We start from the raw sequence: 72,089 nt of genomic DNA, 5'->3' as shown, positions 1-72,089 counted from the left end.
AAGAAAAGCATTGGAACTACAGTATAGAACTCCAAGGCCAGTGGAACAACATTGGGTGAAAGAGAAATATGAATGCAGAAGAGTCAGAGGACTTCCCTGGTTTCCTAACAGAAGCTGCAGTAGGGTTGTAGCAGTAAACAGGATAAAAATCCTGCAACTAAAGCAACATTAACCACATTCTACATAATCTTCATCATGAATAATAATAATAATAATAATAATAATAATAATAATAATAATAATAATAATAATAATAATAATAATAATAATACCTGCTTGCTCAAGAAAAATGTATCACGGAATGAAGTAGAGGGTAATAAAACTGTTTTGTTTTATGCTACACGTGCATTCTGGCATAAGTCATAATATAAAAATAGGGTTTGCCTAGTAGCTCTCAGCAGATATAGCAAGAGAATTACTAATATCGATGGCTAAGAACAAGAGGGTAAAAACAAAATATTAAAATACAATGTTGCCAGAACATTTGGGTTAAGCCATGTTTCGGTTAAGCGAAGTTCGGTTAAGTGAAGTTCTACTGTGTGTATTTACCTGATATTCTAATAGGAGCTGAACCATGGAGGCAAATGATGATATGGATGAGGAAATTTTCTCCCAGAACTAGAATGTTTATCACTGAGACAAGATAGAATCGATAGGAGGAGAAGTATTCATAGCAGCAAACACAAGAATTTGTAAACTATGAAAATGTCACGGTGGTTGAAAAACGTGAAGTTCTACATGTAAGGCCTATCTCTAAATGTGATATGCAATTTGACATTTTTGGGGTGTACGGACCTGTAAGGGGTGACATTTGATGTAGAACTATTTTATAATGTGGGGGACAACACAGACAGGATCATGACTGTAGCTCAATTGATCTCAACTTACATGAGAAGGTAATGCAATTGACGGAAAGCATGACCAACAAATGGAAAATAAGTTGATCTGCAAAGGTCAGCTGAATCAGGAGTCAGAACCAACAGGGATATTCTAGATGACGTGCTGAAAAACTGAGACGAGCTCTACAAACTAAAGTGACAAATGGTATAAGTGATCACACAGCTGCTTTAGTCATAACTTAAAAATATGTGGTGGAAACGAAGGTTATAAAAGCAGGACTATTAAGCAGTACAATACAGTTGGTAAGAAGGACATGAGGAAGGTTTTCAAAGTAATTGTGATTGGTGGAAAATGTAAATAGGCACTGGGATGGGTTTAAAGCAATTGCTGAGAGTACAGAAACAGGTATGTACCTTTTAAAGTTGTAAGGAATGGTATTAAGACTCACCATATAACAGCAGAAAAATTAGGAGATTAAGGAGGAGGTAAAATTTAGAAAGAAATAGTTAGAAATGGCTGTGTAAGTAAGGAGAGACTGAATAAATCTAATAGGAAATTGAATTCAGTAAAAAAAGTCAGCTAAGGATAACATGACGGTAAACATAAATGAGGTTATATCAATTTTAGTAAAAAATGGAAGGGTATGCATAGGTATTTTATGACATAAAAGGTTCCAGGTAGGACGTTCCAGGCATAATTAATGAATAACAGAAGTGAATATGTGGGAATTTATGGAAAACATAAGTATTTATTCAGCAGTATTTAAAGGAAGTTGAAATTAAGGATAATGTCCAGGTTGATAAACATTAAGTACCATAGATAATTACAAGGCTAGTCAGCTTACTTGACATGTATTGCATGTAAACTGAAAGAAACCATTCTTTCTGATTATATTAAACACATTTGCAAAATTTCAAACTGGTTCTGTAGGAGGTAGTTTGGGTTCAGGAAATATTATTCCAATGAGGCTCAACACTCAACATTTAGGATTCCAGCAAGACAGAACAGATATTTTACATTCAGGAGATCAAATGGACTGTATCGCTATTGACCTATTCAAGGCTTCTGATAGGGTAGATCTTGGGAGACTACTGACGATAACAAGGGCTACTGGACTATACAAAAGTGTGATTGAATGGGAGGTTACATTTTTAGAAAACAGAAATCAAGATTTAAAAAAAAAAAATCTTTTTAGAATTGACAAAAGAAATCAGACTGGGAAAAGGTGTTAGACAGGGTTGCTGCTTATCACCAACTTTGTTTAATATTTACTTGGAGGAAATTATTTGCAAATGCTTGGATGGTAAAAGAGGTGTCAACACTGGAGGTAAGAGAATTGAATGTATAAGATTTGCTGATGATATAGCAGTAATAGCTGAAAATGTGAAGGACCTCCGCAAAATGCTGAGAGAATTAAACAAAAAGTGTGAAGTGTATGGAATGAGCATAAACAAAAAGAAAACCAAATTCATGATACTTGGAGGTAAAGATGAAAAAGCAACAATCAAGTTAGGGAGAGAAATTATTGAACATGTGAATAAGTTTAAGTATCTTGGAAATATTGTGACCGAAGACCTTCACTCTATAACAGACATGTAAGCTTGAATTGCGTTAGCCAAGGAAAGCTTCAACTAGAAGATAAAACTGTTCTGTGGCCCGCTAGAGAAAGATCTGAGGAAGAGACTTGCAAGGTGTTACGTATGGAGTATAGCTCTATATGGTGCTGAAACATGGACATTAAAGAAGGAAGAACAGAGAATAGAGGCATTTGAGATGTGGATTTGGCAAAGAATTGAAGGAGTAAAGTGGAAGATAAAATATCAAATGAAGAAGTTCTGAAGAGAGTGGGAGAAGTGAGGAGCATGCTGACCGTAATCCAAAATAGGAAGAAAAATTGGATAGGGCATAATCTAAGACACAGCACTTTTCTACGAGTAGCGATTGGAGGGATGATAAAAGGGAAACAAGGAAGGGGAAGGAGACGATAACAGTTATTAGACAGCATTCGAAAAAGAAAAGATTATGCAGAAGTGAAGAAAAGGGCACAAGATCGAGAGATATGGAGGTCACAGCCATGATTGGACCTGCCGGATGGCAGAACAACCTATGATGATGAATTGGCTCTATTTTGCAATGACACAGATAGGTCTTATGGTGATGATGGGAAAGGGCTAGGGGTGGGAAGGAAGCAGCCATAGCCTTAATTAAGGTACAGCCCTAGCATTTGCCTGGTGTGAAGATGGGAAATCAGAGAAAATCATCTTCAGAAGGACAAAAGTCAATATTTGTCATTTTGCTTTATGTGGTGAGTGTTGGTAAACACATATGTATTCATTGCACACAGATGACCATCAGACAACAACGAGAGTACTGATGTCTATGTCTATGACACACACAGTGAGTATTTGTAAACATCACATTACATACCCAGTTTGTGTGCTTGTCCTGATTCACTCTACTACTCTGACCGTCATCTAGGCGTGTTTTGTTCATAACAACAGATCGTTTGTCCTTTCAATTGGAGAGACTTGCTGCATACAGAAGCAAGCCACTGTACTGTGGCATGTGTTCTTACCTAGAAAACATAAGTCAAGATTTTAAATTTTTTACTTTTATTTTTAATAATTGGTTCTATGTTGCACTGACACAGATAGGTCTTATGGTGATGATGGGAAAGGGCTAGAAGTGGGAGGGAATCAGCCATAGCCTTAACCCTAGACTGGGCGTGCTGGTTGTTTCTGTCAACCAGCATGCTATTTTAGATTGTAATTCCTAGAATTGTCAGTTTTTCACCACCTCGCAACTAATACCTTTGCTCTCACTCTTGACCATCAGTTCAGTCGAGTTTCGACAACAATGAATGCGATACGTGTGTAATTATTTCGAGCGAACTCTTGGAACCCGAAGCTGGTTGACAAAGTCAACCGCGCGCCTGGTCATGTAAGTAAAATTTATTTCTTTAAAATTTCCTTTCCTCTGTACTGTAGGCAAAGTCAGATGTAATTACATGTAGTATATTTCTATTTTAGGTCTTGTTTTGTCAATGATGAAGACATACATGACATTTTGTGCCAGTTGACTGATGAAATGGAAGACTCTGCCTCGGATTTTTCAGATGGGGAGGAGGAAATTATAAACGTATCGGATCAGGATCATAACAGTGATATGGAACAGGAGGCCAATTCAGACAGTGAGATCTATGAAGACGATAATGAAAGGGGAATTCAGGAGAGATGGAGGAACAATGTGGACCACGATGGACATTTCAAAACTTACTTCGAGGGTAAAAGCAAGGAATATTGTAAAAATACTGCCAGGACTGGAAGGGGAGGCGAGGAAGGTATTAACTGAAATTGACTGTTTCATGCAGTTGATATATACTGAGACGGTCGATGAACTATTATGCTGGACTAATCTGTACATTTCTAGGAAGTGGGAGGAAGTGAATTACAGCCGTGAGCGCGATGCTAAATTTGCGAATCTCAGTGAAATTATGGCATTGCTCAGGGGATAAGGTGTGAAAGATTTCTTTGACATGGCAACAAAGTTTATTTTTCATCCAGTCATTTTTTTGCTATTATATCTGATTGTTTCATTGTATAATTGTGCAAATATTAAAATATGACCAGTATTTTAATTTAAATATGTATCTACTGCTTAACTCATTTTAAATAGGCACACTATCAATTCCCTATCAGAATTAGTTCATGTGTTCAGGATTTTTCATTTTAAGTACATTCATATTAATCACAAATATAAGTTTTTAATTTTATTTGGAGATTAACATTGAAACAAAAGATAAACCACTGTTAAATGAAATGTTTGTACGACTGAAAGCCTGTAAACAACTCAAAATGTAATGGGTTGACAAAGTCGAACGTACTCCCAGTAGTGTGACAGAAATTGGCGTGCCCGGTCTAGGGTTAATTAAGGTACAGCTATACATAAAAGTATTGTTTCACAAGATATCATCACAGTACCTATAGTACATCTGTAAAACAAAATTGATTTTCAGGGTTGCCTTGCAAATATCATTCTTTACTACCCTGTACGATGAAGGTACAACATTCCCTTCCACCCAGTAGGCCCCTATACCAGTATCGCAGGCTGAATTTCGTCACTTAGTCTCATTCGGTATTACTTCCTGTTACCTACAAAATAATCAAATTGAAGATTTTTTTTAACACTGCGTTGTACAAGAATGTCACAGGAATAGGTCCAATAAATAATTTAATCATTTGACCATAAATGCTAATTAACTGCCACACTTTGATTGATTCTCTCTTACTACAATACCATATTAGAGAGTATGCAACTTATGGATTTGAAGTGTTGGGTCAACTTCAGTTTGTTATTTCTCTTCATTCAAATTTCTTAGATCATTTTCAACTGACATTGATATCAGATGGGAAATTTTGACCTTTACATCAAACTCCCTACATTTCTCTTCACTTTCAATGTACAGCTTATTGTTAAATCAAGTTCCTTCACTATTACTGTTAAATTGTTTTTCTTCACTATCATTCTTTATTCAGTTTGATTATCTGGAGAGCGTTTAATCTATAAAAATAATTTTAAGTTACAGATGTAGCAAGGTGGACATCTGATGATGTGTTCTATTTATTGTCTTTTTAAAAAATTGAGTCCTGAGAGATATGATAGTCTGTAATACAATTATACAAATGGAAATATTATGTGGGAAGACAAAATTATCTGCCATAATATTCTGCATACATAGAAAACCTAATGAACATTCTTATTTATAGATCATGTCTCTATTTTCCGGGCTTGTACGCCACGGTCCAGGAGCATATGAACCATGAGGTTGCTCATCGGTGCTGCTGCCTGGGATTGGGAGACACCAGATCGCATCACTCACTCCTCTATGATTTCGGCATTCGATCAGTCAACAAACCGACACAAGGACAAGTTTGAGTGATATCAGGAGAATCGACCCGTGCCGAAAACTTTGCCCGCCCTGGATACGTCACGGACAATCATCAACCTGACCAACCATTGCCAGTGAGAGGCGGAAACCTCTCTACTGGTAAAAGAGGAAACTTTGCTGATACCCCTCCCTCAATTCCCATGGAGCAGATCATCACGAATATCAAAGCAGTTGTTCGCAATTTGCCATTTGATCAGGTAGAAGAAATCGACCATGAGGCCTCCTGCATACTGAAAATGACACTAGCACTGAAGAACAGCCTCACAGTTCAAGAGTGTAAGGCCATAAATACTCTGAACATTGACAAGAGTGTGCTCATTCTTCCTGCAAATACAGGGAATGCCACTATCATGAGGTTACTAATGATTACACTACGAAGATGTTGGAGATTTTGGACCCAAAGACCTACCGCACACTAATGAAACATCCAACCAACCAAATTCCTTGAACCACCAGTACCCTTATTAAGGCATCATCACTGCCAGACAATGTGAAAGCAGAAACCTACAAAAGTGAAACTCTACTTCCAAGACTATTTGGCTTACCCAAGATTCATAAGGGCAACATACCTCTACGGCCCATTGTGAGTGCTACTAGATCACTGAACTGCAGTATTACAAAACATCTGGACCCTTAAAACAACCTTATATCTGTGGCATACAACCATACATCACAGATACATGCCAATTCATAGAAAAACTGAAGAACGACCATTTGGAAGCCGAAGACCTGCTTCTTAGTTTCAGCGTGGTCTCAATCATCACTAAAGTACCAGCAAAAGTGGCCCTGGACCACATCGCAAGGACATCACCAACTCATTCAACCATTACCTCATCACAAGCTATTTCCTATGGAAAGACGGTTTCTATGAATGAATCAACGGTGTCATCGTGGACAGTCCTCTGAGTCCAGTAATCCCAAATTTCTACAGGTAAAAGTTTGAGCAAACAACACTCTAGACCACACCACTGAAACCTAAGGTGTGGCTTCGCAATGTAGATAACACCTTTGTAATCTGGAGCCACACAGAGGAACAACTACAGCTGTTTCTACAGCATCTGAATAGCATTAACACGAATATTCAGTTTGCTATGGAGAGAGAAAACGAAGTAAAACTCCCTTTCCTCAATGTTTTGGTAATGAAAACGGCCGATTTAAACATGGGACACACATTGTACTGCAAGCTGACCCATGCAGACCGCTATCTGCAGATGACGTCCAACCATCACCCACAACAGAAATAGGGAGTGATTAAGATTCTAGCTGACCATGCAAGAAGAACTTATCAACCACAGCACTTGAATGAGGAACTCAGCCACCTCAATATGGCCGCACCGGGCGAGTTGGCCGTGCGCGTAGAGGCGCGCGGCTGTGAGCTTGCATCCGGGAGATAGTAGGTTCGAATCCCACTATCGGCAGCCCTGAAGATGGTTTTCCGTGGTTTCCCATTTTCACACCAGGCAAATGCTGGGGCTGTACCTTCATTAAGGCCACGGCCGCTTCCTTCCAACTCCTAGGCCTTTCCTATCCCATCGTCGCCATAAGACCTATCTGTGTCGGTGCGACGTAAAGCCCCTAGCAAAAAAAAAAAAAAAAAAATATGGCCGTACGTGCTAACAGGTACAACCATAAAGATATCCAGTGAGCACTCCACCCCAGACATCCAAAAACCAGGGAGAAAGAAGAGGAGCAGCTGGCAACCAAAGCCTTTCTATCACATTGGGAAGAAAATTGATACAAAAGGGAGGCTACTCGAGTCCCATGGAGTAAGAACCATATATAGGCCAACAAAGAAAATCCACACACTGCTAAGATCTGCTGAAGACAAGCACCATTCTCTCTCCACAGCAGGTTTCAACAAGATCCCATGCAGCTGCAGACAGGTAAACTACCAAATGCAGCATCTCCACTCAACTGAAGGAGCACAACAGTCACAGCTGGCTGGGACCAGCAGAAAGGTCATCAGTCACTGAACACTTGATGCTAGAAGTCCATGACATACAGTACAGCAGCAACACCCAAGTACTGTCAAATACTGTGTCTTATCACACCTGGCTAAAAAAGGAAGCCATTGAAATCTTGAACTACCGAGCTCGATACCTGCAGTCACTTAAGTGCGGCCAGTATCCAGTATTCGGGAGATAGTGGGTTCAGACCCCACTGTCGGCAGCCCTGAAGATGTTTTTCCGTGGTTTCCCATTTTCACACAAGGCAAATGCTGGGGCTGTACCTTAAATAAGGCCACGGCCGCTTCCTTCCCAGTCCTAGCCCTTTCCTGTCCCATCGTCGCCATAAGACCTATCTGTGTCGGTGCGACATAAAGCCAATAGCTAAAAAAATCCTGAAGCATACCAACAGCTTCAACCATGTTGGGGAATCTGAATGGGTCAACAAACTCTGGTTTCCAGTCCTGAAAGCTTTAAATCCTGGAGGTCATGATGGCTACAACTGACCAGAAAAAGCAATGGGTGATCAGTTGCCTGTCTCCACCAAGTCAGGAAAACCAACGTCAGGCTCAATCATTAGCCGAACAGGCAATCAGCGACCACCCCTCCAGCATGGTGGACCGATAGGTGATTAGCAAACCATAGCCTGTATTATCATTGGCCAAAGAACAGCCAATCAGCGACCCCCCACCATGGCAGACCACTGTTTGCACTATACAATGACATGGAAGTGCAACGCCGCTCCATTCCACTGTGAGCTTCACTGCCATCGTGAAGTCAGTCCGAACTCTTGAAAATGCCAAACGCAGTCTATGGCGAAACCTTGGTACCATCATATATCCCTGTACCATGGCCTACAACTCCAGAAAATACAGAAGTGATTTATAAAGCCAGCCGTGAAAGCCTCAACTACTCTTATTTATACTGAAAAAGAGCTTTCTATATGCCTGAGAGCCAGAGGAAATACAGGAAGGATAAAGTTCAGTATCAGCAGCTGAGATCATGCAATAAACAGGTTCAGTAGTCACTGCTGTATCAAGCAGTTGGCAAGTTCCATCTCTGCTCAATCCACTGGCATTTGAAGGTACACTAAAACACAGCAGCTTCAGGTTGGCAAATTTACTGGCATGTAAAAAAAATTCCTGCGAGACAAAATTCTGGCATATAAATTTCCCTGAAAACCATAAAAGTAAGAAGCAGGCAGTAAAAGCTATAACTATTATTATTATTATTATCATTATTATTTCTTTGTTACGCCCAACTATGGAGCGTGATTGAACTTATTTAGCTGATGTCATTGCATTTTTCTTCTCCCAAAATCTCTTCATCTTCTCACTGCGACTTTTCTTGGGATCTTCTGACCAGGTTTTATTGGTGGTAGTGCTTGGATGATGTTTAAAGTGGTGATTGTTGACTAATTTTCTGAACTTAGATCTAACACAATGTCATCTGTGATGCCTATTTCCTGTAGATCTTTTCCAACTTTGAGCAGCCAATTGGTTTTTACTTTCATTAATAGGGAATGGTTCAGAATTCTTTTGGTCAATCTCTGATTACTCATTCTGAGAATATGTCCATAAAATTTCAAATGTCTTTTCCTAAGTGTGTCTGAGATTTTCTCTGAGTGTTGGTATAGGTCATGATATTTCCTTATCATCCAAATTCCCCCTGTACAGTCCGGCTCCATGGCTAAATGGTTAGCGTGCTGGCAGGGTCGGGAATTTTAACCATCATTGGTTAATTTCTCTGGCATGGGGGCTGAGTGTTTGTGTCGTCTTCATCATCATTTCATCCTCATCATGACGCATAGGTTGCCTACGGGCGTCGAATTGAAAGACCTGCACCTGGCGAGCCGAACTTGTCCTCGGACAATCCCGGCACTAAATGCCATACACCGTTTTGTTTCATTCCCTCCTGTAGAGACTGGTCCAAATCTTTTCCTTAAGATTTTTCTTTCTTGCTTTACTACATCTTTAATCAATGATCTGCCCCCAATGATACATGTTTCAGTTGCATATAGTGCTTCAGGCTTGATTACAGTGTTACAATGTCTTAATTTAACATTTTGGGATATATATTTTTTATTAGGCTACATCCACTCCAAGTGAGCCTGTATGCTTTTTGCAGTTTAGAGACCCGTTCTTTGTTTGTTTCACGATTGAGTCCTGAAGGTTGAATGACTTCTCCCAGGTATTTGAATTTAGACAATTGGGATATTTTGCCATATTGGGTTTTCATTGGTTGTCTGTCTAAGTACCGAAGAGATCCTTCCATGTAGTGAGTTTTCTGATATGAGATCTGGAGTCCTGTTATGTATGCAATTTCATGGAGTTTTTCAATGAATGCAATCGCTTCCTGTCTGTTATTGGAGAACACCGCTAAGTCATCAGTGAAGGCCAAACACTGTAAATTAATTTTGTTTTCTCGTAATCTGCCAAGGGTTATTCCTTTAACTTCTTTCTCCCAAGTCCTAATCACTTTTTCCAAAACAAGATTAAGCGATAAAAGAGGCAACCCATCTCCTTGTTGGACTCCTGTTTTACCATCAAATGGTTCAGACAATTCCCCTAAGAATTTAACATTAGAAGTGGTGCCTGATAGCGTTTGCATGATTAGTTCTCTTGTTTTCCTGTCTACTTTGAATTATAATACATTCAATATTACATGTTTCTGTGAAGATGTTTAAAATATATTATTATTATTATTATTATTATTATTATTATTATTATTATTATTATTATTATTATTATTATTATTATTATTTCTGTTTTCTCCAACCTACATGGTGACAGCACTAATGTGTTTTATGGCTGGATGTCTTCCTGACACCAATCCTATATGGAGGAATGTATTCAATATTGCATGTTTTTTGTGAAGATATGTATTCAGACAAACTCAAACACCCAGCCCCCAAGCTGTAGGAATTAACCAAAGACAGACAGTCAAAATCCATTTTGTCCAGCCAGGAATCGAACCCAGAGCCCTCTGAACAGAAGACCAGTATGCTAATAAAATGCTTTTTACTGAATCGGCCAGCTAAGGTCTAAAATTAATAAAAGCACTGTAGGTTCATTGATTGAGGTTACCCTTGATATATATCACATCATTGTCACTGTTGTCTTAACATCACTTTTAACCAGAAAAATCGCATCAGCAATATTTATGTAATTGATTTAATATATATTATAGGTCATATGAAACCAAACCCCATGGTGCAACAGCTGCGAAAGGCCATGGAATACCAAACAACCACAGCTTAGCCAGAAGGCCTGCAGATTATGACCTGTTGTGGGGTTGGCATGACGAACCCTCTTGGCAATTATCCTTGGCTTTCTAGACCGGAACAACTACCTCATCGTCAGATAGCTCCTCAATTTTTATCATGTAGACTGAGCGGACCTCGAACCAGTCTTCAGATCCAGATAAAAATTCCTGAGCTGGTCAGGTATTGAACCCGTGGCCTCCTGGTATGAGGCAGGCACGCTACCCCAACACTGCACAACCAGCTTATAGATCATACTATATATTAAATAAATACAAAATTAATAGGAAAATTACACTGCAGTTAAAAAGAAAGTGGAGCGCTAAGTAAAAGTAAGTACTTTATTTAGAAAACAAGATTTTGACAAGATTTTGCCACTTTATGAACCGGTTTGGTAAATTTAAAATTCTTGGAACCTTTCTACAGTCATTAATACCAATATAAATGGTCCGTTATTGGACATTATAAATTTACAAGTAACAACTCTCATTATTGTTCCGTATTGAAGATGACGTTAGGCATAGATATCAAGGATAATTAAATAAAAAACCACCTATTCAATACTTTCCAGCTAACTCATTCCTGGTTGCCAGCATTTCATCCCCATGTGCTAAGTTGAGCTCATCAATTGGTACATAGCACAGCCACCAAGACGCATGGCTAGTGCATACCGTGGACGCCACTGCATAGGCTACTTGGAGCCACTGGCAGTGCCAAATGATGAGCCCAACTTAGTACATGGGAGCGAAATGCTGGCAAACAGGAATGAGTTAGCTGGAAAATTTATAATGTCCAATAACCAACCATTTATATTGGTATTATAAATTTACTCATTCGGGACAAATATTTCAAGTTCCTCGTGGGAATCAACATCTGTATTGCAGTCATTAATGGTTACTGTTTACCTGTAAAGAGAAGGGAAAAAGTTGTATTTTTTCTGTTTTAATCCTGCATTATACAGCCAAAAAAGGAACCAGCACCAGTGAATTAAGAGTCCCATCAAATGATTTAACACATTTTTTCCCTTCACCAGACCAGTCACCACCATGTATTCTCTCACCCCTAGCTCTGCAATTTCAGCTTCCATCATTGGAAGCATGTTCTCAGTGACATTTCTGTTATCTTGGTGATCCATGTTGCCTTACTCCTGCTGTATGGCTACTTTGAGTTTGTGTAACTATTCTGGTGCAGGAACCCTACAGCATTCAGGTCTGCACTGTGTGTTGGACAGTCTATTTTCTGAATTCTCGCCTCTTGGAGAAAGATGATGACATGTTCTGCTACATGGGGACAGCATTATCATAAAGAATGGTGCAAATGGCACAACCTGGTCAGAAGAAATTCTTCCATATAGCAGACGGCATTGAGGGCACCATGCTAAATGAACACCAAGTTAATTGTTTCTTTGCATAATGATTCCATCCCAGATTGTGATGGACCCTCCTAGGAAGGGCACACTATTGAGAAGGTGCAAGGGAAATAGAGCTCTCCAGGCTTTCTCCATACTCCCTCCCTCCCATCTATCAATCAATCAATCAATGATCTGCATTTAGGACTGTTGCCCAGGTTGCAGATTCCATATCACCTGCATATGTAATCTTTTCTTAAATGTTTACAAAGAATTTGGAAACTTATTGAAAATTTCCTTTGATAAATTATTCATATTCCTTCTTCCTTATACTCTAAATGGATATTTTCCCCAATTTAACCTCTTGAATTTCCACTTCATCTTCATATTATCATCCTTCCTACCATTAAAAGCTCCACTCAAGCTTATTCGTCTACTAATATCATTCCATGCCCTCTCTCTACTGACAGCTTGGAAGAGAATACTTATTACATGTTATAAATTTAATGATTTTGGTCTGCATTAAACAATATATTACTCCAATGAGCAAAATAATTGCCTTGAATTGAATTGAATTGAATTGAATTGAATTGAATTGAATTGAATTGAATTGAATTGGTGAACCCTCAAGTGAATTCTTTCACTCATTGGAGTGACATAATGCTATGTCGAGCAGCTCATCTCATTACTCCCAACTCTCCCCTGTCCAAAGTTTGCAACATTTTTGTAACACTACTCTTTTGTCAGTTGGAATTAAGAGTACAATAATTAGGAAGAGAAGTGACGGAATGGAATAATTTACCAAGGGAGATATTCAATAAAATTTCCAACTTCTTTGAAATTATTACAGAAAATACTAGGTAAACAACTGATAGGGAATCTGCCACTGGGTGACTGACTTAAAAGCAGATCTGTAGCAACTGAGATTGGATGGAATGGACTATTTGGTATTCAGCAAGTGGTTAAAATTGTTAATAAAATATCTTTTCATTAATGTATTATGTAAAATGAATAACAATACAGTCCCTGCACTGCTGAGGACAGTTCCCCTTTCTAAGCATTCCAATAAGGTAATAATTAATGAACCATTAAAGATGGTTATTTTCAAATTAATGCAGTCCTGTAAAAATGTTATCTTCATAAGGCCTACACATTGAACATCAAGAATGAAGACTTACATTACATTACTTACATTTACAAAGACCACTAGTAGGCCTACTACCTGAGTATACAGTGCAAACTTCGAAGAGATAACTCACTGCTGATTGTGTGCTTACACTGACTTATGCTATGTTTCACCATCCATCATATTTACCTTCCCATAGGTACTGGCTACATCGTGTTTGCTGCTTTCATTTATCTGTCTCAGGCTTTTCCCTATCTTGGGTAATATGAAGGTAACATATGTACTAGTGAAGTTAGTACAGAGTGACCAAATATTGTCTTCTTGCTGGACATGTCCTACATTGTAGCCTTATATCTGGCATCCAGGAGGAATTTTCAATAATTCCAAAATGTCCTCCATCTATGATAATAGTTATTTCAACTGCCATATTTTTAGCACCTTGCTTTCAAAACAACCTCATATTTAGAAATTCTATTATAAAATGGCACAATAGGAAGGTCTATAAGTACATATATTCTGGGTCAACAAAGTGTTTTAAAGAACACCAGTTAAGCACATGATGACTGTGCCCACTAAATCACTTGTTAATTCCTTATAAATCACTGACCTCTTTCTGTAAGTGAATTTTTTTTTTTTTTTCCTAATTAAGGTGATTTTCCATGGGCATGTTCAATACAATGTAATACATATAACACAAAATTAAATATTATATAAAAATAAATCAATATATGAGTGCTTTTAACTTTTAATCCATTATGTACTACATTTTCTTGAATTCCCTACATTTTGGGGTACCAAGTCTTCCTCTCTGTTCATGACATCTGGTCACCTTGTGTTTTTAACACCATTCCTTTTGCAGCCAGTTCCAGTCAAAAGCAGTGTAGAAACATCACTCATACTGTCAGCTAGCTAGTCCATATCAGTGGACAGAATGATATGTAATATCATCCTCTCATTATGTGAAGAAAGCAACTGGAAACTACCTCACTTCTCAGTGATGATGTGCTAAACTTTTGCAATGTTTCAGAACTTATGTGTAGTTTATTCACTTGTATTCAGTGGCAAAGCTATTAGTTAATGAATGGGTAGGCAGGAAATCTTACCTTTAAAGTTTTTTGTAGGGTAGTTCCAAACGTCGGCCGGCCCCGCGGTGTAGGGGTACATGCCTGCCTCTTACTCGGAGGCCCCGGGTTCGATTCCCGGCCAGGTCAGGGATGTTTACCTGGATCTGAGGGCTGGTTCGAGGTCCACTCAGCCTACGTGATTAGAATTGAGGAGCCATTTGACGGCGAGATGGAGGCCCCGGTCTAGAAAACCAAGAATTACTGCCGAAATGATTTGTCGTGCTGACCACATGACACCACCTAATCTGCAGCCCTTCAGGCTGAGCAGCGGTCGCTTGATAGGCCAAGGCCCTTCGGGGCTCTTGCGCCATGGGGTTTGGTTTTTAGTTCCAAACGTCGAATTTTCTTGGTTGCAAAATGGTCAATCACACCGTCCTTCAATACTTGATCACTCATCAATTCCTTCGCAAGCTTTTTCTCGACAGAAATGGTACGAAGACTGCTGAGTCTTTCATTCTTCTTGTATTACACAAGTATGTCTTTATCCTCTTTAGAGTGCTCATACTCCTTTCCAGAAGATGAGCTCTTTTTGAGGATCTGCTAAAAAAAAAATGAACGAAACACTGTCAAATTATGAATGAAGAGCCTGACTGATTTTATTGTTTTGGAGCAATGGAGAAGAACGAGGTTTAACTTGTGGGCATAACAGTGTATATGATTTTTCACGAGAGTTTAATCCTGATGTAAACAAGGCATGTCCACGCCTCAGCCAAAGAAAGAGTTGTGATTCGCTGAGCGTGTAGTATCGACCGCCCCGTCAACGTCTCGTGTTCGGACATACAGTGCTGCGCATATCACCTAGAATAGACGACGAACAGTTTTTGAGCTGTGTAAAACTAAACAGAGGGGTTTGAAGGGAGATCTACTGCTGAAGATTAGGGCCTACGTTATTTATTTATTTATTTATTTATTTCTGAATATTAAAGAAAGCTTTCTTAGGCTAGAGCACAAAATTACACACGTAGGTACGAAGGTTTATCTTAGGACAGCTGTTTGAAATGTCCGCCCGGTAGAATGTAACCTAATAGAATACCAACTTTCGAGTTGAAATATATATCTCTTATGTTGTAGAGTTCCTATCCTGATAGAGCATATAGCATGATTGGACATGTCAGACGGAACTGTTGATAATTCTGTAACAACATCTATCGAAAAGAAACAACTCTCTGTTCACTTATTTTATTAAAAACATTTACAACGCACTGCCTATGGTCACTTCTGAGAGGTTTTCCTCTTTTGTGCTTCACTACACGCGATGGTCCTACCTCTTGCTCCATTTCTCCCACTATGAATACTGACACTGAGAGCTGCTGCAGGATGCAACATCGTATCTCCACACTGTACAGCTTGGGACTTTCCCTCACTGTGAGAAGACTTCCTGCATTACACCACGCCTTCTGCCTTCATATCTCGTTATTTAATCACTGTTTTATTTTTAAAAAACATATAGATATATACCGGTATATTTGACAACCATGTTTTAATTTGATTACGTACTCTTTCAGGCTCTCTAAATGTAATAAACTAAGATAAAACTAAATTAATGCGACGTACTATTTTTCTTCGAGCTCGCATACAGTCCAGCGAGTGCGACGGTTGCTTCTCCAATCAACTACGTATATGTCCACGTGCAAAGTCAAGACGCTCCGCCTATTTGTTTACATCAGGATTAAACTCTCGTGTAAAATCATCTAAACTTTGCCCTTAGGCAAACTTGTTTAACGTAATGCTCAAAACCCCCATGCTTTATCAATCACTCCCCACTTTCGCAGAATGTCGACAATTAATTCTGATAGCCTGGTGCGGTCTTATCAATCGAAACATCATAAAAGCCTATTAATCTTTCTGTGGGACCCTGTTTTGAGCAGAACCGGAATATTAAACTAACTTGATCTGTTTGATATCTCTAAGGTCTCATCTGCCTGAATACCAATGAAGTCACAAGAATCTAAATCTGCTTTGATTGTCTCCTGAATTATGGCAGTTTCAGACTCAATTAATTAACTCATTCTGTATTTCACTTGATCTGCCTTTAAAGCCCAATGTGGACTGGAGATGATTTCGAATGTACTGTTCCTGTTTTGAAAGAAGATCTAATAACTCTAGGTAATTGCCCCTGTTGATCGAGTCTTCCCCTTCAAAATTACCTCCAAATCCAAGCTCCTGTTTTCCAAGAAACACAGAATGTCAACAATTCTCTCAACAACAAGCCGATTGTGTTTCACGACTTTGTTATTTTTAACGGCTTGAATTCTTGCACCTTCAGATAAAGAATGTTCTATCCTCCCGCGCCCCAGTAAACGGAATTTCTCTTCATTCTGAATATGTTTATTTGAATGTTGATGCTTCTCTGCTTTTCTAAGAAAGGTTTTTGTAACGATTACCCCATTTAAAGTCCATTCCTTTTCACCACCAAACAAAACACTCTTATAATATAAAAGCTTCTTGCTTTCGGAATAGGCTGTTAACCATGAATATCGTGTATACCAAGAAAACTGAAATTTTCACGCTACTTTACAGTCAAAATACTTAATGTCCAAATTAGGCATACCGTACATCTTTTGTTTTTTGCTTCACACTTCTCTTTGAAAGTTCAAGATGATAACGGTTTTACGGGTTAAAGAGTTCAAAAGACTTGTAAGTTCCCGAAGGGGCCTACTTCACTCTAATGAGTTTCAACTGGATGATGTCAGTCTTGTTCTAAACAACTAACAGTCCATGTCTGAATCAGTGTTGCCAACTTAGCAGATTTTCCGCTAAATTTGGCGGAATTAGAAGACTGTCGGCGGAGAAAAATATCACTTAGCGGACAGCGGATTTTTTGGTGGAATTCTAGATTTATTATAGCGGAATTTATTTGATCAATTTTAAGTTAAAAAAAAAATGTGTACTCCAGTCTGTCTCCGAGCTAGTCCGTACTTCTTATCAGGAGCTAGTAATCACATGAGGAATACATGTTATTTGGATCTGATGTTATGAGATCATGGTATCATAAATTTGTAATGAGTGGGGAAAGGGTACTTATCTCCTGTTTGAGGAATAACGACAGATAATGAAACTGTGAGAGTGTAGCATTTATATTTATGCTATGAAGGAAGACTGTTTAATGAACTGGCCTGTTTTGTGTGTGGCCCTTGAGGTAGGGAATTCATCTAGTTTGCACCCGGCACTAAAACGCCTGCAAGTTTTAGCTTGCCGGCTCCCAGTGAAAATCACAGACCAGGTGAGTGCAGACATTTAATTTTATTATTATTATTATTATTATTATTATTATTATTATTATTATTATTATTATTATTATTATTATTATTATTCATTTTATTGCTCATTATTTGAGATCGGATTTCTTGGTGGAATTTTAGCGGATTTTTAGTAGTATTTAGCGGATCTTGAAAATATAAGTTGGCAACGCTGGTCTGAATTGTCACAAATAAAGCCAATAATGCATTGATTGCCTACTAATTCAAAAGAATAACACACCATTAACAATACGGTATTTCATTGTTACCTTCGCGCGGGGAGTTTCTGCACTCTCAAATAACAGACGAGGCATGCCTCTCTGGGGTCTAGACCGTGCGGAGAGAGGAGCGCGGGCGGTAACCTATCTTTCCTCCGCCAACCCCGCTCCAGTGACCAAGCTGAAGGAAGGGAAGAACACAAAAAGTCCTGGGTGAGACAAGTTACAGACTGCCTGCCGCTGCCGGTCAGAACAAGTTGAACAAGTAGTCTGCTGACGCCATCTAGCGGGGCGATCAGCGAAACACATCATCTGCTGTCACCATGTAGCACATATCAAATAGAGATTATTGTTGATTTAACGCAATAACAACAGCAGACAAATTTGTTACGATTTTATGTTTAATCGAATTTCCTAGGGTAGGCATTGCCTCAAATTACTCCAAATAGTTTCGCCACTGCTTGTATTTAACATTTCTTGAGTCAAGCGGAAATTTAATGTAGGCTACACAGAAACATGGATCTCTAGGTTAACATTGGCAACTTAAGGTACGTCCACACCAAAATATTTTCGTTAACTTTGTTAACCCTTTGTTACCTACCAGTACAAATTTGTACCAGGTATTCCCAATTTAATTATAAATCATACTCATGTATTACAGGCCCCTGCAGCCTACCGGTACATATTTGTACCTTCTACTTCTAATACGAGCTTTGTGGAAATAATTTTCTGGTGTAGCACTAGATGGCAGGGTATTTACTGCCAAGATGTCTTACGAGCTGGCATCAAGTCACGTATAACGATTGAATGTTCATTTTTCATCCAACTCGATGCAAATTATGCAATATTATTGCCTGAATTACATTATTAGTCCTTGCTCTGCTTTACCAAATGGTAATATTACTGATTTCTCTCACATGAGAGAAGTTATGTATTGTAATGTTTGTAGTACAAATTTGTACCGTCAGGCTTTAGTGTGGCTTGCCTGTAAAACACTTCAGCCAAACGTTTACATTGTGAAAGTGTGAATGGCAGTGCTCCGTGTGTAAGCCAACTGGTTTATTTTGTTATAAAGATGAACGAATCTTTGAAGGAAACCGAAATTTCAGTTCTGCTGGAGACATTACCGAATATTGATAACTGTTCTGATGTGAGTGATACAGATGATGATAATGATGATGATGAAGAAGGTGCGATTTTGCCTGGACCTACAAACTACGATAAAGTGTTTTTGCAAGCGTTGGGGAATGAAGAAATCGTGAGTGATTACGAATCTCCTCATAATCAGGAAGAACTTGTATCTGATCAGCCATCCGGAGGTTTGAGTCAAATAATAAAACATAGGGGAAAAAAGAAAAGGTCTGTTGAACCTCAGCCTGATCGCAGACGGAGGAAGAGAGATCTGAACACTATAATTCCTATATATTCTCTATCACAAGGCAAGTCTCTGAGAATGGCATTCTTTCAATATAATTGGTAGAAACATGATGTTGCCCTTCCGGTCATCAACCTTTAGCTATAATATACTTTCCATTACTATTCTATGTAATGTGTACCTCAGCATTAGTATGTGTTTTTTATTATTAGGAAAAATTAGTCTATTTCTAAGCTCTAACGAAATGTCTGTTTCAGTCAAAATGATTATCCTTTACTTTGTCCAGGTGCTGCTGAAAACTTCTTTGTTGGTTGTACAACACCCACGGGTTCTTGGCCTACTTTATCCAGCAATACAACCTGTAACGTTTCAAAGCAATCTGTACGCTAGGCAGAAGGGAAAGAATCTGGACATGAAACAAGATGAACTTTTGCCATTTATTAGCGTAAACTTCCCAATGGGGTACAACTGTTTGCCATCTTGGAGACAGTACTGGAATACGAGCTGTGACCTCAATCTGTCAGTTGTAACAGGAAAAATGCCTAGGGTTAGATTTGCTACAATAATGAGTTACCTCCATGGGCTCCATGTGAATGACAATAATGCTATGCCTGCAAATAACACTGACAGCACAATAAGCTTGTTGTAAAAGATGATATGTTCAGTGTAAATTACGGTACACATTTACCACAACTTGTTCATGGAAATAAGGCTTTTGATGTTTCAGTATGATAACTTGCCACCTGCAGGATGGTCACCCCATCTACAAGGTAGGCTCGTACTTGGGGTCAAGTGGGTTTCGAAACAAAAACCCTCAATTTCCATGGGCAAGTAATCGTCAATTTTTTATATCTTTTGTCCTGGAGCCAACTTTGTACCAAAATTTAGTCAAATATTGTGTTGTAAAAATGGAGTACAAAACTGTTACTTAAAAGCCTGTCGGTACAAATTTGTACTATGGCTGTATTTTGAACATTGAGCACCATATCGAGCTGAAAACAACAGGACATCTTATTATGTTCACAAATAAATGAAATTTCTTGTAAAAAGTGTTTTTCCTTGAATTCCAAGTTTCTTAGGTAACAAAGGGTTAATAAACAATGTTAATGAACATTTCTGTCTGTTAATAAACAAAATAGCGTGTTCATTAACTTTTCGAGCATGAAACTTTTCATTAACTTTTCGTGTTTTCGTTAACATTTCGGTTCGCACATGCGCAAAGACGTAATTGGAACACGCAAACTCGTAGCGCGCAATACGATACTTTTTTGTTTCTCGAAATCGACTATCGAATCGCAAGCAACTCGTATATTGCGCGGAATTACGAAATACCATGAAGTATATGACAATATTATTTTGTTGAAATGGAGTGGTCAAATGAAAAGGTCTTGGCGCTAATTGAATCCTACCAGAATTATCCTGTTTTGTGGGACAGTCGGCATCCAAACCACAAGGACAGGAATGCTCGAAAGGATAGTTACTCGGAACTGGCCTCTGAGTTTAATTGCACTCAACATGATATTGAGCATAAAATTAACAAACTCAAGAAGTCAGTTCCACAGAGAATTTTTGAAAGTCAAGAAAAGTAAAAAAAAATGTGGGAGCAGTCCGGATTGTGTTTACACACCAAAATGGTTTGCATATAAGAGCATGCTAGTGTTCATGGTAAGGGAAGAAGATAGCGAGACCACAATAAGCAATTTACAGGTTGAGGTAAGTGAACATGTAGGCTATTTATTATTTTACACATATATAATTCTTAACATTGAGATTACCCATACCGGTACATAAATATATGTACATTACTGTCAGGGGACTCAATATGTAGGTGACCCCTTGGTTTGAAAAGAGTTAACAACATAGTAATAGTAGCAAACTTATTTTTCCATTAGCATGTAAGAGTCAAATAAAAATTGATGCATCATAAGAACAGTATTGTGATTACATTCTTATACTAATGAGCTATGTAAACAAATATACCATAGAAGAATAACAATCCCGTTGCACTAACCAAAACAGATTTATGCACATTGATCTTGCCATGGCACACTTTCTTCCTCACTCAAAAAGTAATTTGTAAATTCAAGGCGCACTTTCTTAGCATCTTGTGCTGGCCTACCTTGTCCTTCCTGTATAGGTTGCAGTTCAAATTCATCCAGTCTCCATAAACCTTTACAAAAGAAAATATTTATAAAATCCTCCTATCAATACAATTCAAGTCATCTGTTAGATGAAGCAAAGTCTATACATGTTTCAGCCTAATCTCAAGGCCATCTTCAGTAGTAAAACAATGATTACATAATATACAAACAAATTAAAAAACGTAATGATGTGAAGTGACAGTGATCATGATTAGTGAGTTAAAAACACATTGAGGTGCAAAGTCCTCTCGTCTAATAGATCTTGCTGACTGTTAAATAAAACACTATGCTGAGGAGTGTAGTGAGACCGTCAATACTACGAATAAAACGTGTAACATCTGTAATGAGAAAAAAAAAAACACAATCCATCAAACTTCTCTACACCCAGAGACACAGAAGAAGACAGCTTACAATAGTATGATTTTCAGAGCTCTTAATGTTCCTTTATCCCGTAAGAATTTTAGAAAGGAAATAAACACCATTTATGCAATAGCCGAAGGTAATGGTTTCAGTAAAGCTTTCGTGAATAAAATTCTCAATAAATTTAGAAATAAACCCAAGACCACCTTAGAAAAACAATCTTCCCATAAAGAGAAGTTCACCACGTTTACCTTTAATAATAATAATATATATCCTATTTCAAACATCTTTAAAAAGCACAAGTTAAAAGTAGCTTTCAAGACCGTTCACTCCAATACAAAAATGTTTTTTAATTCTCATACTGTCAACAGCAAAAAATTTTCTAACTCTGAAATATACAAATTAAAATGCCAATCATGTCTTTCAACGTATATTGGGCAAACAGGCCGCAGTTTCAATGTAAGATACTCCGAACATCTTAATGCCCTAAAGTATAATCGCTACTCAGCCATGAGCGAACATTGTAGAGAGAAAAATCATAAATACACAACAATTGATCAAGATTTAAAGATCCTGCATTACGAACAGAAAGGTCCCTTACTTAATATACTAGAGAATATATATATAGATATCGACCAATATAACAATCCCGTCTATAACTTAAATGAAATCAACGAAAAGAAAAATATTTTATTGGAAACCTTTGTCCCGCTCATCTGCGAACAGTTCATTAATAAAAAAGAGTTTCACTACCGACATTCTAGAACAAGACCCGCCCTTCCATCAACACCCTCCTTCCGCGAATCACAACGTCCCTCCCTCCCTGCCCCACCCCCTCCATTACCCCTCCCAACCACATCGACACAGATACACAGTAAGCCACACACAGGCTTAGTTGTCAATGTGACTTGAGACCGACAAGGTCATCTCCATTCGAGACGACAACTTTTTTGTTACAAGTAAGTCATATGAGTTTTCTTTTGGTACATCATTTTTAACTTGTTCTTCATCCACTCATATATTCCTTTTTTCTCATTACAGATGTTACACGTTTTATTCGTAGTATTGACGGTCTCACTACACTCCTCAGCATAGTGTTTTATTTAACAGTCAGCAAGATCTATTAGACGAGAGGACTTTGCACCTCAATGTGTTTTTAACTCACTAATCATGATCACTGTCACTTCACATCATTACATTTTTTAATTTGTTTGTATGTTATGTAATCATTGTTTTACTACTGAAGATGGCCTTGAGATTAGGCTGAAACATGTATAGACTTTGCTTCATCTAACAGATGACTTGAATTGTATTGATAGGAGGATTTTATAAATATTTTCTTTTGTAAAGTGATAACCGTCAATACGGAATGAGATTCATAACTTGCAATCCATAAACCTAGAGTGACTGTCCCATTTTCAGTATCTTCAACATCAAATGAACCTGGAGGAGTGTATGTATTTCTTGCAGCTTTATTTCTACGCAAAAATTTGTGAAGTACAATACATGCAGTCACAATAATTCTAGCTTTAGCTGGAACAAGCATTAGTGGTTTTCTGAATACTCTGAATTTTACTGTCATTATTCCAAACACATTTTCAACCACCCGCCGAGCCCTGCTAAGCTGATAGTTCTAGATCCTTTCAGGTGATCCCCTTTCAAAACTACCATGGAATGGTTTCATGTTATTCGTGCACAATGGGAATGCTTCATCGGCTACAAATACATATGGAATATCAATCTCTCTCCCAGGAAGTGGGCAGGGTTTTGGAATATCTAATAGGTCATTTGTAATTGCTGGATATAGACTAGAATTCACATACACTCCACCATCTGATAGTCTTCCATTTGATCCCACATCAAAATAGGTAAACATATAATTTGCATCCACTGCAGCCAAAAGGACTATGCTGTGGGTGCCTTTGTAGTTGTAATAGTGGCTACCACTATTTGGAGGGGATTGTAGTACCACATGTTTACCATCGATTGCCCCAATACAGTAACTGAAATTCCATACTCCAGAAAATCCTCTCTCTATTCTTAACCAGTCTGTGTCAACTTGTGGAACCTGAAATGAGCAAACAAATAAAGGTTTCATAGTACCTTAACTTACACTCAAAAATTATGGTTGAGTGCCCTTTTAATAATTTAATTTAAGACCAAAGAAAATAGTACGGTATGCCTATGAAAATGTCAAGAACCAATCATGTTTCAACATTTATTATAACAAAACTTGTAACATTTCAGATTGATGATACACAAGTGGACTTTGACCCTGACGATATGCAGTGTGAGCACTGAAAGCCAGTTTCCTCCACTGATGGAAATGGAGGGGAGTACTCGAGGAAACAGTACTTCCTCACAACAAATTCAACCCAAAAGAAAAAGGAAAAGAACTGGTAAAAGCACTGATGATATCATAGTAGAGGCATATGGTGCATTCCAGCAAGTGGCACAAGTGCCAGTGACACCAGAGGATGAATTTGATGTAAATGGACGTTTCATTGGCAATGAACTGCACCAATTTAAAAACAATCCTCATCTTCTGGCAAGAGTGAAGTTTGAAATGCATAATATAATATTTAAAGCGTCAATGGAACAATTTCCTAATGAAGGTGGTGAAGCTATAGTATTAGAAATTCACCATTTGTTAACCATGATTTATTGCACTGAAATGAACCAATACAATGAAACAGAGAATCACACAGTTGTTCAAATTCAGGAACTGCTAATAATAATGTTATCTGCTTTACGTCCCACTAAGTACGTTTAAGGTCTTCGGAGAAATTCAGGAACTGATGTGAAGAGAGCTGTGACATTCAGAGTGCATCATTTTGAAGTTTATTTAAATTTCTAAATTATTTACGGAAACTGCAGGACACCTGGTATGCCACCCAGCAGACCACGTACCAACCTTCCCATTCCTTACATCCAGTTACATGATATCATGTTTCCAGAACTTCATCAACGACAAAGATCTCAGCAGAACATGAAGATTATACAGTTACGGTATATGATTGGTTAATAGACATCACAAAGTAAATCCTGCATATTACAGTAATTGTGCGTGTATGTATATATATATACATATGCTGTTCTATTTCCTGTTGCATCATGCCCTGTGCTACCTGCTGGGAATGTGTGGTAGCATGGCATCTCTTCTCTCTTGGGTCTCTTGGAGAACAGGCATGTTGTCCAGTGTGCTCCCGTGCTCATGGGAAGCTACAGCTTTGCATAAGCACTTGTAACTTTTTGGTATAATGATTTAACTTAATTTTTAATAATTATGTGTAGGAATTTTCCCCATTGATAGCTATTAAACTCAAATGTTTGTTTATTAATTTTACGATAGAGTAGTTTAAGTCAATCTATTTCAATCTTTCATTTTGTGAGAGGCAAACCAATTTAACCCTAGAACACTAACCCTATTTCGCCACACATTATTACTAACCCTTCGTAAATTTGACTACTCCAATTTATAAGTGTTATATTTTCTACATAACAGCTTATATTTGGCAAAATTTTGGTTATTTAGAGTTCCTATAGTGTCGTAAACTTAACATGAATCAAAATAGGTAGATATTAAATAATTTTATGTGATTATTTATTAAATACAGAAAACTTTACACACACAAAATATTAAATGAACACGTTTCATAAGAAATGAATTTTATAACACAATATATTCAAATAAACCCTTAAAATTATGAATGTGGGTTATTTACATCGCAAAGAAACCAAAACTACCAAGAAAATAAATAAAATAAGTATAAATGTAAAAAAGGTTTGAAGATACATTATACTTTTAAGTTCACACTATCACTAACCGTTCGTCAAATGACGACACCCACCCAATTATTACAAGAATGAGCAAGGATATCAACAATCGCACCTGCCACAGTCAATAACTGTTTGAAAAAATCAGCTACCGTACACAAAAGGGCGGCAGGCATGCATGCGGGAAGGCAATAAACTATACCGTTCTGCTACCTACCATCGTAAAATTTACGAAGGGTTAGTGTTCTAGGGTTAATAGATAACAGTTTTATAACTTCATAATAATGTTTTCCATTTGGCTTAGCCTCAGTAATGCAGCATGAATTTCAATATGTACATCTGTGTGATAAAAAGATTTTCATTCGTGGAAGTAATACACTTCACCATTCAAAACTTAGTATTATGCAAACTACTTTTTAACATATAATTATAATTTTACCTCGTAGCTTGAACAAAAAAATATGGGATTAGCTCAATGTTTAAATCACAGAGGCATCTTCAAAAAGTGTTATTCAGATATATTTAGTTCAGTTAGCATATGATACCATGTAATTCCACTCTGCGTAGTGGATCCGTTAAATGTTTCTCTATTTTTCAGATGATTTGACTTTTTTTTTTTTATTTCAAGACTTTATGTTATGTGACTTTGATTTTTATTCTTGATTCAACAATTCAGGTACAGGTTATGTGAAATGTTAATTGTCATTTTTATTAGTTCTAGAGTTTCTGTTTTAAATTAATATAAATAGTTTCCTTTAAAATTGTTACTCTTTATATGAAATTTTTAATCCATAGAACATTTACATTCCACCTCTCTTAAGTCCTTTCCACTTCCACATTTCTTTTTTCAGTGTCATTAACTGTTTATGATTTATGGAAATGTCAAGGTACTGGAATTTTGTCCCACAGAAGTTTGAATGCCGGTAGATCTACCAGCATGAGGCTGGTGTATTCCAGAACCTTCAACTACCACCACACTGAGCCGAGATGAAACCTATGAACCTGGGGTCAGGTCAGTGTTCTACTATCTGAGCAACTTACCCTGCTCATGGAGAATACAACCTGCTCATGTTTCAACAGCAACTTAATAGTGTCCACCACAATATTCAGCTTATGACAAAGAAAGGGGATAATGGAGAGCTAGCATTATTGGACGTTTTGATTTGGAAAAATGGCCAACTCTAATCCTGCTTTGTCAGTAGAAACCAAATGTACATAGTTACCTATAAAAGACCTCCAACTATTGTCTCAAGTAAAGGTGAGCAGTTATTAAGTTAATGTCAACATGACCGTTGCTCTAAACGAACTGAGAATCTTTTCCCCACTCTCCAAGCAAATTGCTACAACAGGGAATTTACTATCTTAAGAGCCTTTCAGCTTGATACCACCCACTCCAATAGAGAGAAAATAATAATATTATCTGCTTCTGATTGGATCACTCCTGTAGAGAGGGAAAGACAGTCTATATACATTTTATACTATCCACTTCTGATCAGATCAGTAAAAAGTCCTCAAGCACCATGCAGATAATATTGTCATTACCACCACTACAAGAAATATCTAGAAGTATGTTGAGCCACCACATGGGACTTTTTCACAAGCTCCAGTCTTTGCTACATTTCTTGTTCTTGAGCAAAAGTATGTACGGTACCAGAATAGAGTAATACAAAGAGTAACCAAGCAGTAATATTGGAGAACGCACTTGCTCAAATGGATTGCAATATAAAATTTGAAGGTAATGATGTAAACTTACTGGGTACAACCCTTCAATTCCAAGATTGTTTACCATGAGAAGTGACTAAAGGTGAGAGGCATTCCAACAACTCAATCTCATGAAATAGTCCTGTGCTTATGCATATTCTGACTGCCAGAACTCACAAATTGTTAAAATATCAGACTGCTCAGTAAATGCTCATGCCTTCCCCTTTGTATGAAGAAGTTTTTTTTTTTTGCTTTACGTTGCACCGACACAGATATGTCCTATGGCGATGATGGGATAGGAAAGGCCTAGGAATGGGAAGGAAGCGGCCGTGGCCTTAATTAAGGTACAGCCCCAGCATTTGCCTGGTGTGAAAATGGGAAACCACGGAAAACCATCTTCAGGGCTGCCGACAGTGGGATTCGAATTCACTATCTCCAAATTACTGGATACTGGCCGCACTTAAGCGATTGCAGCTATCAAGCTCGGTATGAAGAAGTCAATCCCACCTCATCGCTAGATGGTTTTGACACAGCATGTTGTACAGTGCGAACCTCAGTTGCAGTTGCCGCTAACTCCCTGTGCCACATCTCAACGAGTGGATGATGCAATAGCCACCTGACCCATATAGTTTGCCCAGCACTGTGGTAGTGCTATGGGCTGACTGCTTCAATGTGTACCGTGTATGGTGTGTTGGCGGAGTGAGTTGCAATATGGTCCAGTGGAGACTTCTCCCATTTACGTTGTTATTGAAAATGAATGCAGACTGTGGTTCCAAGAGAAAATAAACGTGGAAGAAAAAAACCTGCACAATTAGGGTGCAGCTTCATAATACGATCTGCAGAGCTGCAGAACCACCAGAATGAAAGATATAACATACAGTGATTAGCGATCCCGTCCTTCATAATGAGTGTTGTTACCGAGCCAAAGATCAATACCTATTCAGATACTGCTATTTTTTGCTATTTGCTTCACGTCGCACCAACACAGATAGGTCTTATGGCGATGATGGGACAGGAAAGGCCTAGGAATGGAAAGGAAGTGGCCGTGGCCTTAATTAAGGTAAAGCCTCAGCATTTGCCTGATGTGAAAATGGGAAACCACGGAAAAAAACATATTCAGGGCTGCCGACAGTGGGGTTCGAACCCACTATCTTCCGGATGCAAGCTCACTGCTGTGTGCTCCTAACCACACAGCCAACTCACCCGGTCATTCAGATACTGGTGATCTGGCAACCATGTTAGGATCTGTTTCAAGGCAATGCTTTATTCCATTGTAATCTATATTTACTACCATTTTATCAGAAAATAAGCCATTGAAAATTAGATCCACTGATAACTTTAACTTCATAATCATATTTCATCATCATTTGTTTTAAATTCCAGTCAGTGGATACATTTTACAATTTTAATTATCATGTAATTTCATTCCATCTCCTACCATTAGTGACCGATGACCTAGATGACCAATAAAAACATCTGGCTTTGAATCAAACTCAGTGGGTTTGCTTTCCAAGAGCAGCTCCCAAGCGTACAGCATGGGGCAACGTATGGTTTCAGCAGGGACTAGCCTGAGTCTCTATGTAGTATCAGGTAGCACGCTTGGGAGTATTGGCAGGTAGCACGCTTGGGAGTATTGGTCCTAGGATGTTGGACGAGACCAGCAAGCTCCCTACCGAAAAGCAATTCCAAATGTCCCCGTCACATTGCACCACTCTGTGGAGACGATTCATTCCTGCTTTCTCTCCTCCCGCAACAGAAATTTCTTTTTCATGCCACTAGTGTACACCATACCAGACCGTCCTTGGTCCACTCACAATATTACCAACATTTTGCATCAATGAAAAACAGGAGGGCAAATTTTCAATTCAAGTAAGGTAAGAATAACTGTAGTTATACTGCACAATTAGCCTCTTATTTCCTGCATTTTAATTACTGGATGTATTTCACTTTTAATAGGAATGCAATTCTCTACTTAATGATAACAGAGTTTTTTGTTATTTCTTTATGCTTTTCATATAAAAATGTGACTGAAAATGTTGGTGCAACACCCAGAATCAGATACCACCAGCCATTACTGCTGAAAATCTCACAGCAGAAGCCAACTGGTTGGGAGGATTGAAGGGTCCCAAACCTGCTACATAAGATTAAGCAGTAAAATGCGATGCAGGTGTGTGTTAAGTAGCTTATATTTTACCATTTTTATTATTTTAGTGCCCCCTTTTCATTATTATACTGCCTATTACCTATATGTCAAATCTTTATTTGACTGCCTATTTTATCAAATTCACCAAGCGAGTTAGCCATGCAGTTAGGGGCACACAGCAGTGAGCTTGCAATTGGGAGATAGTGGGTTTGAACCCCATGGTCGGAAGCCCTGAAGGTGGTTTTCCTTGGATTCCCATTTTCACAGAAGGCAAATGATGGGTCTGTACCGTAATTAAGGCCATGGTCGCTTCCTTCCCACTCCTAGCCTTTTCCTATCCCATCGTCGCCATAAGACCTATCTGTGTCAGTGCGATGTAAAGCAATTAGTAGAACATATATATCCAAAATAATGCCTGAACTTTCAGACTCATGGTATGATTGTTTCTGCACGTTATTCTTGAATTCCCCCACTGGAACAAGTTACAGCAAATGTAACCATCACTGCTCTCAGTCTCATTTCTGGATATTTCTGGAAGATGCTGCATGAACGGTAGCAAGTAAGGACCATGCCTTGGATTTACATGCACTAATGGATGAGACTATATGGTAATTGAATAAATCAAGTAACAAATGTCTTTACACAAACTCTAGGGGAACCATCTTTCAGAATCCCTTCTACACATGCAACTCTTTCTACAAAATCGCAGTATGGGTGTGAGTAGAGATAACTAACGTAATGGTTCTCCCAGGGTGCGTGCCATGGTTCCAAGGGCCGCCAGAAACTTTGGCGAGGGCATTGCACTGATGATATTGTCTTATGCCTATTCAGTGATTAGAAATTATAAAAGGAGAACATCCACATAGCCTTAATATTTTTCAGAATACAAACAAGTTTATACGGGATAGTGTTATTTCTGTTGTCATTTGCAATCTTGTATTTCCTATCAGAGGGCCCAGTATGTTAAAATTAATTCATATAAGGTGCATTAACGCACAAGCTTTTCCACATTCAGTGTACTGGTTGCTTTCTGCTACATTCTGTGCACCAAATCAACATCCTTGAAATTGGTGGAACATTAAAAAAGTAACAAATCTTGAAAACTGTTTTCTGTTCTGAGGAACTCGTTGCTATGCAACATTTCCAAAATACCATGAACTAACTAAGGATAAGCAGGATTCAGGGCCATATATGAAAATACTACATCTTCAATGCAACAAAACACATGGAGAGAGGTGGAATACAGTTTCGATGTCTGTTGCGCCACTAATGATGCACATATCGAGGTGTATATGTAAAGAAGCATTTGAGTTTCTCTACTTGTAGAAACAAACTGCCAACGCAGCCAATGATTACCTCTATTACTTCTCAAGATGTTAATTTTTATTTTATTATACATTCAAGCCGGACATTGTATAACAGTGTAAGAAGACAAATGGTATTTGAGGCAGTCAGGTTGCCAAACTCCTTAAATACAACATTTAGTAAAACTGAGTTAAGCATGGAATTCAATACTTCCTGTTGATTTTTGCCTGCTAACATTCTTGGTTTGAGCAATACTGTTAAGTTATTATTCAATGTCATTATTTTCCTTTTAATGAAAAGTGCAGGTAGAGAGTCGGTACTGTAAAATTTTGATTTATTCTAACTAAAACAGATTTGATGCCATATAAAAGGTCGCAAATTGCATTTACCACATACCAAATATAAATTATACAATCTGCATATTATGAAGTCAATAATATTATTATTATTAATAATATTATTGTTATCATTATTATTATAATTATTAATATTATTTATTTAAAAAAGGATTAAAAGGATTAAAAAAGGATTTCAACCAAGATCGAATATTTTGAGAGATAAGTCTGGAAATTAAATTGCTGATCAGTACAAATTATTAAATTACTGTAAGCAACACTTCAATTCCTTGCTGAATTAATTGTGCTGATCCAGAAACCTGTATTGGTAAACCATCTAGCTCCCCATCAGAAGAACAAATACCAGAGCCATCATATCAAAAGGTATTACAACGTATTAGACATTTAAAAAGCAATAAATGTTTTTCAGTATGAATGAATACTGATCTGCATTTAGGGCAGTCGCCCAGGTGGCAGATTCCCTATTTGTTGCTTTCCTAGCCTTTTCCTAAATGATTTCAAAGAAATTGGAAATTTATTGAACGTCTCCCTTGGTAAGTTATTCCAATCCCTAACTCCCCTTCCTATAAATGAATATTTGCCCCAGTTTGTCCTCTTGAATTCCAACTTTATCTTCATATTGTGATCTTTCCTACTTTTATAAATGCCACTCAAACTTATTCGTCTACTAATGTCATTCCACGCCATCTCTCCGCTGACAGCTCGGAACATACCACTTAGTCGAGCAGCTCTTCTTCTTTCTCTCAATTCTTCCCAACCCAAACCTTGCAACATTTTTGTAACACTACTCTTTTGTCGGAAATCACCCAGAACAAATCGAGCTGCTTTTCTTTTGATTTTTTCCAGTTCTTGAAGCAGGTAATCCTGGTGAGGGTCCCATACACTGGAACCATACTCTAGTTGAGGTCTTACCAGAGACTTATATGCCCTCTCCTTTACATCCTTACTACAACCCCTAAACACCCTCATAACCATGTGCAGAGATCTGTACCCTTTATTTACAACCCCATTTATGTGATTACCCCAATGAAGATCTTTCCGGATATTAACACCCAGATACCTACAATGATCCCCAAAAGGAACTTTCACCCCATCAATGCAGTAATTAAAAATGAGAGGACTTTTCCTATTTGTGAAACTCACAACCTGACTTTTAACCCCGTTGATCAACATACCATTGCCTGCTGTCCATCTCACAACATTTTCGAGGTTACGCTCCAGTTGCTCACAATCTTGTAACTTATTTATCACTCTATAGAGAATAACATCATCCGCAAAAAGCCTTACCTCCGATTCCACTCCTTTACTCATATTATTTATACATATAAGAAAACATAAAGGTCCGATAACACTGCCCTCAGGAACTCCCCTCTCAACTATTACAGGGTCAGACAAAACTTCACCTACTATAACTCTCTGAGATCTATTTTCTAGAAATATAGCAACCCATTCAGTCACTCTTTTGTCTAGTCCAATTGCACTCATTTTTGCCAGTAGTCTCCCATGATCCACCCTATCAAATGCTTTAGACAGGTCAATCGCGATACAGTCCATTTGACCTCCAGAATCCAAGATATCTGCTATATCTTGCTGGAATCCTACAAGTTGAGCTTCAGTGGAATAACCTTTCCTAAAACCGAACTGCCTTCTATCGAACCAGTTATTATTTTCACAAACATGTCTAATATAATCAGAAAGAATGCCTTCCCAAAGCTTACATACAATGCATGTCTAACTTACTGGCCTGTAATTTTCAGCTTTATGTCTATCACCCTTTCCTTTATATGCAGGGGCTACAATAGCAACTCTCCATTCATCTGGTATAGCTCCTCCGACCAAACAATAATCAAATAAGTACTTCAGATATGGTACTATATCCCACCCCATTGTCTTTAGTATATCCCCAGAAATCTGTTCAATTCCAGCCGCTTTTCTAGTTTTCAACTTTTGTATCTTACTGTAAATGTCATTGTTATCATATGCAAATTTTATTACTTCTTTGGCCTTAGTCTCCTCCTCTATCTTGACATTATCCTTGTAACCAACAATCTTTGCGTACTGCTGACTGAATACTTCTGCCTTTTGAAGATCCTCACATACACACTCCCCCTGTTCATTAATTATTCCTGGAATGTCCTTCCTGGAACCTGTTTCTGCCTTAAAATACCTATACATACCCTTCCATTTTTCACTAAAATTTGTATGACCGCCAATTATGCTTGCCATTCTGTTATCCTTAGCTGCCTTCTTTGCTAGATTCAATTTTCTAGTAAGTTCCTTCAATTTCTCCTTACTTCCACAGCCATTTCTAACTCTATTTCTTTCCAGTCTGCACCTCCTTCTTAGTCTCTTTATTTCTCTATTATAATAAGGAGGGTCTTTACCATTCCTTACCACCCTTAAAGGTATAAACCTGCTTTCGCATTCCTCAACAATTTCTTTAAACCCATCCCTGAGTCTGTTTACATTTTTATTTACCATTTTCCACCGATCATAGTTACTTTTTAGAAACTGCCTCATGCCTGCTTTATCAGCCATATGGTACTGCCTAACAGTCCTACTTTTAAGACCTTCCGTTCTATCGCATTTATTTTTAACTACCACAAAAACAGCTTCGTGATCACTAATACCATCTATTACTTCAGTTTCCCTATAGAGCTCATCTGGTTTTCTCAGCACCACATCCAGGATATATTTCCCTCTGGTTGGTTCCATCACTTTCTGAATTAGCTGTCCTTCCCATATTAACTTATTTGCCATTTGTTGGTCATGCTTCCTGTCGTTCGCATTTCCTTCCCAATTGACATCTGGCAAATTCAGATCTCCCGCTACAATCACATTTCTTTCCATGTCGTTTTCCACATAGCTGATGACTATCCTATCAAATGATTCTGAATCCGCGTCAGTGCTACCCTTTCCCAATCTGTACACTCCAAATATATCAAGTTGCCTATTATCTTTGGAAATGAGCCTTACATCTAGAATTTCATGTGTCTCATCTTTAACTTTTTCGTAGCTTACAAATTCTTCTTTCACCAGAATGAACACCCCCCGTCCCACCATTCCTATCCTATCTCTACGATACACACTCCAGTGTGGTGAGAAAATTTCTGCATCCATTATATCATTTCTCAGCCATGATTCAACTCCTATTACAATATCTGGTAAGTATATATATATTAAATTACTTAATTCTATTCCTTTCTTTACAATACTTCTACAGTTCAACACTAACAATTTTATGTCATCCCTACTTGATTTCCAGTTCCCTGTTCCCTTATCACCGCTCCCTAGGCCATCCCGTTTCCCTGAATGTACCTTCCTATTACCCTTCCAAACAAATTTCCTAACTTATACGTACCACTGCACTTTAAATAAGGCCATCTGAGCGCAGATCCCTATCTCCTACCCACCCATTATGATCTAGAAATCTCACTTCCAGTTTCCCACATACCCACTCCATAGTCTCATTTAAATCCCCAATCACCCTCCAGTCAGTATCCCTCCTACACAGTATTCCACTAATAACAATCTCCGCTTTCTTAAACTTCACCCGTGCTGCATTTACCAGATCCCACACATCTCCAACTATGTTGGTACTTATATCAGCTTGCCTTACGTTGTTGGTACCAACGTGAAACACTACCACCTTCTCCTTCCCCTCCTCCCTCTCTTCTACTTTCCTCAACATCTGCCTCAACATAATTCCTGGATAACATTCTACTCTGGTTGCCTTTCCTCCACACACTTTCCCCACGTGTCTAACGATGGAATCCCCCATGACCAGAGCCTCAACTCTACCCACCTCATTTGATCCCCTCCCCTCCTGGTCAGCCCTGTCTTTCCTGATAGCTGCAGAAGCTACTTCCTCCTCCCTTTTCTCCTTCCCATGACCCTGTTCCACCTGTCTTTTCCTATCCTCTACTCTACATTTCCCTTTCCTACCTTTTCCCTTCCTCCTGCTTCCACACATCTCACCAACAGTTCCCTGTCCCTCATCTTCCCTCTGTTGTTCTACCTGGAGTGACTTGTACCAATTTTGCAATAAAGCTGACACCATTCCTGCTGAGCTTATTAAATATGGTGGAGAAAGATTACATAAATACTATAGGCCTACATATATAATATAATTCGAAGGATATGGCATGATGAAGTTATTCCAAAAGAATGGCAGGAATCACTTATTGTTGCAAATCATAAAGGAAGGGATAAGGAAGAACTTCAAAATTATCATGGTAATTCTCTTGTAAACACGGCCTACAAAATTCTGTCTTTTATTCTTTTACAGTGTTTATAACAATTTGCTGAAAATGTTATTGGGGACTATCAGAACAGTTTTCATAGTAACAGATCCACTACAGACCACATATTTGCATTTAAGACTGTTTATGATAAGGTGTGGGAACACAAGGAGTCGGTTCATTATCTCTTTATAGATTTCTTCAGGGCATATGATTCAATCCATAGAGAAAGGCTGTGGAACAACATGATGAAGTTAGGCTTTCCCATAAAATTAATTAACATGTGCAAACTGTGTATGGATGGTAATGTTAGTTGTGTTTTGCTGAAGGGCAGAAAATCAAGTTCCAAACCTCGTCTGAGACAAGGGGATGCACTATCTCCTCTTCTATTCAACAGTGAACTGAAGAAGATTGTCAGGAAATTAGTTCTTGTACCTGCTGACATCATATTGGGGAGACAACATAAAGTCCTTGCATATGATGATTATATTGTTTTTATTGGCTGCAATTAATTATAAATTTGCAGTTATTTGCAGAACTAGAGGAAATGGCAACAGAAATTGGCTTATGGGTAAATGATAAAAAGACACATTACATGGTTGTACAGAGACCGAGGTTGACAGACTGCCTTTGAAGATGGGGAAATATATATTTAAAAGAGTAGAGGAGTTTAAATTCCTTGGTGTTTAAATCGATGAGCAAAACTAAAGGCAACAGGAATACCAAGCTAGAATTAAGAATGCAAATAAGGCATTTTAATCTATGAGCCCAATATTAGGCTCCAAGCTTTTAACAAGGAATGCAAAAGCAATTTTCTACAACGCAATCATTCGACAACTACTTCTGTATGGTTCGAAGACATGGAGTATAGGCCTAACCAAGAAAGAGCAGCAGCAGTTTCAAGTCTTTGCGAACAAAGTTTATAGAAGAATATTTGGCCCATGGTTCGATCCTATCTCTCAAAACTGGCAGAAAAGACCTAATTATGAGATTTAGACCCTCTCTTAACAACACACTATAATGGGTATGATGGAATCCAATAGACTGCGCTGGGATGGACATATACTGAGGATGCAGGATAACAGAGCACCAGTAAATCTATACAAGGGATCTCTTAATGGGAAAAGACCTTCAGGAAGACCCCGAAGCACCTGGAAGAAGGAGATCAACAAGGTAGGCTGGACCCTTCAAATTGATAATAACTGGGAAGAACAGGCTCAAGATCGAATAGGGTGGAAGAGGATTGTGAGATTAGTACAGGAACTTCACGTCCCTTAGAAGCCTACAGAGTGTGAGGGAATTTTTTATCGTTGGTATCAGCAAGTCAAAGCTGTTGGGAAGTAACAACCTATATCACTGTCCCAGTAATTTACTTCCGCTTTAGGCCACACAAATTGACAGAATGCCCTTCTCATTAAGATAGTAACATAAAAGGCAAGATACGCATTTCAAAAAATGTTTTGCATCAACTCTGTGTGTCATTTAACTGTTTTCCTATCTTGGTCTGTCTTATGCTTACAGTAAAGACAACTCTTAAGATATTTTGTAAACATACGACTGCGCGTACCCCAACCCACAGGCAGAATGCCAGACTCAAATGGGAAGCAGTATTGAACTTCCAGTACTGAGCCGCTCTGCCGCTCTGTGATTGATTCTTGAGATTCCTGACCTATTCGGTCCCCAATCTCAATTTAACATGTGGCTCTTACAGTGTGGACTATTAGTTTTATTTGGAACATTTGAGGTTTGAGATGTCATTATGTATTGTTGTAAGGTGACTGAAATGAAATGTCGTATGGCTTTTAGTGCCGGGATATCCCAGGATGGGTTCGGCTCGCCAGGTGCAGGTCTTTCTATTTGACTCCCGTAGGCGACCTGCGCGTCGTGATGAGGATGAAATGATGATGAAGACAACACATACACCCAGTCCCCGTGCCATTGGACTTAACCAATTAAGGTTAAAATCCCCGACCCGGCCGGAAATCGAACCCGGGACCCTCCGAACCGAAGGCCAGTATGCTGACCGTTCAGCCAACGAGTCGGACCTAAGGTGACTTGTGTAGAGTGATTGGTCATTATTCGTAGGAAGGCTAGTTCTTCGAAAACAGTGTATTGGTTTGGATAGGAGATGCAGTAGGTATTTAGTGCGGGGTTGGATGTGCTGTACATTTTAATTACAGGCTATGTACAGTAGTGTGATTGATGTGCTATTTTCTTAGTTACTTATTCTAATATTTACAATAGGATGTACATTTATGTGTAGGTGTGATATGGTGTGATACTTACAGAGTGGTGTTATTTATGTATTTATTTACAGTTTACTATAACATGATATGTACATCTATATGCAGGTTTTGTGTATCTTACATAAGAAGATAGCATGTTGATAGGGATAAGATATGCAGTCTGTAAATAGTTAGGGTATGCAACACATCAAGCTTTTCTTTCTTTTATATAGTGTTTTTCTTTCAAGGGTAAGGTACTTAATATGCAGTGTTATTAGGGTATGCAACCCATTGATTTGTTTTTCTAAATAGTTTGCGGTTAGATTATTTATGTTTTTCTTCCTAGGTGAGTTTGTTTCATTAATTATATTTTTAATTGGTGCAAAAACATTGTGACATTTGTAAACACATCTACTGCCAGTGTAATTATGACAGGTGTATTTCAGAATGAATGAAAACATCCTTATCCTAAAAACAACATTTAGAAATTATTTTTTTGGGTGCATATTTCAAAGTTCCGACTGCTTTTTCACGTTAAAGGGAGAACAATAAAAAACTTTGGTTTCCACCTATTCAATACATTAAAAGCAATTATAAAACTAGGATCTCATCCTTATTTTATTGCATACCAGTAATTGTTAAAACATAGGACATGTTTCGTTCATGTTTTGAACATCTTCAGCTATAAATATTCTTACAAGGTGAAATTGGTAACATTGTTCTAGAACTTACACTTATGGTTTGCCGTTAACAAACTTATCCGTAATAAACTTTAGAAAAGCAATTAAATATAAAGCGTTTATATATTACATCATCTTATTGAAAATATTATGACTATTTATTGAGTTTTAAACTTTAAAACCTTATTCTAATATTTAAAATACAATGCCATTAGTTAGTCTCTTTATAAATACATTTACAATTTGTTAAATTTCTGAATGTCTTAAAATTATTTGTTAAAACAATACTCACAGTACTTTTAAAACAAATAAAACTGTTAATGGGTGTTAATGGATGTAACAGCACTACCAGGTGAGGCATTTGATGGAGACCACAGAGTAGTGGTAGCATAATTGAAAATAGGTAAATTTGTGAGAGTAATGGAAATAAGACAGAAGAAAATAAAAGTATGGAAATTAAAAAATAAAAGAACTCAGGAGAAATATCAGGAAGAAGTAAAACAGCTCATCCCTATGTCAGAAATCGGCGATGGTGGCTTTAACTTGTTTCTGAGTGATTAACTTCTTCAAATAAATTCAATTTTGTCAGTGGATGTACTTTCGATAGTTGAACAGACCAATTCTAGCTTGGAATAGGCGTCCACACAGATTGCACAGAATTGTTGAAGGAGGGCGTGGTTGCGCTGCACGGAGTTTTCATGCTTCTCTCCTGGTCCCTTGAAATATGCGTCATTCCCCTTCATACAGATTTATAGCAACACGGATGGTACGGAGCCAAACTGAATGGTCTTGAGCAAGCATGTTCCAGATTTGTGGATTGAGACCAGAGGCAGTTTCTCCATAAGGTTGCAAGTTTGCGCTACCCTCATTCATTTTGTATGTTTATTTTAGGTAAAGTTTTGTAATTCAGATTACTCAACTAATGTATTTTCATTCAACAAGACAAACCTTTCTAGAGCTAGAGAGAGTATATATTGGCTCTAGGAGACTTTACAAACCGTTACTATTGGATGTTTGCTGCTGGAGCCAATAATTTTGCAGCAGTGAGTTAACCTGAGCTAGGATGAAACCAAGAATATTAGAGGGGTGCAGAGGGAGAGGAAAATATAGGCGTGGCTTCTTATACATTGCTTAAATGGGTTTATCAACCTGTCTGCTCCTATGTAACCAACTACAACCAAACTCACTAGAGACCATTGCTGCACAGTGTGAGAGTCTGATATAGAACAGGGATGCCGTCTAGCGACAATGCATGGAAGTTCATATGCTGGGTGTATTGTGAACTAACGGCTCTAAATTTGAAAATAAAAACCACCATTTCTTTCAGCATAGTCTTGAGCATTGTTATATACACACAAGCTAAGTACCTTATTGATTTTATTGTGTAAACAATCCTGTCATAGTGTGTTCTTTTATCATTTTACATTTTTACAAGCTAGTGGTAATTTGCCAGATCATGAATTCGGTACAGTCTTTAATGTCCAGGCCATTTCAGCAACAGACTGCCAAAAAATCAGAGGTGAAACGAATGGCTACGCCCATGCAAAACATTCAAATAACGCAGACGATCAAGACAAAAAGTAGAACTCTGAATAGGAACTTCAATCCTGAGATTTACATGAAACATGACTGGTTGTTGTCGGTGTGAGGTCAGTAATGCTTTATAATGTTTTCCCTGCATACTTTTTGGAGGTGAAGATTCATGGGTAAAGCAAGGTATGAGGGACATACATCTTCAAGATCTTGTTAAAAAACACGAATCTTCTTCATCTCATATGAAGAACTTAATAAATTTAGCCATGTATGAAAATGTCAATATAGCTACACAGATGGACACTGCATATGGAAGGAACATACAGCTACATGATGGCAGGATTATGCACAACAGGTACGTCCTGAATATTGTAATAAACTGTGTAAGATTTTGTGGCTCATTTGAGTTAGTGTTGAGGGGCCATGATGAATCAGGCACATCACAGAATCCTGGCACTTTTTGTGGCTTGATTCATTTTGGTGCTGTGCTTGATAGTGTTTTGAAAGGCCACTTAGAAAATGAGACGGTTTTCAAGGCCACATCTAAAATTATACAGAATGAAATTCTTAATATAGGCTATGTTAGAGGTGTGCAAAGAGGAAATAACCAAAAGAATTAAAGATGCAGAGTTCATGGCCATCATAGATGATGAAACAAGTGATGTTGCATCAGTATTTCAGATGAAATGAAATGTCGTATGGCTTTTAGTGCCGGGATATCCCAGGACGGGTTCGGCTCACCAGGTGCAGGTCTTTCTATTCGACACCCGTAGGCGACCTGCGCGTCATGATGAGGATGAGATGATGATGAAGACAACACATACACCCAGCCCCCGTGCCATAGGAATTAACCAATTAAGGTTAAAATCCCCGACCTGGCCGGGAATCGAACCCGGGACCCTCTGAACCGAAGGCCAGTACGCTGACCGTTCAGCCAACAAGTCGGACAGTATTTCAGATGATTATTATCTATAGGTATCTAGTAAATAATAAGCCTATAAAAAGTTTTGGAGTTTCATTCGACCTATTGGTCATGATTCAGAATCAAACTGTGAGGCCATAATGTCTGGAACTTGATTCTCATCTCAAAGAATGCCCAAATAAACTTAAGCACACACTTATGATGGTGCATCTGTCATGGGAGGTACAAAATGACTGCGTTTTCCAGGCCATTGTTATACAAAAGTATCCTGCTGCTGATTACAAAAATTGCCATGCTCAACTTAATTTGATTATGCTGAATGCAGCATCAATAAACAGAAAAGTGAGGATACTTTTTGCAAACCTTCAAAGACTCTGCACCTTTTTCTCAAATTCTCCTCAAAGAACTGCCATTCTTGATGAGGTCATGCAGAAACGCTTGCCATGTTTGGTTCCATGATGGTGGAATTTTCATTCCAGGACTGTTAATACCAGTACTGTTTTTGAACACAGGAAAGACCTGATATTATGCATGATATTTATTCAAAGATGTCAAATTAGTAACAACAACACACTTGTTCAAAGCTTTTGTATATATAGGGACTTTGAAAGGTAATGATTTTATATACTGGCTCTCTTTTTTTCACAAGATAATGCCTTATCTATACATTTTGTATAATCAACTGCAGAAGCATGATTGTAATCCACCTCTTTTTCTGGCTCAACTAAAGGAAATAGAGAAATACAAAAAGTTAGGAACGGCATGGAAGATGAGAAGCCACAGGAACAGTCAGAAAAGAGAAGAACTGAAGAGCAGTCTGTGAAAAGGGAGGCATTTGAAGTATGTGATATTATTCTAAGGGAAGTCAATGACAGGTTTAGCTTCACAGGACACCTTGTAGCAGCAATTCACTCTAAAAAAATTCTGAATATGACAGTAAGTTTCCATAAAAGTCTCTGAAAGCTGCAGTAAAATTCTATCCATTTATTAATGAGAGCAAAATTCTCACAGAACTGTCTGTAATCTACACTAGAGAGGAGTTCTGAAATATGTCTAGTGCTATGTGTCTAATGGACTTAATTACAGACAATAATTTGTTTGCTACATTTAGTGAAAGTGTTAAACTGTTGAAAGTGCTGTTAACAATTCTGATGTCTACTGAAGAAGCAGAACGATGTTTCTCCACTCTTAACAGAGTAAAAACATTTCTGAGGAACATGTCACAAGACAGGTTGTCAGCTCTGGCAATACTTTCAATAGAGCGAGAATTTGTAATGAGAATCAGGGACTTTTATGTAAAAGTTATTGATAAGTTTGTCAGGTGGAAGGAGAGGGCAGATTTACTGTATAAATAGGTGAGTTGCAAATTTATTTATTTGTAATTGTTTAATTTCAAAACCAAATGCATTGCAAAAGGATTTTTTTACAATATTAGGTTAACTTAACCTGTTTCATTTCAATGTGGTAAGAGAGTTTTTTAAATAGCCATGTACAAAAAAGAAATGTTAGTGGGTTTTAGGAATATTCCTGAAAATAAAAATGTAAAATGTTTTATTTTTAAATAATGAAAAGGTGTTTTTGATGTATTTGGATTTGAAAATTATACTGTAATCATTTAATTTTGGAACCAGATGCATTACAAAAGGGTTTTCATAAATTGGTAAATGTTGTTCACCACTGAACTTTCAATCCACCAGCTGCCACTGATTGAAACCTGTCATCTTCATAGTGTGCTTAAGCTGGTCCTTGTAGCGCCTCATGGGGGCTCCACGAGGTCTGATTCCGGAGCAAAGTTTACCATACAGAATTTGCCGTGGAAATCTGGTATCACTCATCTGATGGACATGGCCAATCCATCTAAGCTGATGACCTATGATGGACGATTCTATGCTCTTGGCATGTGCTTTCTCAAGAACAGCAATCTTGGTGACATGGTATTTCCTTTTGATCCTAAAGATGGATCAAAATTTTTGTTGGTGGGAGCGCTCAAGCCTTTTCAAGTTACATCAGTAAAGGGCCCAAGTTCCATAACAATGCAGCAATGCTGTAATGACAACAGCGTAGTACACCATGAGTTTTGTCTTCACAGTCATGAACGACCGGTGTGATAGTCATCCAAATGCTGCATGGGTAGCACCAATTCTCTTCTCCCCATCTTGCTCACAGTTACAGCGCACAGATAGGATACTACCAATGTACAAAAAGTGGTCTACCTGCTCCAGTGGAGTATGTGAGGTGGAGATGTTGAAATGTGGAAGGGTTGTGCCTGGTGAAGGTTGTGCCAGGACCTTGATCTTTTGAACATTAATGGTGAGACCAAAATGATTACATGCATTCTTGTAACAGTTACCTGATTGTTGCAATTTCTCTGGTGTGAGTGGAGGTGATGCAGCATCATCTGCATATAATATTTTGGTTACCTTTGTAACATGGGTGAGCCTCCAGGAGCAAAGTCTCGCTAGGTTGAAAAGCTCTCTATCGAAACGATACCTAACCTCTACACGTGGGTTATTCGTAGAAGATTCATGTAGAATGGCAGCCATATATGAGGCTATTGGTATCAAAAGGAGCAATCTCCACTTTTTGTTGGAAATGAGTTACTGATACCGTTGTATTGTATTAATAGCTGTCTATAAAATTATGTTGTTTGTCTTTTTCAAAAAGAACAAAATCCCATCGTTTCAGAGCACGAAAGTACAGTGTGACTTTCAAACAGAACAATCTCCACCATCTGTTGGTATCAAAAGCGACAATCTCCAGAACTACCTATCAGCTCTTTCTGCTCACGCCATGTGAGTGCTGCCATATTGGTTCAGTTGAGTTATAAATGGAGATTGTCTTGCTTATGCATGCCTATTTTTCAGTTTTAGAGTTATACTGGAGGTATTTTCGGTGTTCTGAAAGTATATGAACATGCTCGAACATATTATATTACCAAAACAAACTGCAGCTTTCTTCAGTGTGTTCTGTGATGACATGCTACCGCAAAACGTGACACCTGTGTCACCCATAAAAGCGAGGAAACAGACTCACGATCATAGAAAATGGAAGTCAGTTGTTGCAAAAAAAGTGGCAATAACATTCAGTCAGTAAATATTTTTTTACCAGATAGAAATTCAATTGGGAAATGAACTTATATACTCTTGTATAGTCAATATCCATATGAACTGATCATGACCTCAGGGCACTTTATTATAACAGCTATCCTTAGTTTACAGACTTCTCTTCCTTCTTTTTACTGACTATCTGAAGGATAATATTAATTTTTAAATTTTATTGTACCCTATATTGAATGTATTGGTAATAAGTTTGTTTCAAATCTAAACTGATGTGTTTCGTGCTGGTGGTCTTCCGTTTTTCAGTCTAGGTAATATTATTCATCACTTTTGTAACTCTTAAATAAATGTACAATACATTATAGTGACATTCTTGACCTTTCAATCTAGTGTAAAGAAAAATAGTGTAGGTATCACAGTTCTGCAAGTTATTAGTAAAAAGAGCAATCTCCATATATGTTGGTATAAAAAAGAGCAATGTCCATGAAAATCTGAAAGTTAGCATCAAAAGGGACAATCTCCGAAATGTAATTTAAAATACCTAATTAACCATTAATTATATGGTAGGTTTTCTTTGATTACTCGCTCACAGCCTGTCTGTGTATATAAGACAAAAATCACCCAGATAGAGTGAATAGAAATGCATTAGATAAAAAATCACTCCCACTGTAAAGTGCAGGAAGGTGGAGATTGCTCCTTTTGATACCAATAACCTCATATAATGTATACAGTGTTGGAGCAAGCACACACCCCTGTTTCAGTCCATGAATAATGGGAAATTCATCCAAGATGCTATTTTGATGGCAAACCTGTCCGGTCATGCTGTAATGGAGGGCCTGAACCAGATCAACAGAACACTGAGGACAGCCAAAGTGTGTCAGTACTGCCCACATAACAAGTCTTGGAACAGAGTCAAATGCCTTTTCCACATCATAAAAGACTAAGAAGAGAGGATTTCGTTGCTCTCTGTATTTTTCCTGAAATTGCCTTGCACTTAAAATCAGATCAGTTGTGCCTCTGGAAGTTTGAAACCCATACTGGGTCTCTGGGAGGACTCTCTCAGAGATAACGTAGAGGTGGTTAAGCAGAATTCTTGCAAGAATTTTACCCACAATAGATGGTAGTGATATACCATGATAGTTCCTCTACCACAATAACACGCAGTTACCTAAACGTGGCAGAAGCCGCCCATCCTGATTGGAGGGTCTGCCTTATGTCGTGTACCGACCTCCCACGGACTCGAACCGGCGGACTGCCAGGTGGAAGGCAGCCGAGTCTTGAGCTCAAGGTGTCAGAAGAGATTAATTAGTGTTAGAATGATGATCAAAGACAGGAGACACCTTGTAGCATTAAAGTAATTGAATAATAATTATAGTCAGATTTAGTTACTGTAAGAAAAGGGAAATATTTCAAGAAGTTACATGTAGTGGAGAGAGCTTGCGAAGTGCGCTTACACAAGAGTTGACTAAGAGCGGAGACTTGTTGATCACAAAAAGTTATTTACTGTGTATCGACAAACAGAGCTAGTATGCCAGCGAGCCAGGCGGCCCGCCCGAAACCGACAAAGGAACAAAGCCGAGTGCAAGGCCAATCAGGGTCAGTACAGATGCACTTAGGAAACAAGGAAAGATGAGGACAAAGTAAGACAGAAGACAGTAGTGCCTAGGTAGCAGCACTTACTGTGACAACTATTGAGAATAGCCACTTGAGGGAGCCACTGACAAGATGATCAGTTTGGCAATGCCCGTAAGACCCAACCCCTTGGTAGGAGGTAGGGATAAAACTTTGACTTCAGGAGCGGAGATATAACCCCTGGCCAAGATGGCGCGGGGCCTTCTTCCAGCCAGTAGTTCGTACTTGTCAGAACGAGATTCTTTTCGAGCATAAGCCCAAGTGCCGCAGGGCAAGATTAAGGTAGACGCGTAGTAGAACAGTAGGCGCGTGGAACAAGCTCGCTCTCTCTACAGATCATTACATTCAAACTTGTAAATATACTGTACATAGTAGTTTTAGTGTCCTCAGTAATAAAGGACAGGGAAATAACTTCTTCTTTTATTTTGGGAGTTGCGGGACGAGTCATACCTACAATTACCTCCCTACATTCCGCTCGGCAGGACAGGTAATACGTCAACATTCAAGTGCCTGGTGACCAACCTTCGAGAACGTCTCTAAGGACAGGTAGGTCACGACACTTACAAGGGCTGCACTTGGCTAGAAATAGCCACACAAAATTAAAAAACCACGATAGTTGCCACAAACACTGTGATCACCTTTCCTGAAAAACTGTGATAATAGTAGGATTTTTTAGTTCACTGGGTACTTCTCTGACTTCCCAAATTTTGGAGGGTCTGCCTTACAAGGGCTGCACTTGGCTAGAAATAGCCACACAAAATTAAAAAACCACGATAGTTGCCACAAACAGTGTGATCACCTTTCCTGAAAAACTGTGATAATAGTGGGATTTTTTAGTTCACTGGGTACTTCTCTGACTTCCCAAATTTTGAGGATGAGAGTAAAAGTCCTCATTCTGAGGGATTGACCACCAGCTTGAATTAACTCCAGAGGGGTGTTATCTGGGTCAGGTGCCTTTCTGGTTTCAGATAACTGTGAGCTGCACTGAATTCTTGGTAAGCTGGCGGAACTGCCATTCATGGTTGTTCGGGTTGTTGAGTACATAACAAAGAAAGTCTTCATCAGCAATGGAAGGATGATTTAGAAGGGTGGAGAAATGCTCCTTCCAACGCTCCAGGATTTCATGACTGTCAGTAAGAGTGGTAGCATTGTCAGCAGTTTTTCAGAGTATCTGTTGAAGAGTGAGATGGACCTTACAGCTCTTTACTCCTGCGCAAAAGTTCCTCAGGTCCCGAGCATCAGATAATTTCTGAAGTTCCTGAGCATTCTGTTGCCACCAGGTATACTTAATTTTTCTTATCTTTGTCTGATATGTTCTTTCGAGTTCTAAAAAATGTCCCTTTTCATGTTGGATAATGGATCTTGAAGATGGGATAAATAGGCTTCCCTTTTTGTGTTGATGAGACACAAAATTTCCTCATTGTTTTCATCAAACTAGTCTTGTCAATTCTGCTTTACAAAAGCAATGGTTTCCTCAACTGACTTTGAGATTAACTTCTGTGAAGTGGCCCATTCCTGCAAAATGTCATTTGTGCTAACTGGATTAACTGTTAGCTGTATACTGATCACATTCTGAAATTCTGTGGCAAAGGATTCATCCTGAAGTTTAAACATGTTAAACTTTCTTTTGGTCAGGATTTGGAGATGCCTAGGTGGATTTAGGTCCTGATTTGATGAATAAGGAGTTTGTGATCAGCCCAACAATCATTAATATTTCTTGCTGTTTTGGCAATAGTATGTTCTTCCTATCACAATGCCCTGTAATGACATAAGGAAGAATGGGCCAATGCTTGGATCGAGGATGAATCTATGCGGTCTTGAAGCGGTTAGGCAGTCAAAACTGAGTGTTGGTGATGAAGAGTTCATGTTCTGCACATGGACCGAGAAGCCATAGTCCATTTGCATTACAATTGCCAACTCCTTCTTTACCCATCAGATTTTTCTATAGCCGATTATCTCTCCCAGCTCTGGCATTAAAACTGCCAAGGAGTGAGAGCTTAACAGCAGATGTTACTTTGGTGATTGCTGTGCTCAGCTGATTGTAGAACTCATCCTTTACATCATCATCAGCATCTAAGTTTGGAGCATCATAAAAGTACCTCCTGAGAGCTGTATGCGGAGAGTCATAGTCTTTCGTTGATTGCAGTGGGAGTAAGTTGGTGATCAATAACCAGTTTAGTCTTCACAGCGATTCTCACACTATGGATGCAAATTTCTTGCTCCTCATTTCCCTTCCAGAAGATGATATATCCTGAACCAAACTCAGTAATTTTTGGACAGTCTGGTTTCATTCAAAGTAACATCTTTAATGTTGAGTCTAGAGAGCTCATGGGTAACAAGAGATGTTTTTCTCTCAGGTCTGTCCATTACCTGACACATCAATTAAAGTTCTCACAACCCACGTTCCAATTTTCAGAGTGCGATTCTTTCCAGCTTGTGATTTCCGACCGCATGAGGGGTGGCCCGCTGGGTGCAGCTGCCCAGCCAGATATAAGATGTGATTTCCGATGTTTAGCCCACCTTTTCTAGGGCCTTCCCAATGTAGGGTGGGCAGCGGTAATCCTATACAGGCCTGCCCAAACACACATGCAGGACCGAATTCCTGAGTGTCACATGGTCTTAGGAAGATGACCATCACACATCTGCTGCCAATGCGCATGTCCGAACTAAGGGTTTCCATTTTCACCCGTAACATGCCCCCTCCATCCATATCCCATTGTCCCTGGACTTTGGAAGTAGTAAGTGACATTTGGAAGAAGTACCACTGGCATAGGTTTTTTTAGGGTGGATCTCAGCTTGCTATAAGTGATGCATGCACTGTGATCTCAGAGCCGTAACCTGTGGCACATATGGAATGAGACACGCAGGATCAGACACCGAGACTGCAATGAACTACCGCAGACTCAAAGTACTACTGAGGTGCAGTGCACCTCCACAGCCAGTTCATCTGACATGACCTCTTCTGCCACCACAACCATTGGGAACCATGAGAGTAATGGATTCCTGTATCATTTCCTACACTGAGGAGACCATCAATCTACCTAGGGAGACTCATCCACCCAAAGCCGCTGGCCCCTTTAGGGAGACGAGTTATTTATCGCCGCCCGGCACTCAGCGTTGACAAACTATCCACTTCATATCTGTATCGATATGACAATCTAACAATCAAAGAAATATTTGTTGTCCACCTAATCGATACTTTATTTGCTTTTGGCAATTTTTTATAAAATTATTAAGTACATGTTTCGACTGCTTTGCAGTCATCATCAGCTGTATTTACATAAGCTTAGGTGTAAAAATGGGTAAAAATAAGCTCATTATATGTTCTCATAATAGACTTTATACTTTACATGGGAAACTTAAATTTTTGTCTATTGGGGAGGATGGTAGTGAGAAAGAATGCTTGAAAGGTGATTAATAACTAGTTCTTAATTAAAATATTGTTAAATCTTCTTCTTCCAGTAGGAAGATAAAACCTTCAAGTGTCCTTTATTGCTTCTGTTCAGAAGCGTATTTGAAAAAACTGACTGGCGTTTCACCAACTAACTATTTAAAATGTTATTGAATTATAATTAAAACATATCCTTAGCTAATATATTCATAAAAACATACGTCAGCTTCCAGTCGGTGAGTTAAAATCTTCCTTTCTGAGTCCCATTCATATTGTGCTTGAAGGCTTGTGGAAAAAGCTGATTAGCTTGATTTTCTTATTGCCAAAGGAAGATTTTAGAATGTTCTTGCATCTCACTGTTGGGATGTGTTAAATAGTTATTATATCCATTGTCCATATAATTGGGTAGCTTGCAACACGATCTGAAACCGGCAAAAAATAAGTGGGAATAACTGAAAAAGTTTTTCGAAGGTGCTGCATTTAGAATTATCTTGTATGAAATACGGAGGCGCACCTCACACTACCCTGATGATGACTGTAGCTGATGATGACTGCAAAGCAGTCAAAACATGCACTGTTAATAATTTTATAAAAAATTGCCAAAGGCAAATTAAGTATCGATTAGGTGGATAACAAATATTTCTTTGATTGTTAGACTCAGCGTTGAGTCGCTGGCTGTACGGACTTACTCCATTCCCGTTGTGGGACATCCAGCCAGACAACAAATATCAGAAATAGTGTATAAGAAGAAAGGACCAAATTTAAAAACACATTTGTAACTTGTGCAGACAAGATTTGTGGCAGATCTTCAGCGAGAGTGTAAGAAATGGAGATATCTTGGTGGAATGAAAAGGTGAAGGAAGTTGTTAAACAAAAGAAGAAAGCATGGCAAGAATAGAATAGAGATAGGAAATAAGGAAGTAAGGTTAAGTATCAGGAAATTAAAAGTAAGTTTAATAAAGTAAAATGTGGAAGAAGAAAAGAAAGATTTGGAAATGGATGTAAATGGTATAAAATGGATGTTGTATGGATTGAGAAAAAATAAGAGAAAAGAAAAAATCTACAAAAAAACAAGTGCAGGAAGACGGTGGTAACATAATAGCAAACCCAGAGGAGATAAAGAATGGGTGAAAAGCCAATAGATAAACTCCTCAATGTGAGAAATGATGCAGAAGAGTGTGGTGATAAATGAGGATGATCCAGAAATGGAAAGTGATATTGCAATAGCAAATGAAAACAGGGAAAGCAGCAGGGAAGGATGAAATATGTGTGAAAATTACAAAGGCAGCAGGACTTATTGGTCTACGCTAGTCTACGATGCAAGGTTGGATAAGGTGATCAGCAGAAGTGTACAAGTGGGAAATACATTCTACCGGAATATAAGGAACCTGGTGTGGATCAGAGAAGCTCCTATGAAATCCAATGAGATAATGTACAAGATGTACTATACCCCTACATATAACGTATGCATCAGAGACTTGGACTTCGACAGCAAGAAATGGGAGTAAAATTCAGGCAAGTGAGACTGAGTTCCTGAGAAGTATGGTAGGAGAGACAAGGAGAGACAGAGTAAGAAATGTTGAGGTCAGAAAGGAGATAGGGGTAGAAAAACTGAGTGATAGGATGGAGAAGAATAAATTGAGATGGCTCGGACGTTATGATATGGAGTCTTGGATTGTATTTAAAGATTAAAATTTCATAATGTTCCATACTGAACTGTATCACAATTAAATTGACTGGCATATTGAATAGGTTGAACCACTTATTTCTTATTTCTTGGATTGTAGGTGGCTCCACATTGTTACCATACACGAATCAGTCCGCATGGGGAACAGATTCATTCATGCACAGTCACCACATACAGTTTTATTACACTTAGCTTATAGAATACATCGTTTACAACAAACAAGACACAAAAAGACGTGAACCTCAAACACACTTGATTGGCCCCGAATGACACTTTTTCAAGAATCTATACCCTGATGCAATGTTGCATTGTGCTCAAGGGTGCATTTTCTATGTGGGGTCAGTTCATTCTTCTGGATGCTGCAACAATGAGGGTGGAGGGGTGAAGGATATCAAAACAAGTGTTGGAGGCTAGTATAGAAGGAAAGGAGGCAAGAGGGAGGCCCAGAGCAAGATGAATGGACTCTGTCAAGAACAGGATAAGAAAAGGAATACTGGACAGGAATACAATTACTGAAGAGGGGTGGTGGAAGGAGGGGCAACAGTGGGGAAGTGCCATCAACACCCTGATCTGGCAGGAGTTAGACAAGGGGAAATGAAAATGATGATGATGATGATGATGATGATGATGATGATGATGATGATGATGATGATGATGATGAGGGGGAATTGAACCTAACCCAGGGCCTGCCTTTGGTCTTTATTGGCACTACATGAATAATAATAATAATAATAATAATAATAATAATAATAATAATAATAATAATAATAATAATAATAATAATAATAATAATAATAGTTTACTTCCCACCAACTACTCCTACGATTTTCGGTGACGCCCAGATGCCAGATTTTTCCCATAGCCGGTAAAACTACCAACATGAGACTGGCGTATTTTAGCACCTTGACATACCACCGGACCAAATACAGTAGAGACAATACGCGACACTTCCGGATTTAGCCTTGTTAAAATGGGAGACAATTCGCAAGTGGCGCTCCTAGTAGCGTGACCTGGAAATTTGCTGTAAATTCAAATATCAATGGAAATGTATATACGGAAATGGATAAATAAATTATGTCTAGAAAGAAAGTGTTGCTTATTAACTTCAAAGTTGCTAAAGCAATTCTGGATAAATGAATGAAGAATTATTTAACATGTTACTATTTAAAGACTGAAGTTAGACACATAATCAAGATGTGAAATGGACTGCTGTGAAAGGGATTGATCTTTCATTTATGCATTACTTTTTTAGCTTTACCATTCCTGCCTGAACTTTCATGGCTAGATTTGTCTTTTTTCTCATTTAAAAGCATAGTATCATCACATTAAAACACTTGTCAACAAAAATATCGGCACATTCCGTACACATATGATTCAATGAATTTACATTTAAGAGCGGGACAATTTTCTTTTTAACTTGAAGCCTACTAACAGAAAGAAATTTAGCCTCAAAAACATTCAAACTTCCCCTATAAGCAATACTTGCCATTACATTAGGGTAAAGCAAATTTTCATCATCATCATATTGCTTCAACAAAATATGTACATTTCTGAAATCACTCATATTTTCTTCAGTGCTTGACAACGCATTACGGCATTCCAAATGGGGTAACTTGCAACACTACCAGTCACACACATATGCATATGCATTTTCCTGAATTAAATCAAACCCACGGATCACACCTACAACAACACATCGGTATTGAAGGTTAACTGCTGCACTATACAATAAGCTTATTATATTTTAAGCCAGTTAAAATATGAGCCGCGCAGGTCAGAAGTTTAGGAAGTACTAGGGTCTAACTATAAAAATCTCTTTCTAACTAGAAGAATATATATGCAAACCCTATATTTACTTACATTCCTGTCACGAGGGAAACTGTGCTGTTCTGTACTGTATTTGACCGGACTGAGCCGGGCTCAGAAAGCCAGGCACTCTACCCGATGACAAAACTCGTCATGACGACGTATGAGGATGGAAGGATAAGCCTCGTGTAAACAAGGAGGTGCTCCCTGGGCTAACGTCATGCTGAGGCAAACATAAGCCTACCCTATATATAACGGTAACTTCCAAGCGGTTGGCCCGAGTTCGATTCCTGATTTTGTGAGGAACTGAAGCCTGGTTAGAGAGTCTAAAACAGAGTACAATCTCTCTTAGGATCACAATGATGATGATGATGATGATGATGACGATGATGAGTGGGTTCGAATTTGCATTGAAGTTCAAATATTACCTGCAAAGTATTAATGAATAATAAAAGGATTTCTGAGAATCTCTCCTAATTATCATCCCAGAAGGGTTGATAATGTTATTATAGAACGTACGGTTTGCCATACTGTACTGATCACAAAGACGATTGGAGAATTAATATAGTCAGCAAAGTTACCTACCAAGTATTGACGTGGATCAACGGCATACTGAATCAACTAGTGCAGTTTATTTCAGCTTTGCAATTTACTAGACAGCCCGAGTGGCTTGAAAAATATGCATGGTGTGTTTATCATGTTACAGTACAATTAACTGCTGCTATAAATCCTTATTTAAATTGTCGAAAGTGTCCTAACTGATCATTTCCAACTTGAACCCTCGCCCCTAGTAAAGGCTGTAATAGCGTTATAGTATTCGCTTTGTGGTCATATTCACGACAAACACGTTGTACGTGAGATATCACACTTTATGGCTCATGACTAGTAGACACATCATTCATTCTCCATTACGTCAGTATACAACTGCAGCGTTTTGAAAAATCCCTATGGAAACTTGATACTTAATTATCAGTGTTATTACCGTTGTAACTGTCGCTTCCTACATAATCAAAATATTAAAAAATAACGTAATGGACCATGTTCACTCCAGGCCATGTGAAAAATGTCAAGAATAACAGGTTAGTTGATGAAGTGAAGAGGAAGTACCGACTTTGCGAGGAATTGAAGCCTTGCTCGAGAGTCTAAAATAGGGAAAAATTGGTCTTAGGATCACAATGATGATGATGATGATGATGATGATGATGATGATGAGTGGGCTCGAATACCTATTTCCATCCTACAAGAAATTCGGCGAAATTTCTCGATTTCAATCTAATTCTTGTAATTAATTTATACCGAGTGAATAATCTAGAGTTTCAATACAAAGAAGACTGACCTACAATAGGCTATTTAAATAAGCAAATACACTGGCATAGCGTCAAAGCATACGTCCGGCTCCGTGGCTAAATTGTTAGCGTGCTGGTCTTTGGTCCATGGGGACTCGGGTTCGGGGATTTTTTCTATTTGCCTCCTCACGATGGGAAATTTGAATTTTGGCGAGAACTTTGAATTTTGGCGTGAGATTTGAATTTTGGCGCGAGATTTGAATTTTGGTGCGAGATTTGAATCAGTAAACAAAGCCACGTGGTTTTTGACAGCTGTCATCCACCATCTTTAAACAACAACACATCGCTAAGCTCAGTGTTGCCATCCTGACGGGGCTAAACCTTAATGCTGCTTTATTTACGGCACTAAATCTCAGGGGCGGGAAATTTGAATCTTAGCGCGAAATTTGAATTTCTACGTGCTTTCTTGAAAGCCACGTGATTTTTGACAGCTGTCAAGCGGCCATCTTGCATCGCTAACCTCAGTGCTGCTATCTTGACGGGGCTAAACCCCACTGTTGCTACCTTATGCATGTGGTAGCGGGCAATTTGAAAAATTACATGTGCACTTGTTTGTAAACAAAGCCACGTGCTTTTTTGATAGCTGTCATCCGCCATATTGCATCGTTAACCTCAGTGCCATCTTGACGGGGCTAAACATTATAGTTTCCAACTTAGGCATGTGGGGGCGGGTAATTTGAAAAATTCCACATCCTTTACAAAGCCACATGCTTTTTTGACAGTTGTCATCCGCCATCTTGCATCGCTAACCTCAGTGCTGCACTCTTTATGGTACTAAACCTTATCGTGGTGGTGGTGGGTAATTTAAAATCCACGTGCTTTTTTGACAGCTGTTATCCGCCATCTTGCATCGCTTACCTCAGTGCTGCCCGCTTTACGGTACTACCTTTGAAATGTGGTGGCGGCAATTTCTACGCGCTCTTGTTTGGAAACAAACTCACGTGCTTTTTTAACAGCTAACAAGCCGACAGCTGCCATCTTTAATCAACAGAGCATAGTGCTGCCAACTTTGACACTAAACCTCATCTTGGTGGCAGGCAATTTGAAAAATTCTACGTGCTTTTTGGCAGCTGTCGTCCGACATCTTTAATGAACAGAGCACCATGCTGCTATCTTTACGGCTACATGTAGTAGCAACTTATATTCTCAAGATCCGCTAAATACTACTAAAAATCCGCTAAAATTCCGCCAAGAAATCCGATCTCGAATGATGAGAAAAAAATGAGCAATAATAATAATAATAATAATAATAGTAAAAGTAAATGTCTGCACTCACCTGATGTGTGAGTTTCACTGGGATTAACCCCCTGCCTGCGAGCCGGCGAGCTAAAACTTGTAGGCGTTTCAGTGCCGGGTGCAAACTAGGTGAATCCCCTACCTCAAGGGCCAGACACAGAAGTGGCCAGTTCATTAAACGGTCTTCCTTCATTGAATAATTTTAAATGTAAATGCTACTCTCTCACAGTTTCATTATCTGTCGTCATTCGTCAACTAAGAGAAAAGTAACCATTCCCCACGCATTACAAATTTATAATACCATGATCCCGTAACATCAAATCCAAATAATATGTTTTCCTCATGTGACTACTAGCTCCTGACAAGAAATACGGAATAGCTAGGGGACAGACTGGAGTACAAATAGAAAAAATGTAAAATGGATCAGACGCTTAATTCCACTATCATAAATCTAGAATTCCGCCAAAAATCAGCTGTCCGCTAAATGATATATTTCTCCGCCGACAGTCTTCTAATTCCGCCAAATTTAGCGGAAAATCCGCTAAGTTGGCAACACTGTGTAGTAGCGGGCATTTTGAAAAATTCCGTCAACTGTCATCCGCCATCTTTAATTAACAGAGCATCGTGCTGCTATCTTTATCGTAGTAGCGGGCAATTTAAACAAATTCCACGTGCAGCTGCGACCATCTTTAATCGACAAAGCATCGTGCTCCTACAGAAGATGGCGGTGGCTGTTACAGCCTCCTCCTCCTCCACCTCCTCCGCCTCCTCTACCTCCTCCCCCTCTGTCTTTTTTGCTATTGGTTTTACGTCGCGCCGACACAGATATGTCTTATGGCGACGAAGGGACAGGAAAGGGCTAGGACTGGGAAGGAAGCGGCCGAAGCCTTAATTAAGGTATTTGCCTGGTGTGAAAATGGGAAACCACGGAGAACTATCTTCAGGGCTGCCGACAGTGGGGTTCGAACCTACTATCTCCCGAATACTGGATACTGGTCGCACTTAAGCGACTGCAGCTATCGAGCTCGGTTCCTCCTCTGTCAAGGCATAGCCTTATCGAGCAAGCATCGCCAAGGAATGAGTGTGCAGCGATAACATCATTGTGCATGTTTATACTTTCGGATTGCAAAAGAAGTGATTGAAACATAACAAGACTAAAATCGAACACTGTACTCGATGTCGTTAACTTCAAAATGTGATTAGAACATTGACTGGTGTGTTCAGATCACTAGATAAGTGATCAAGACTAGAATCGAACACTGTACTCGATACAACATGTGTTTAGAACATGTCAGGGGGTACCTTTGTTCTAAGATCAGATTACAAAAGAAATGATTGAAACAAAACAAGACTAGAATCGAACACTGTACTCGACGTCGTTAACTTCGACATGCGTTCAGAACATTGTTTGATGTGTTCAGATCACGAAATACGTGATCAAGACTAGAATAGAACACTGTACTCGATACAACATGTGTTTAGAACATGTCAGGGGATACCCTTGTTCTAGGAAGATCAGATTACAAAAGAAGTGATTGAAACATAACAAGAATAGAATCGAACACTGCACTCGATGTCGTTAACTTCAACATGCGATTAGAACATTGACTGATGTGTTCAGAACACTAAATAAGTGATCAAGACTAGAATAGAACACGATACACGATACAACATGTTTGGCGATACCTTTGTTCTAAGAGAAAAAATAATAAGACTAGAATTCTGAACAGCTGGCGCAAGATAGCGACTGTTATGACCTCCTTTTCCTCTTCCTGCTCTGTCAAGGCTGAACTTTATCGAATATACAACGCGATCTTATGCGTAAGGCAGTGCACATATCGCGTAGCCAACTCGATCAGTAAACGATAATATGTATATAGCAAAAGTACAATTTCAATGATTTGCCTCGTGTAAAAAAAGCTACGGAAACACACTGTGCACATATCGCGTAGCTATCTCGCTCAGTAAACGATCATATGTATACAGCAAAAGTACAACTTAATGATTTGCCTAGCACGAAAATGAAAAACTATAGAAACACACTGTGCACATATCGCGTAGCTAACTCGCTTAGTAAACGATAATATGTATGTAGCAAAAGTACAACTTCAATAATTTGCCTTGTGCGAAAATTCAAAAACTACAGAAAAAACCATACTGCGTAGCCAACTCGCTCAGTAAACGATAATCTGAATATATCAAACATACAACTTCAAATGATTTGCCTTGCCTTGTGCGAAAATCAAAAACTAAAAAACCATACTGCGTAGCTAACTCGCTCGGTCACATATACCGCACTGCTAAGACGCTCGTTGAATGCAAATGCACGGGTTATCGACTAGAACACTGATATACGTATACACGTCATGCGTAAATAAAAAAAGCATACTGCGTAGCCAACTCTCACGGTCACACACAAACCGCACAGCTAACACGCTCAGTAATTGCAAGTACATCACCACACGGGTTATCGTCCAGAACACTGATATACGCATGCACGTTACTCTTTTTCGAAACACACGACAATAATGCTGCGAGATACTACACCTAAGATACTTACATGTAAAAAAGGGAGGAGGAAAAAGAATAAATCATAAATTTTGTTTGTATGCTTGTTGTCTGCTCCAAGTTGTAAGACCAAATGGGAGCAGTACTGTGAGTTTCCGCTACGGCTTGCAAAAACTTGAACGGAAGTGGCATGTTATCTTAGCAAAAATATGCATTACCTTGTTCCTGCATACACGAAAGTCAGACACTTACAGAAATAAAATGATGGATACAGCGATTCAAATCCCGGTCCTAGCGCCAGGAAGGGCATCCGGCCATAAAACAGATCATTATGTTTCTTGTAATTACACGTTGTCAGGAAGACTGACGATCGTGCAGGAATGGGCTAGGAGCGGAGAGCCACCCCCTAGCATTTGCTATTTTCAGGGCTGCTGAGAGAGGGTTTCGAACCCGCTATCTCCCGAATACTACATCTTATTCATAAGTTAGAAGTAACAGACATGATAGAAGTAGCGAGAATGATTGCTGGTGCAAGATGTTGATGGTGATTTATCTGTCGGATGGGGACGTTAGGCCTTATGCTGGCCCCTTGGTGCTATTCGACAGGTGTAGCCTATGTGCCGCACCAGGATTTACTAGGACATCCGGTTATAAAACCCGCCACGACAGATTTATCTCACTTAATATCGCGAATACTGCGATTTAAAATCACTAGTCCTAGCGTCAGGAAGGGCATCCGGCCGTAAAACACATTCTTGCTATTTGAAATCCCTGTCCTTAGACCTTTCGTGTCAGAAAGGTTATCCGGCTGTAAAACAACATGCTTTAACTATTCTTGTGCGGAAACAGTAAGAACGTATTTTTTTTAGACCTGAACTCTGAGTAAAACATAACGGGAAAAGTAAGCATGTAGAATAAATCATATGTAGTCTACTCTTTGCTAGTGCTTGTAAACGGAAGTAACTTAAGACACTGGATACTGCGATTTAAAGTCCCTAGTCCTAGCGTTAAGAAGGGCATCCGGCTGTAAAACAGATTCTTGCGTTGTCGTCAACAAAGCTACCTTTAATTCTCGCAAAATCCCGGTCTTTGCGTTAGGGCCGTAAAACAATTGTTCGTGAAGTAAGACACTGGATACTGCAATTTAAAATCTTAGTCCTTGCGTCAAGAAGGGCATCCGACCGTAAAAACGGATTCTTACGTTCTCTTCAACATAGCTATCTTAGATTCTTGCAAAGTCCCAGTCCTTATACCTTTGGCGTCAGAAAAGGCATCCGGCTGTGAAACAAATTCTTGCTATTTAAAACCGCCGATCCTTGCGTCAGGAAGGGCATCTGGCAGTAAAACAGACTTTTGCGACCTAAAACCCCGGTCCTGTTACGTCAGGAAGGGCATCCTGCTGTAAATCAGATTCTTAGGGCTTGGAGCGGGGAAGCCGTTAGCCGCCTCCTAGCATTTACAGTGTAGTTCGAACCCTGCTATTTAGGCGTCACGCCTTGGGGGTTGGCTACGTGCTAGCACCAAACTGTAATAAGCAAAGCTGTAAGGGCATATCTGTAGAATGCGCCAAGTATGAGATGTGTAAGTCCCCGGACAAGAAAAATAACGTAGGTGTGTGTTTTACTAAAACGTCGTTGTATTTGCTGGGAGAAGAGAGTCTGCTTCAAGTCAGTTACTGCTTACTCGCAAGAATGCAAGACACAGCACTTTTCGCTCGGTGCAAAGTCCATCGCACGCTTACAGCGTGCGCCATAAGTAACACCAGCAGACTTTAAGCCTGCTCTCTCTTGCCGGGTTGGGCTGAGTAGCTCAGAGGCGCTAGCAGGTTCGACCTGACTTAGTCCGGTCGTTCAGTCTCGTGTCGGTAGAACTCTTGAGGGACTAAAGTCTTGCACCTCGGCGTCCCCGGGCTCGACCCTAGCTCAGTCTGAAAGTGCTCGCAAGAACTTCTGAGGGACTAAATTCTAGCACCTCGACGTCTCCAGGTTTAATCCTAGCTCAGTCTGAAGGTGCACGGTAAATTTACAAAGAATTTCTGAGGAGCAAAATTCCGGCACCTCAGCGTCTTGTGTTGTTAACATAGCAGGTTCTATCCTGGCTAATTTCGGTAGTATCTGAAGGTGGTCGGTAGATTTAAAAAGAACTCCTCAGGGACATGCAGGGGATACCGTAGATGTTGGCTCAGCTCAGTGCCCAGAGGATTGCAAAATTCAGCTCAGCGCCCGGTCTACGCTCCCTAAGATAACAGACAGGGGATACCGTAGATGATGACTGCCTCTCTTTTTTGTTCAGCTCAGTGCCTAAGGATCGCAGCTAACGCTATATATCTTCGACTATACACCCGGATGCCTTCCTAACACAAACTCTACAACGTAAGTTCCTGAGAGAGAATTATTGTCTTTACTAAATACTTACACGGTTTTCAGAGGGTAAAACCCGGCGCCGGCACATAGGCCACTCCTGTCGAATAGCACCAAGGGGACTGCAAAAGGCTTAACGTCTCCATCCGACAGATAAATCATCATCAACATCTTGCACCAGCAATCATTCTCGCTACTTCTATCATGTCTGTTACTTCTAACTTATGAATAAGATGTAGTATTCGGGAGATAGCGGGTTCGAAACCCTCTCTCAGCAGCCCTGAAAATAGCAAATGCTAGGGGGTGGCTCTCCGCTCCTAGCCCATTCCTGCACGATCGTCAGTCTTCCTGACAACGTGTAATTACAAGAAACATAATGATCTGTTTTATGGCCGGATGCCCTTCCTGGCGCTAGAACCGGGATTTGAATCGCAGTATCCATCATTTTATTTCTGTAAGTGTCTGACTTGCGTGTATGCATGAACAAGGTAATGCATATTTTTGCTAAGATAACATGCCACTTCCGTTCAAGTTTTTGCAAGCCGTAGCGGAAACTCACAGTACTGCTCCCATTTGGTCTTACAACTTGGAGCAGACAACATGCATACAAACAATTTATGAATTATTCTTTTTTCCTCCTCCCTTTTTTACATGTAAGTATCTTAGGTGTAGTATCTCGCAGCATTATTGTCGTGTGTTTCGAAAAAGAGTAACGTGTATGCGTATATCAGTGTTCTGGACGATAACCCGTGTTGTGATGTACTTGCAATTACTGAGCGTGTTAGCTTTTTTTTTTTTTTTTGCTTTACGTCGCACCGACAAATATATATGTCTTACGGCGACGATAGGATAGGAGAGGTCTAGAAACGGGAAGGAAGCGGCCGTGGCCTTATTTAAGGTACAGCCCCAACATTTGCCTGGTGTGAAAATGGGAAACCACGGAAAACGATCTTCAGGGCTGCCGATAGTGGGGTTCGAACCCACTATCTCCCGATTACAAGCGTGTTAGCAGTGCGGTATGTGTGTGACCGAGAGAGTTGGCTACGCAGTATGCTTTTTATTTTCGCATGACGTGTATACGTATATCAGTGTTCTAGTCGATAATCCGTGCATTTGCATTCACCGAGCGTTTTAGTAGTGCGGTATGTGTGACCGAGCGAGTTAGCTACGCAGTATGGTTTTTTAGTTTTTGATTTTCGCACAAGGCAAGGCAAAGCATTTGAAGTTGTATGTTTGATATATTCAGATTATCGTTTACTGAGCGAGTTGGTTACGCAGTATGGTTTTTTCTGTAGTTTTTGAATTTTCTCACAAGGCAAATCATTGAAGTTGTACTTTTGCTACATACATATTATCGTTTACTAAGCGAGTTAGCTACGCGATATGTGCACAGTGTGTTTCTATAGTTTTTTATTTTCGTGCTAGGCAAATCATTGAAGTTGTACTTTTGCTATATACATATTATCGTTTACTGAGCGAATTGGCTACGCGATACGTGCACTGCCTTGACAGAGCAGAAAGAGGAAAAGGAGGTTATAAGGCCGGGCGCACACTGGGACGCAGGCGAGGCAGCTAAAGCAGCGCAGCGCAGAGCAGATTTTTGTAATCCACACAAGTCATTGCGCCACCGCAAATTGACAGACAGGGCAGGTCAGCGCAGAGCAGATCAGTTCTGCACCTACTTCCGCCTACCACGCGCAGTCTTCGAAACACAGTTTCCTGCGCACGTGTCGCGTAGTTAGTTGAGTAGTTGAGGCATGGAGGAAAAAAAATTCGAAGCCGTGCGGTCGTACCCTGTTTTATAGGATGTCAATCATGCGGACTAAGTGAATAATAAAATAAAACTAGATATTTGGAGCGAAATTGCCAAGGACGTGAATGTTAACAATAGTAAGTACTATCAAAACATTTATTTTTAGGAAAAGGACATTTATGTGTTGAAAACGAATAATCGTAATACAATAAAACAATAAGTCATCTTCGTAAATACGAAAATTAAAAAGAAATTAAACAATGTGAAGAATATGCCAGCACACCAGGCAATAATTCGGCTTCCCCAGGTATATTTTTGATAATGCATATAAGACTGAAAAAGGGGAACACTGTCAGTTACCTGGAATTTCTTGTCATCGTTGTAAGTCAGTAGTTCACTCTTGAAACTTTATCCGCTTGCCTACCGTGTTGGAATAATTGGTAAAGTTCTGTCTCACTGCAAAAGCACTGGATGCACTCCTCTTGTTGTGTGCCAATGGAAGCAACTGGTTCTCAGGCATTTTGACAAAGTCCTCATCTACATTATTTTCAGGCAAAGTGTTGTGAAAATGCACAGCCTGTATCCAGTCATTCGACCGGGTCAGGTGGCGGTGGTGGTGATTATTGATTTAAGAGGAAGTACAACTAGGCAACCATCCTCTATATAACACTAATCAGAGGGAAAAATGGAAGGGGTCCGACACTTCGAAAAATGAAGATATCGGCCAAAGGAAGACAAGGACCATGAAGGGCGTGAAAATGAAAGACTCCCTAGCCCTCTCAAACCTAATAGCGTCGGGGTCGGAAAAGAACAAGAGTTGACCAAGAGAGGTCGGACAGAATAGATGAAAGTTAGGAGTCTGGCACAAGTAAGTGGAAGCAATGCCAGGACTCAGCTAAGGGCCCCGTGGTCGCCAACCCAAAGTTCAGAGCTCCTGAGGCAGGGGATACCGTGGGTGTTATTCTAGCGGGTCAGGAATGGAGTGAATGAAGCCTCCATCTAGCGGCGAGGATAGGAATTGTGCCGAAGTCTGTCGCACTCCTGGGGCAATGATTAATAAATGACAGATGAAATGAAATGATATTGGAGTGTGTTGCTGGAATGATATACGACAGGGAAAACCGGAGTACCCGGAGAAAAACCTGTCCGCCTCCGCTTTGTCCAGCACAAATCACACATGGAGTGATTGGGATTTGAACTGCGGAACCCAGCGGTGAGAGGCTCTCGCAAAGTGTTGTATCTCAGAAAATTATGCAACACACAAGCCGCCTTTCAACACTGTCAACTTTGATCTCGAACGGTGTTCGGAAAACACGGAACCTGGACGCCAGTATGCCAAAAGAACATTCAACAGTTCGCCATGCTCGTGACAGCCTGTAATTGAAAATCTTTTCATAGTTTCCGGTTACACTTCGTTTGGGATACGGCCTCATTAAATCTTCCAACAATGGAAAGGCCTCATCACCAACAAAAACGTACGGCAATGGTTCAAAATTATTCACAAATGCTGGAAGCGGGATTTTCAAACACACGACCAAGCGACTGCACGCTTGTCGTGTGGTCATTTGATGCGAAATTCAGACTCAGAAATGGTGGTTGGTCACTTGATGCAAAACTTCAATTTAATGATCCAGAGGTTGGCGTTTGGTCAAAATCCATTTCCCGCGAAATCATATTGAGAATAAAAGTCTGAACAATAACCTATGTAAAGTTTACGCATTTAGCTACCAGATGGTGCAATAATCTAAAAAATCCATTTTGGCGCTTGGTCAGTTGATGCATAACACCATCAAAATTTTGTTTATTCGGAACTTAGATCAATGTAGCTAGCCATTGCTCCATCCTTCTGAGAAATGACGCGAGACTGCGTGGCAATGTGCGCTCACATACACTTCGCAGTTTCGTCAGAGCTACGCTGTCCTGACCTGATCTGCCCTGCTCTGCGACCATCTGCTTCTCAATGTGCGCCCGGCCTAACAGTCGCTATCTTGCGCAAGCTGTTCAGAATTCTAGTCTCATTATTTTTTCTCTTAGAGTAAAGGTATCCCCTGACATGTTCTGAACGCATGTTGTATCGTGTATCGTGTTCTAAGCACATCAGTCAATGTTTTGATCACATGTTGAAGTTAACGACATCGAGAATAGTGTTCGATTGTAGTATTGTTATGTTCCAATCACTTCTTTTGTAGTCTGATTTTCTTAGAACAAAGGTATTCCCTGACATGTTCTAAACACGTGTTGTATCGTATATCGTGTTCTGAACACAACAATCAATGTTCTGATCACATGTTGAAGTTAACGACATCGAGTAAAGTGTTCGATTCTAGTCTTGTTTTAATCACTTCTTTTGTAATCTGATCTTCTTAGAACAAAGGTATCCCCTGGCATGTTCTAAACACATGTTGTATCGTGTTCGATTCTAGTCTTAATCACTTATTTAGTAATCTGATATTCTTAGAACAAAGGTATCCCCTGACATGTTCTAAACACATGTTATATCGGATAGTGTTCGATTCTAGTCTTAAACAGTTATTTAGTGTTCTGAAGACATCAATCAATGTTCTGATCACATGTTGAAGTTAACGACATCGAGTGCAGTGTTCGATTCTATTCTTGTATGTGTCAATCACTTCTTTTGTAATCTGATCTTCTTAGAACAAAGGTATCCCCTGACATGTTCTAAACATATGTTGTGTCGAGTACAGAGTTCGATTCTAGTCTTGATCACTTATTTAGTGTTCTGAACACATCAATCAATGTTCTGATCACATGTTGAAGTTAACGACATCGAGTGCAGTGTTCGATTCTATTCTTGTATGTGTCAATCACTTCTTTTGTAATCTGATCTTCTTAGAACAAAGGTATCCCCTGACATGTTCTAAACATATGTTGTGTCGAGTACAGAGTTCGATTCTAGTCTTGATCACTTATTTAGTGTTCTGAACACATCAATCAATGTTCTGATCACATGTTGAAGTTAACGACATCGAGTAAAGTGTTCGATTCTAGTCTTGTTTTAATCACTTCTTTTGTAATCTGATCTTCTTAGAACAAAGGTATCCCCTGGCATGTTCTAAACATATGTTGTGTCGACTACAGAGTTCGATTCTAGTCTTGATCACTTATTTAGTGTTCTGAACACATCAATCAATGTTCTGATCACATGTTGAAGTTAACGACATCGAGTAAAGTGTTCGATTCTAGTCTTGTTGTTTTAATCACTTCTTTTGTAATCTGATCTTCTTAGAACAAATGCATCCCCTGGCATGTTCTAAACACATGTTGTATCGAGTACAGTGTTCGATTCTAGTCTTAATTACTTATTTAGTGATCTGAACACATCAAACAATGTACTAAACGCATGTTGTATCTTGTACATTGTTCGATTCTAGTCTTGTTATGTTTTAATCACTTATTTAGTGATCTGAACACATCAAACAATGTTCTGAACGCATGTTGTATCGAGTGCAGTATTCGATTCTAGTTTTGTTATGTTTCTTTTGTAATCTGCAAATCTAAACATGCACAATGACGTCGTCGCTGCAGTACGTGCTCACTCTTGCCTTCGCGATGCATATTTAAACTTGTTTAATAGAGAATAATATATGTTGAGAACGGCAGCTCGGTAAGTACGTGTAGAAGGGCAGATTACTTTATAAGGGTAGCTTTCTTGCTTGCGGCGTGGCTAAGTCCCGCGCTATGATGTTTGACTTCCACCAAGATAGTAGTAGTAAGCCATGTGCATGTAGTTAAGGATGGCGGCTAACCGCTGTCAAAAGTCACGTGGAAATTGCCCGCCACTACATTTCAAAGGTAGTAGCTAAAGATAGCAGCACGATGCTGATGATTAAAGATGGCCTCTTGTCAGCTGTCAGAAAGCATGAGGGTTTGTAAAGCACATAGAATTTTCAAATTGCCCTCCACCACATTTCAAAGGTAGTAGCTAAAGACGGCAGCACTGAGGTTAGCGATGCAAGATGGCGGATGACAGCTGTCAAAAAGCACGTAGAATTTTTCAAATAACCCGCTCGTAAGGTTTAGTGCCGTAAAGATAGCAGCACGATCCTCTGTTAATTAAAGATGGCGAATGTCAGCTGTCAAAAAGCATGTGGGTTTGTTTCCAAACAAGAGCACGTAGAATTTTTCAAATTTCCCTCCACCGTATTTCAAAGGTAGTAGCTAAAGACGGCAGCACTGAGGTTAGCAATGCAAGATGGCGGATGACAGCTGTCAAAAGCACGTGGAATTTTTCAAATTACCCGCTCGTAAGGTTTAGTGCCGTAAAGATAGCAGCACGGTGCACTCTTGTTTAAACATTGCGGATGACAGCTGTCAAAAAGCATGTGGAATTTTTCAAATTTCCCGCAGTGGCGTAAAGATAGCAGCACGGTTCTCTGTTTATTAAAGATCGTCTGGTGATTAAAGATCGTCTGTTGATTAAGGATGGTGGATGACAGCTATCAAGAAAGTACGTGGATTTTAAATTTCCTACTACCACATTTCAAAGGTAGTAGCTAAAGAGGGCAGCACTGTGGTTTGCGATGCAAGATGGAGGTTGACAGCTGTTGAAAAGCATGTGGATTTTAAATTACCCACCACCACCACGATAAGGTTTAGTATCGTAAAGATAGCAGCACTGAGGTAAGCGATGCAAGATGGCGGATGACAGCTGTCAAAAAAGCACGTGGCTTTGTTTACAAGCAAGAGCACGTGGAATTTTTCAAATTGCCCTCTACCACATGCATGAGGTGACAACAGTGAGGTTTAGCCCCGTCAAGATAGCGGCACTGAGGCTAGCGATGCGTTGTTGTTTAAGGATGGCCACTAGACAGCTGTCAAAAAAGCACGCGGCTGTCAAAAATCACGTGGCTTTGTTTACAAATTCAAATCTCCCTCCAAAATTCAAATTTCCCGCCGTGAGGTGGAGGCCTCTCCCGAGAGCTTGAGGAGGAGGAAACCTCTGAGGAGGGCCCGAGGAGCAGGCTGTAGAATCCCTGACTTATACTACTAATGTCCAGAAATTTTCCAGGGTACTTTCTTGGCTGTGAAGATTAAGTCCGCAGCCACTTCTGAGTGGAGTTTTATGGTTCGTGGCGATTCTAGAATTTAATACATCGAATACGTCATTAACCTACTCGAAGAACTCACTTTCATGGTCTTTATGCAGGAAGTATTTAACTGCCTTAGCAGTACACCGAGAAAACAGCTGAGCGGCTAATCGTACATTTTGACGAGATCGTCCAGTTACACTCAAGTGAACATCATTGATATGATACGTTGGTGTTAGGTCTCCACCTTAGTTTGCCACCCGCTATGTTCACCTTTGAGGAATGAGCGATGTAGAGATAAGAATTATAGGCACTAAAAACAGATAAAATAGGCAAGCAAATAGGCTCCTAAAATAGCCAAAGTAGGCATGCAATTAGGCATTAACGTGTAAAATATGCAACAAAATAGGCATGAAAAACATTACTTATATTTTAATAACACACTCAATACTATAAAAAGAAATTATAACAAGCAACGTTTCAACGTTTTCCGGTAACATCCTTTTTCATCTGTCAGGCAGAATGTTTTTGTACTGAGGGAAAGATCTCTCAAAACCACATGAAGTGATCGGACAAAACTTCAGTGAAGATAGTTCATCTGCTCTTAGTTCCATTGTTTCATCTATCTCGCCTCGTAGAACCCTGGCTCCTTTTAACATCGCTTTTCATCCTTGATTCCGCTGCAGGACCCTATCGAACTTTTCGCTGACAGCGGCTACCTCCCCAGAGGTTCGGTCAAAACTTCCCTGACTTCTTCCATAATCCTAAATGACTCCACCAACTCGGCAGCTTGTTGAAGTTTGACTTCAGGAATGTCATATCGGATGGAACCGATGGGCAGGACAAGGGTTTCTTCTTCTTCTTGCCAGTTGCTTTACGTCGCACCGACACAGATAGGTCTTATGGCGACGATGGGACAGGAAAGGGCTAGGAGTGGGAAGGAAGCGGCCGTGGCCTTAATAAGGTACAGCCCCAGCATTTGCCTGGTGTGAAAATGGGAAACCACGGAAAACCATTTTCAGGGCTGCCGACAGTGGGGTTCGAACCTACTATCTCCCGAATACTGGATACTGGCCGCACTTAAGTGACTGCAGCTATCGGACAAGGATTTCTTAGCTTCTGTTATGCAGATAGCATCCTCTTCATCCATGGCCAGAATGACCTGAAGGCACTGGGCAACTGTCAGGGCAGTGAAATAAAATCCTCAAAATTTGAACATTAGTGTACCCACTTCTCATTCACAGAGAAGAATGAAACATAGATTGAATCTAACTTGGTGTTTACTGCTACGAAATGATATTTTAAACTTACCGATAAGTACGATGACTGCAGGTAATTCTTCCGTAGTGTTGAAGAACATGGTATTACTTTGCCCGTGTGTTTTCTTAAAAATTCTTTGAATGTTGGATGTTCCCGTTTATTCAGTTGGATATTAGCGCTTACCATTGCAGTGCGTAGGTCTGAAGAAAATTGTTGTTGGTCACTGTTCACAGTGGACTGGTAGAAAGGCTGCGTTGATACAGCTTTCTGTCTCGTGTCAGATGCATCGCAGTATTTCTATGTTAATCTATATGGTCAATTTTTTACACAATTGATCTGAAAATAACAAAATTGACTAAATTATAATGTTCCTATATCTTAAATTTCTACAGTTGGACTAATTGGCAATAATGCTTTGCAGGCCTATATATCATGCATTTGTTTCATAAAAAACTATTAGAGATGAATTTTCCAGAAGTACAAAACTTTACGTAAAGTAGGAACAAGAGAATTCGTAATTTACATGGAAATACGTCATCAAGGATGTTTCAATTATAATTCGGCAGTATCGTGTCGAGTTCACCTGGTTAAAAATAATAAGAATGACGTGAAACGATACCTGAGTAACGTAGAGGAGGGATCCTTCATTTATGCTTGCCAGGAACCTGTCAGGCTACCCCTAGCATTATTCTTACTTACACAGAAGAATTAAGACGGAGGCACTATTTATCTACTATTTTCTGTTGCCTGCAATAGATCCTGCATCATGTGTGCCCACAAGGCTGCCACACTCGTTTAAAATTAGAAATTGTAATTTGAAATTGTCGTGGTATGCGCCCATAACTTTACTTTTTGTCACAATATAGCAAGACTCTAGGGGATGGTAGAGGCTTGTTGGCCACTTCGCGGCCCTAACCTGGGAGCTTACGCCCCCCAAACTCTCTATGCTTACTCCCCAGCACAACGGTTACTAACTGGACCTCACCAATCCAGACCAACGGTCTTTTCACTGGCCTGGTCTTTTAAAGATAGTCTTGGCAGCCTTGTAAAACACGCTGTGACATCGTCCGAGCCGTGCCATGTATGTCTAGCCTCTGGGACATCGTCCTAGCCGCGCCACATTGGATCTGCAACCTATGTTTCGCGAAGGCTTAGAGGAAACGTAATAGAGTTCACTAGAGCCTACACTTAAGTCTGGTGAAAGTTACCCATGATTTTTTAAAAGGGAGTTTTAAAAATTGCATTTGTTGTAAATCTCTATTTTCACAGGAAACGAATCACAGTTCAAAATACCTATTTTTAATTTGCATTCACTCTGTGACAAGAGACCACCGGCGTTCTAACTCCTCGTCCAGTAATTAAATGATTATTTTCATTTTAGATATTTAAATTATTGAATGTTTACAACTAATACAGCATTGCAACAAAACAACTTGCCACAATGCATAAATGAATAGGCCTATGAATTCTACAGTGAAATGCGATCGTAGTACTCAATCACAAAAAGGATAAAAGGAACAAACGACCTTACCTCCTTACAGCAAGCTCGGCAGAGGACTACCCTTCCAACCACTGCTTCAGCCAGTAAGACATCGACGATTTTTCTGTGGGCATTGCTGCGGGCACACTTCTTCACAGTAAATCACAATACTTTCTGAAGATGAAGCGTACGCGTACAACAGTTCGCATCGAGAGGGAGATAGGGGATACAGGTTGTGAAACATAGTTCGACGTTGATCGGATCTCGAATATATCTTAGGAGCTTGGAAGGGTTGAAGGCTTCGAGGTCAAATTGTTCCTTGTTTCTCCTGATGGAAATTTTCCAAGCACTATTTCTGGTGACTTCCAAGAATTCCCGTTTTTTGGTATTTTGCTTAACGTCGCACCGACACAGATATGTCTTATGGCGACGATGGGATAGGAAAGGTCTAGGAAGTGGAAGGAAGCGGCCGTGGCCTTAATTAAGGTACATCCCCGGCCTTTGCCTGGTGTGAAAATGGGAAACCACGGAAAACCATCTCCAGGGCTGCCGACAGTGGGGTTCGAACCCACTATCTCCCGATTACTGGATACTTGCCGCACTTAAGCAACTGCAGCTATCGAGGTCGGTAATTCCCGTTTTTGTTCGTTGGGTAAACAGATATTGAGAATCGAGAAGATAATTCTGTCGAGCACACCAGCATCAATATAATGCATAGGAAGAAAACCTTTTTCTTTAAAATAGTCTAAAGCAATCAAATAAGCAATTATACCTCAAATAGGCACACACCCCTGAAATAGGCAATTATAGGCACTATAAAGCGAACAAAATCTAGCTAAAAATACCCTAAAATGGATTTATATATCAAAAGCCTGAGTTTCTGAACACAGGAATAAAAAAAGGCAAATAGGCAAATTCCCATCTCTTGACGAGTGAAGAACACCGCTATGAGCGCTGCGTGAGGAGCAATCCACTCGACATGTTCGTACCCTTAACGCGCTGCGGCTACGGCCCTGCATTCGAGTGGCACGCGTGAGTTCGAATCCCACCGTCGGCTGTCCTGAGAATGTTTCTCTGTGGTTTTCCATTTTCACTTCCGGGCATGTGCCGGGAAAATTTCTATTCATAGATCACAGCTAATTCTTTTTACCTCCTTACCCAATATAATTTACCATCATTCATTTCATCTTTATTAGCCCCTCAACTGAGTTTGGCGTGAGGAAAGCCATCCGGCCGTTACATACATACATACATACATACATACATACATACATACATACATACATACATACATACATACATACGTTTACGTCGCTCAGATAGGTCTGATGGCGACGATCGGATAGGAAAGGGCTAGGAGAGCGAAGGCAGTAACCGTGGCCCTAATTAAGATTCAGCCACAGCATTTGCCTGGCTTGAAAATGGGAACATGGGAAACCATCGGAAAACATCTTCAGGGCTACCGACAGTGGAGTTCGAACCCAATTTCTCCCGAATGAAAGCTGGTAGCTACGTCACCCATGCCACGCATTTTCATCATTTATTCCGTATTTGATCAAGTAGTAACTTACCCTGTTATGTTGATCAAAGGCAACATTGGAATTCAACGAAGCAGTAGACCAACTGGCGAAGCACAGCATCACAGAAGGCCAGTTCCTAGCAATATCCCTAGCATTATCCAGAGATACATCCCACAGAAACAATGGTTCAATCTACTATCTCTTCTCGCCGACGTACCGCCCCAGTTATCAAAATGAGACTTGGCCATGCATCTTACCCCAGTCATCTGTTCAGAATCAATTTCGTAAAGTCTCCAAACTATCACTCTGATCCCAATCGAGAAGCAGACCTCAACCATACAATTTTTAGGACGCAATAAGTAAAAATTACAAATACCCAATTTATATTAATCCCTTATATGTATGTCGAGTCCTCAACCCTAAGGCTGGTTGGATCCTCAGCAGCTCTGCCATCAGCTGTCATAGATGGTCTAGGCATCACTAAAGAGGCGTACTCGGGAAATGAAGAGTGAGGTAGTTTCCCATTGTTTTCCTCAACGAACCAGAATTTGCTATTATATATCAGTCTGCCAAGCCCACTAAATTGCATGCATCAACCGACCCTATCAGCAACATTTTCTCACCATTCATAGCAGGGACTGGCTGCATAAGGAATGGCATTTACTGGCATCGCTCATACCTCAGTCCAGGGCCTCTCAGGGTGCATGCGCGTGGTGCATGCACTGTGCACGGTGCAAAGACGACTTCGCTTGGTTGACCAGAGTGCAGACCCCTCCACTCCTCTCTCCCCACACCTGTCTCACCCGTTCGGCCTGTCTCCGCGTTCCTCACCTTCACTGCTGTTTCTCCCCCACTGCGAAATGTTTACGTGTGGTGAGCGGAGACGCTCAGTTGTATGGGACAAGGTTACCAGTGTTATTAAAATGCTACAGTACTGGAACAAACCTCATTTGTGGATATAGAATGCTCTTCTTCAAGATGTTTCAACTTCCTTAATTCTTTCTCTCTGACGTTTCCTATGATTTCACAATAATTTTCCGAATGTAGTCTGTTGTAGTGTCTTTCAGCAGACGATTTTCTTACGCACGTAATTATCGTCCCTATCGTCCCACAGATTAAGCATTTGGCGTTATCGTCACGACAAACACAAAAAAAAAAAAAACAAAAATAAAAAAAAAGAAAACAACGAAAGTTCC

Source organism: Anabrus simplex, chromosome 2 (genome assembly GCF_040414725.1).
Source record: "Anabrus simplex isolate iqAnaSimp1 chromosome 2, ASM4041472v1, whole genome shotgun sequence".
In the NCBI taxonomy this organism is placed as follows: domain Eukaryota; kingdom Metazoa; phylum Arthropoda; class Insecta; order Orthoptera; family Tettigoniidae; genus Anabrus; species Anabrus simplex.
Note: the sequence above shows the minus strand (reverse complement) of the source record.